Source organism: Anabrus simplex, chromosome 5 (genome assembly GCF_040414725.1).
Source record: "Anabrus simplex isolate iqAnaSimp1 chromosome 5, ASM4041472v1, whole genome shotgun sequence".
In the NCBI taxonomy this organism is placed as follows: Eukaryota; Metazoa; Arthropoda; class Insecta; order Orthoptera; family Tettigoniidae; genus Anabrus; species Anabrus simplex.
In genome coordinates, this window is record NC_090269.1 from 255,553,507 (window position 1) to 255,625,595 (window position 72,089).

Here is a 72,089-nt window from a genome sequence, read left to right on the forward strand (position 1 = left end):
GTACACTGCACTGCACTGTTATCTTCAAAATCAGGGAAGTTCATGCACATATTCTCATCCTTTCGATTTAACCAATTATCGCGAAAACATTTGAGCAGGTGAACACTATCAAACACAAAGAAAAGTGGTCTGCTCTCATCAGCAGGATGCGGATGAACATATTTCAATTCATTTTCAGGTGAAAATAATTGCATGCATTTTCTGTTTACAGAACTATTATCACTAACAACACAAACAAATTTAAGCCCTGCTTCCTCTAATCCTACAATAACTTTTCTTAGTACACCATGTAAATATTCTCCAGTAATTTATTTTAAAGGTAATATGTGAGGTACTCCCTTAAAATCAGATAACATACTTGAAACCATAAAACAATAAGCACCTGTTGCTAACTGCTCATCAGTGAATGCTTTGCCAACAACATTACCACCTTTATAGTCCATTAGTGGTCTAACATGAATTTATCTATCATAAGCACAATGAACTTATCACTATCATTGCCAGAAAAATTGTCCCTTATATATTCAGGAAATTGTTATCATGCTGTTCTATTCTAGGATCTACTTTTAAAGAAGAAGAAAGCCTACTGATGGTACATGGATGAGGCAGATACAATAAATTGAGATGTCTGAGGTATGCATAGCAATGGGGTGAAATGGACTGTAATATTGAAGATAAAATCAGAAAGGAAGGACTATAACTCCTCCTCTCGTGTGACAAGGGTGCAATCTGTTCAATCATGAATTCAAGTGGTCCTTTAAGTCCCGGTTCTAACATGCTGACTTGTTTCAAAAAGTATGCTGCTAAACCTAAAATGTCATTAGTGCTGTTTGCACCGTGGACCTCAGAACTTAAGGTGTCAACATTTCAAGTAGCACTGAAATTTCTTCCAGGTCCTTTACAGACTGTGGGAAATGAAAGTTACCAATACTGTCTAATTTGATGTTCTTATAGTATACACTTAACTCCAAAGTTTCATTGATAACTATACAACTAATTATTTCAGGTTCAGGGTTCAACACAATTTTAACTGTTACTATATTTACTCCTTTGTGAAGCACGTCCCATGATTCACCTACATTCAGATTATTTAACTTGTCTTTCAGGTCAGTGAAATTAGAAAATTTTATTCTATTCTGTGTAAATTATTTTCTACTTCACTCTCCTCCATTGCTGCCTGGATATTTTCATTTTCTCTTCTTCTTCTCTTCTCTTCAGGACTTTCTCGATACGTTTTTGAACTTCTCAAATACGCTGGGCAATTTTGTAAAAGTGAAGGAACAGCACTGGGGATAAGTCGTGGAACCTTCAGTGGTAGAGTTATAAGCTGTCCATCCTCATAGTGAAACTCTGTATGTTTCCTTATTTCGGACGGATTAAAATGTAATTCACAAACCTGCAATTATAGACAATCAGTTAGCCTAACCTGAACGAATTTCACCATTTATGTTAGAGGTAAGGTCCCATCTAACCTAATAGCCATTTTATCAGATATCTTATACTACCATCTCTTGATTATATTAATATATGAACACAATATGAAATAAAAACCTTTGCGAATAAAAAAGCCTAACCTGAACGAATTTCACCATTTATGTTAGAGGTAAGATCCCATCTAACCTAATAGCCATTTTATCAGATATCTTATTCTACCATCTCTTGATTATATGAATATATGAACACAATATGAAATAAAAACCTTTGCGAATAAAAAATTCATAAACTAATATCTAGTTACTTACCACTGAATACTTCGTTGGAACGAAATTCTCGCGCTTTATTGCATATATCCATTTCTTCTTTAGATATTCATCTTTCGGAAAACTAAAAATCTGTACTTTGCTATTAGCACTGTACTTTCCTCTACAATTAGGCACACAACATTTGTAGACCAGTATTGTATTTTATTGTATTTTGTATGACAAAGTTCAGGATCACTTTCACAAGGCATTGCCTCAACAGTCCGCCATGTTCCTTTTAATCTCAAAATCAAATCAAAATCTCTTTATTTGCAAATGAGGTGTTGTATACCTCGGTGGCAAATGGTACACTACAATACATTATTGTCAAGTACTAAATTTTAAATTAACAAGAGGAACAGGAAATTTTTCTAGAATACAAATATACAATTTACGCTATGAATTTTTCTATTAAACAAACAGATCATCCTTATTATATTTATATTGTTCACAAAATTCTACTTATAATATCTCCAATACTTACAAACATAATCAACTCATATACAGTATACGGAATTACTCCAAATAATACTATGCAACTGGTATAAGGTTAAAATTTACATTGCATTTATCTACTTATTTATTTTTTTACGCATTTTGGTATCTAAGTAGCATAACGACGTGCTGCGTCTTAACTAGAGCCCCTTTTGCCACCATTTTTCAGAGTTCCTGAAGGGCCTTCACAGCTACCGTAGCGGTCCCAGGGCCCCCGAAGTCCCCACTGTACTTCACCCCTACAGGCAGACCCCTACTTTGGCTGCCCAAACTCCGTGAACAAGGGGATGGAATTCATTTTTTCAGACATATTTTTATTTACAATAGCCTGCACTGGTCGAATGCCCTCTAACATTTCATTTGTTTTCCCTGTTGCTGTTTACTCTCTTCTTGAATATCTGTACAGATTTTGGAAAAGGATCAAACATTACCCCTGGTAAACTATTCCACTCCTTCGCCCCCTTCCCAATGAATGAAAATTTACCCAAATCGCTTTTGCTAAAATTCCTTCCAATTTTATACTTGTGGTCAGTTCTGCCGATATAATTATTTTCCTACTGGATTCTCTCACGCATTTCTCCCCATGCTTCTTCTCCTGTATAGGTTTTATATCTATATATATAAAATAAGAGTTTTGTCTGTACATGGCTCAGAATTGGAATAGAATGGTATTTCTGTATCGGTCATGTCCATAGTATCAAACAAATGCACTTTTTACTTTTCCGTAATTTGTCTGTCTGTCTGTCTGCCTGTCTGTCTCTCTGTCTGTCTGTCTGTCTGTCTGTCTGTCTGTCTGTCTCTCTGTCTGTCTGTATGTATGTACACGCATCACTAAAAACGGCTAAGGCGAACTTAATGGAAATTGGTATGCAAAGTAGGGGAATACGTCGCTACAATCTAGGCCATAAATAATTTTATTCACACTGATGGAAATGGTAGTTTAGAGGAAGGCCGAAAAGTTATTTTTCAATTATTTATGGTATTAGTTGTCCTATCTTAATAGAAATTGGCATGCAAGGTCAGAGAATAAGTCGCTACAATCTAGGCTATAAATGATTTTATTCACGCTGAGCGAAATGGTAGTTTAGGGGATGGCCTAAAACTTAATTCTTAAATATTTGCATTATTAGTGGTCTTATCTCATTGGAAATTGGTATGCAAAGTCGGAGAACGAGCCACTGCAATCTAGACTATAAAGCATTTCATTCACCCTGAGTGAAATGGTAGTTTAGTGGAAGGCCTAAAATTTAATTCTCAAATATTTATATTTGTTACGGAGATCTCCGTCGTAGTTAGAGGTGAAAGAAAGTGCGGGCTGGAATAGGTCTCAACTAAAAAATTAAAGTTAATTTAAAACTTAGCAAAGGTTATATTTTCTTTTCAAAATCAACCAATAATAGAGTATAACAGGCACCAAGTAGCAGATCAACAAATTAGGAAATTACAATTTACAGTTCGTTACAAGATTTGGGCTTCGAGCCCCACAATCACAATCCCTGAGCTATTAGCCCAACTTTACCAAAGTACAAAATTGAACAAAGGGGCAGAAAACCCCATCATGCCAAATAGCACTTGCTCCAAATTACAATGTTAATCCTCCTAGAGGCACACAGAAAACGAATTTAGGAAAGAACAGACCCGCTCTCAAAGTTCAAGCCTATCAAAGGCCACAACGAATTTCACTTCTATTTGCCCTCAAGGCACACAAGGAAACAGAGGTATTTAATACCCAACCTACAGGGCCTTCGCAATGAAAATAAAACATCAGGATAAGTTACTGGCCCAAAGTACAGAGAGGACTGGAGACGAGAACTTGCACTCCAAATACACCTTTTTAAAACATAAGTGGCTCTAGGCAGATGCACAGGGGCTAATCCCAAGCTAGGGAGGTGACCCATATGAGAAAACTTTAATACATTAAAGAAGAGAAGAACGGTTATGAAAACGTAGTCACCTCCATTTCAAAATGAAAGGGAGCTCGAGAGGGTAAAGCACTCTCTATCCCCGACTTAAAGTTCAAGAAGACAGAAGTTTAGCAAGAAAAAGGTTTTACATGTTTAGTTGTTTACATATTAACGGTTTCGAACCCTCCCCGAAAGTTACACTGCTGAGCTAGCAAGAAATAAAGATGTTAAAAGGCCATTACCTTGTAGAAGAGCTGCTGCTTGAAGAAAAAGGCGCTTCCCGCCCCCTGCTACATATCCACACACAGAGTGAGATGTTATACGAGTGGCACCGAGACAAGAAAATCAGCAGTTTTTATACCCTCGTGGAAAATTCGAGAACTTTCAAGAATGATTGGACACACCCCCTCAATTTTATTGGGTCGCTAAAAGTTATACATCAACATCGAAGAACAAAGACACTATTGGTCAAAAAATAAATAAATAAATTCGGGATTGGCTAAGTTCAAAACTGGCGGAAGGAAGGATTAATATTACCAAGCCAAAAAATAAAAGAACAAAATTTAGTAAAGACAACGACTTTTGAATACAAAATTTCTTCAAGAAAGTTCATTCCTTCGCACCAGAGTGCGTAATCATAGTTTTTAGTAGAGACATCTGGTAGACAACGTCCACACTTCTTGATCAATTACAAACAAAAACACATCAAAATTCATACAGAGCCATCTTCGGAGAAATTGTGGAGTTAATACAGTTTTTTTTAAGTTCAGGCTTTCTCCTGTAGAGGAGTTTCAATTGGCGCAATATTTAAACTAGCGGTGTGTAGGTGTACCGCCCGGTACAATATTATTAGTGGTCGTATCGATAAATACTACATAACCAAAGTTATATAGAATTAAATTTCCGACCATTTATGTCTTATACATTTTTACCATACCGGCTATGGTAACACACATATTCATGAATATACATTTTTGTTGCGAAGTCCACATCAACGCCGAGTCAAGAGAAAATGGGTTAACAGAATTTAATGAAAATCGGTATATAGAGTCGGGGAATAAGAAACTACAGTCTAAGCTATAAAGAATTTTATTCACCCCGGTTTAACTGAAGTTTAGGGGGAGGCGCCTAAGATGTAATTGTTAAATACCTATGTTATTGGTTCTATCGAAAAGTACTACATAACAATAATATTTATAGAGTATACAATTTCCGATCATTCATGCGTTATTCAGTTTTAACGTACTAACTATGATAATAATGGTATTTTAGAGTCGAAAAAAAACTAAACGTGAAGGGTTACAATATCGAAAGGGCATAACATTGATCAACAATAACATTACATTGCCCATTGTTTGTTGTGATGTTCTTTCTCTCTTATGCTGCCTCTCAACTCCGATAGATGGGATTACTGCTGCGTAGCGAGGATAATAGCCTGACTGAATATTGGCGGGAAATAGCTGGGGAGTTAGAAAACTTTCTTCTTTAGTATGCTATTCCTTTGGTTCATACATTTTCTGATACAGCTGGTACGTAGCACACTGGTTCATCATAGTATGTTGTGTGTTTGACAGACTGAAAAGTTAGTCAATCAGTACTGATCTGCATTTAGGGCAGTCGCCCAGGTGGGAGATTCCCTATCTGTTGCTTTCCTAGCCTTTTCCTAAATGATTTCAAAGGAATTGGAAATTTATTGAACGTCTCCCTTGGTAAGTTATTCCATTCCCTAACTCCCCTTCCTATAAACGAATATTTGCCCCAGTTTGTACTCTTGCAATTCCAACTTTATCTTCATATTGTGATCTTTCCTACTTTTATAAACGCCATTCAAATTTATTCGTCTACTAATGTCATTCCACGCCATCTCTCCGCTGACAGTTCGGAACATACCACTTAGTCGAGCAGCTCTTCTTCTTTCTCTCAATTCTTGCCAAGCCAAACTTTGCAACATTTTTGAAACGCATCTCTTTTGTCGGAAATCACCCAGAACAAATCGAGCTGCTTTTCTTTGGATTTTTCCCAGTTCTTGAATCAGGTAATCCTGGTGAGGGTCCCATAGACTGGAACCATACTCTAGTTGGGGTCTTACCAGAGACTTATATGCCCACTCCTTTACATCCTTAATACAACCGCTAAACACCCTCATAACCATGTGCAGAGATCTGTACCCATTATTTACAATCATATTTATGTGATTACCCCAATGAAGATCTTTCCTTATATTGTGCCATTTCACTGTTATGAGAAGTTACGACCGTAAGTAGAACAAAGATGGAACCCAAGTATCTTGGAATAATTAACGCCGAAAGGTCTGATCATACCGCATGTGAAGGCGAAAGTACTCACATCAAGTGGGAGAGAAGAAGAATTAAGATCCAGAAGGCAGTGAAAAGGATCGAACGGGAATATTGTTACTAACAATTATGAAAAAAAATAGAAAAACGAGATTGGATTGCTACCTAAAAAATATACGAGTTGAAGACGGAAGTAACTGCACCAGAATTTTAAGGACGGTAAAACAAGAAATCAGCTCAGCGGGATAAAGAATGAATTTTTAGAAGCTACATTGCGAATTGAGTGTGAGACTAATAATTTCATTCAGCGAACTCCAAGAGACGTGAAGAGAGGAAAATAACAGCAACAAACTTACGTCACTGCAGTCCCTGCGGACGTACTTCACGATATTACCGAAGTGAAGAGTTACAGAAAGGGAATCCTACAATAACTCGAAATTGAGTGAAGAATGAGAATTAATCATTTCAAATTATAAAATTACATCACCCTAAGGAGAATATTCGACAAGTAAATCAACTCTTTCAAAGGGAACAATCTTCACATTAGACAGTTTCTCACAGTTATTCACAATGGACATGCTAATTAATCTTATATGCTATTTTATTCCGACTAGACCACAGATGAACATGATACTCTAAGGAGATGATAAGCCAGACTGCCCAAATGGGTGCCGCAGGATGACGTTGCCGACCGAGATGACTGAGCCCAGAGGAGGAATATGCGAATATTTCCCTCCACCCAGGGAAATAAGAAGCGACGTTTCAATATGTCCTGTCAGCTGGACATATGACTGCGACTGGAGCTGCTGAATTCAGATAAGTCTTACTTTTAAATCAGTGTAATAATGTTTATATTCAACTGTAAGTGTAGTATGATTTATTAGTTTGTTCGGTGCGAAGTGATTAAGCGACAAGAGTGGTGTGATAAGTTAGAATAAAGGTGGATAGGTAATCTTCAGATATGCATGACAAATCCTTAGACAGGTAGTCACTCAGTGATGAAAGCCTACGTTCGAAATGTGATCCATGTAGTGTGAAATTCTGAGTTAGTCAAGGTGACAGTAAATTGTATGATATGTAAAAGAGCGATATAGATACGTGTTTACATTGGTTATAGTCAATGAATGTCAAGCTAGGAACCAGCAGTAGGATATGCTTGCTAAATAGACAAATCTGTTTATGATAAATGGTGGTTATGACTGAATGAAGGTCATAGTATCTGGAAATGTGTCCATGAACCGTAAGTGAAATAATAAGGGCCACGATTGTAGAAGTGAACCCGTGTTAGTAAGGAGACAGATTATGGTTTTGAAAGTATAATAATAATATTTTTAGAGAAGTTGATACGTGATTGATGATTTAGAATAATGATAGTTATTGATTCTTCGCGAGGATGAGCACGGTGACGTGGCTATGCACTTAATGGTTTTCATGTAGAGTTTTGCTAATTACGAAATTAACGTGTAGCAATTTCATGTACTGTTTATCTTACGAGCAAGCATAAAGAAATAAAATAAGATCGGAGTGACATCTGTTGGTTAGAACGCACACTTGGTAGTGTCAACAAAATCTCAGTTAGGAGGACGAACTAAACACATGTGCTGTCACGAATGTTTTCTAATACCAAATCTATTCTCAGACGAGAGGAACGTAGTAACTTCTTAGGCGACATCCTATCACTGATGACTGAATGGAAATGTAGGAATGATATTCAACGGTCAAGTCTTCACACCATGCACCACTCTAGATAGCATATTTCAGACGAGACTAGTAGAGTAGTCGTTAACAAGTATAATATCCCACCTATGTTTAGCTTAAAATGACGAGAGGATTTGGATCTTTAAATGGTATATGTTTCTCATTGGTTCTGATTGAACTTTTTATGAGAACTACATTGATTTGAAAGGGGGACTTATCGGACTTCACGCAGAATAAAAGGACGTAAATAAAGAAGCATGAATATTCAACATTCAATATTCAATATTCAATGTTCATTATTCCATATCCAACATTGTGACTTAAGTATGTATGGAAACATTAGGGAACTGTCCTCCCAGGTTAGTACCCATAGGTATTTATTAGTATGTTGAGGATAGGATGATTCTATGGCAGTAAATGAATATGAGCTCCGAGGGAGAGCTAACAGTTAATTCAAACCTGATATGTAGTAGGGAAATTCCAATTCATGAGATATGGTTATGTCTCAAAATGCGTCCTGGATACCATGAAGAAGACACCCTCAGTCTATATTTTTGCTTATTGGAACTCATGTTGTAAATATTTTTCTTTTCCTTTGCTAGGGTGCGCCCAAACAAATAAATTTTTTTGTTACCCAGATAAGTTACTAAATATACAGATAAGTTTTTCTTTAGTTGTCCAAGTAAGTTTTCAATTAGTTATACGAATTTTTAATTACCTATGTTAGGGAATATTTCACTAATTTAAGTATTCAAACATATTTGACTTCGTTTCAATCCATTAATTGAACGTTTTATTCCAATTTGATTATTGCTTTAAGGGCCTAAGAGGGAGAATTTGACATTTTCTTTTGGACTTATGATTTTTAATTTGATAATGATGAGCTGGAGCATAAGGGTATTCAACTTAATAATGGCTTATGCGGAACTTAATACCTTGTCATACACTGTATTCTGTCCCTGATTTTGTGGGCAAGCATGACCTGAGCACTTAATGTGGTGGATTCCAGTAGATCTATTACAGATGATGACGAAATCAAACAACTTTTACTTTAGAATGTATAGTGGGCGCCGGATGTGCCAAATACCTGTAGATTCTCCATAAACATTGCTTATATATATTTTTGCACGATATCGCCTTTCTTCGATTCTTCTTTCTACCCAGAAATGTGGAAGTGCTGAATGAAGGAATGATATAGAGCAATTAGAAGAGAAAAAGTAAATGATTAATTAAATATTGAATGGAGAAATAGGTAGACTTATGAGGTTAAGTCCATGTTCCCTAGAAATAGGTCAAGTGAACAGTCGATCATACAGTTTCCTTTACCAGATTTTTCTTGTGGAGGATAGCTCAATATTCGAATTCTGGATTGAAACATTTGTATAATAAACAAATATATAAAATGTTAAACAGTTCTTTCAATGTGTTTGTAGTATAGAGACCTAGATTTAAGTAAATGAGAGCGGTAACATCTTGATAGCATAAAAATTAGAATAAGCAATATATGTAAGTCGTTTCTATAGGTGATTTAAGTCTTATTTGGCTCCGTATGGTATATCTTTCTCTGAGTCGGAACTCACCACCCAAATTATAGAACTATTTAGTTGGAAAGGTCATAATTAAGCTAGCCTGGATATTATGCGTCCTCTCAGGAAGCCAGGGAACGGCGCAATATTAACACCTAGATACGTACAATGATCCCCAAAAGGAACTTTCACACCATCAACGCAGTAATTAAAACTGAGAGGACTTTTCCTATTTGTGAAACTCACAACCTGACTTTTAACCCCGTTTATTAACATACCATTGCCTGCTGTCAATCTCACAACATTTTCGAGGTCACGTTGCAGTTGTTCACAATCTTGTAACTTATTTATCACTCTACAGAGAATAACATCATCCGCAAAAAGCCTTACCGGTACCTCCGATTCCACTCCTTTACTCATATTCATGCTCAGTATTCCAGCTGTTCGATGCCTACTCTGACGCGCTGTTTTGAATGAGCAGTGGGCATAGCTACTTAAGTCAGAGGCTCACTTAGTAGAGTAGTAGTAGTAGTAGTAGTAGTAGTATGCACTCTTCTTGAATAACAATTAGGGCTATTCCAAATTATAGCACCACAATTCACAATTTAAAAAGGCAGGTGGAGAGTGAGTTCCTACCATTATAATGAGAACTTCTCAACCTGATTATGACTGATGGTATGTAAGCTGGTCTACCATTACAATGAGAATTCCCTAACTCGGTCTTCATATGAGAAAAGATGTTTGGTGACTTCCCCTTCGCGTTCCTAGGGTAACGTTAAGAGCTATGCAATTTCATACAATCTTACTCACAACATGCACACTACCTAACCTAGAATTCTGTATACAATGTAGAATTCCGTAGCGAAGCACGGGTACATCAGCTAGTAATCCTATAAGTCTACTTTTCTCCTTTCTCTTACGTAAAGTTTCCCACCCAAGTTTCTCTAACATTTCTGACACACTACTGTTTCTCCTGAAATCCCCTGTTATAAATCTTGCTGCTTTCCTCTGCACACTATCTATTTCTTTTATTGTGTATTCTTTGTGAGATCCCAAACACTGTTTACATATTCCAATAATGGATGAACCATACTTAAGTAATTTTTTCTTTTAATTCTTTGTTGCATCCTGTAAGTGGCCTCATTATGACATGTAACGATCTGAATGCTTTCCCAACAATGTCATCAACATGACCCTTCCAATGCAAATTACTTTCAAATCTCAAACCTAAATATTCGCACTTGCCATCTTTTGGGATAATTGAAAATGAAAGCCTACAGCCTGTTTTCCAGTCTTTGACCGGGTCAGCGATGTGATGAATGAACCATATATAGGCTGTTAGTACGATGGAGTCGCCACTCCCAAAGTGATATATTAATGAGTGATAGATGCTATGAAATGAGAATGGAGAGTGTTGCTGGAATGAAAGATGACAGGTAAAACAGGAGTACCCGGAGAAAATCCTGTCCCGCCTCCGCTTTGTCCAGCACAAATCTCACATGGAATAACCGGGATTTGAACCACGGTATCCAGCAGTGAGAGGCCGACGCGCTGCCGTCTTAGCCACGGAGGCTCTTTTGGGATAACTACCACATCCAAAGTATATTCAAATTCAGTTTTAAAGCTCCTGTTTGTAAATGTTGTAACAGTTGATTTGCCTGCATTAACCTTCATATTATTTTCTTCAACCCATTGTTGGATACTCTCAAGGTCCCTTTGTAATTCTGAACTATCCTCAATCTTATTTATTTGCCTATAAACAATTATATCATCTGCATACAATCTTATTTTTGATGTTATATTATTCCCTAAATCATTTGTGTATATTAAGAAAATTAACGGATCAATTATACTACCCTGTGCAATTCCCTTCCAAACTTTCTCTTCCTGTGATATATTATTTCCTACTTTGACTTTCTGAACACTTGAATTTAAAAATGTTCTTATCCAACGTATAACCCTTACGTCCAATCCTATTCTCTCCAATTCTTTAATAATATTCTATGTTCCACTCTATCAAAGGCTTTGGAAAGGTCAATGGCTATGCACTCTAACTGGCCTCCTGAATCCAACTGATCTGATATGTCCTGCTGAAATCCCGCCAGTTGTGCCTCACAAGAAAAATTCTTTCTAAATCCATACTGGCTCCTCATGAACCAATTTTTGTCATCACATATCGCTCTGATGTACTTTGCTATTAAACTCTCCAGTATTTTACAAACTATACTGGTCAGGCTGATTGGTCTGTAGTTCTCAGGTTGCCTTTTATCACCCTTTCCTTTATAAATTGGCATTATTATAGATTCCTTCCATTCTTTTCGTATTACACCATTACACTACTATTATAGTCAAAGATAAATTTTAAATAAGGCACTATGTACCACCGCATTGTCTTTAATACCTCCCCAGTAATTTGATCAATTCCTGCTGCTTTTGCTTACTGAAGCAGTTGTATTTCTCTGAAAATATCTTCATTTGTGAATGAGAAGCTTCTTGTTTCCCTATGTGTCTCTCCCTCTCTATCTTCTGTTACTGTTTCCCACTCCTGACAATCTTCTACTGTATATCTGAATTCCCTACTAAATAGATTTTCTTTCTCAGTATCTGTTAAATAGTGCTCACCCCCTTCTCCGACCATTGTAGGAATTTGGATTCCTTTTCCTTTTTGATTCCTAATATGTGAATACAGCTTTTTCCATTTCCCTTTGTGGTCTTTACGCTCTTGAAGTATGCCATTCATATAATTCTCTTTTGCTTCCTTTTTCACTCTATTTAGTTCCCTCATTAGCAGTTTTTTAGTTTCTCTCTTCTCCCTACCCTCTTTAATTTTCTTGTTTACTATTCTATATTTTCATTTTAATTTACTTATTTCCCTCGTATAATAAACGGGGTCTGAGGTCATTTTACCCTTCTTAACAGGTACAAATCTCTACTATCCTTCCCAGATGATTCCTTTACATTTAGCCCAAAGTGTATCCACATTACTCCCTTCACTTATCCAACAACTGAATTGTGATTTAAGGTAAGTCCCAAATTCATCAACTTTGGGTTTTCTGTATAATTTCTTGTCTTGTGTGACCCTCTTATTAAGCATTTTTGGTACAAGTCCTACATCCCTTATTACAGCCTTATTGTCACCTATTCCTTCAATTATTTCAGTTTTATCAACAATTTCCTATGATTTAACCAAGAATACATCTAGTAAGTTATTGAGACGAGTCGGTTCTTGTACTACTTGTGTAAATCCTCCCTCCCAAATTAACTTATTTGCCAGTTTCTTTTCATGGGCTTCACTTGCAGCTGCATTCCATTCAACTTCAGGCAAGTTTAGATCTCCCCCGATTATTACCATATCATTATTATTGTTTTTATGAGTTTAATCTATTATTTTCTCAAATATTTCCATGTCTCTTTCCTCTCTTCTAGGCATATATGTTCCTACAATTCCCTCCTCCTTCATATTATCAGAACATAATTTTACCCCTAATATTTCATCCCTTTCATCGGTAAACCATTCATGTGAACAATAAGTTTCCTTCACCAGAATAAACACCCCCCTCCCTTTTAATCTCCTCGGTCTCTACGATGGACTGTATACCTTCTGGAAATACTTCTATATTACCCACCCCTTCTCTCAACCACGATTCAACTCTTATCACCAAATCAATCTCATAAGTTTCCATCAATGTACCGAATTTTAATTGTATGTTTACTACACTCTGACTGTTTACCAAGAGCAATCTCAGACCTTCTTCCTCCCTAAAACTTGACTGTTGGAATTGGGTAACATTTGACTCATGAGTTTAGAACGTCCCTGGAACCCAGATCTTTGTACATAGATCTTGATTTAAGGATCTGGGTTTTCTGGCAAGTTTCCCTGTATATGCCAATTTAGTGGTATGGGTTTTCTTAAGTGCATATTAGTTTGCAAATCTCTGTTGATAATTGTAGCAATGTGTCTACAGAGGATTGCTTTTCTATTACCATTCAGATGTAACCCATGCCCAGTGAACATTTGCCTGCCAAGTTCTAAAGTATCTACTACATAGACATTTCTAAAACTCTTACATAACCTCTTGATTTTTGTATTTCAATTTTGTTCACACACGAGTCCTCTATATGGTCATAGCTGGGTGGCACATTCACTACAATTACTCGTCACCATGCACAGGCCTTATATCTAGGTGGTGTTGGTCACATCGTACTGATCACCCCCCTGTCCTCTTTAAAGTTTTTTCGATCCCGTCGACTAAATACTTAGGTATTTACCTCGACAGGAAATTATTTTGGCACTCTCACATCCAATACCCTGCAGGGAGATCTCTGTCGATAAATACTTTATTTTCTGCCTTAATGAAGCGATCTTGGGGATCAGAGCCGTGTACAGTGCTACTGTTGTATCAAAACATCATTCGTTCGACTTTTGATTATGGCTCGGGATTCCTTAACACGGCGGATATTAAATAGTTGTCTGATTTGGACTCGATTCAGGTACAGTTTATTAAATTCTGCATCGGGGCTCTGAAATCCTCCCCCAGTAACGCGACTTTGATGGAGGCTGCGGAATCACTTGCCTCCAAATTTATTATCAGGACTCTCTCAATTACCTCCCACTCCCTCCTACCCAAATTATCCCCATTTGTTCGCTACTATCAGGAACGATGTACTCCTTTACGCCGCTACTCAGCTATTTCCTTGGCATATAATTCCCCTTTTTCTCTTCGAATTTCTATCAAACGTACCCCGTCTACTTCTAAGTATCTTCTTCCCTTTAAAGCAAATTACTATGTCCCTCAAATTAGGTTTCCCTCATTCGTTGGTTCTAAATCCTCCGTTCAAATATATGGAACCCGTTCTAATAAATACGTACGAGTAGCTCTGTCACAGGACGTTCATTACCTTTCCCCAATCTTATATAATATATCAATGGCTCAAAATATAATAACCCGCCAGGTGTAGGGGCTGCGGTTTTTTCGCAAAATCTCCACATTTCAAAACAATATACACCCCCGTCGGGGTCATCTATTTTTACGGCGGAGGCTTTTGCAATTCGTCAAGCCTTGTTATGCATGAAATATTCTCAACTCACCAGTGCTTACATTGCGTCTCATTCCCTGAGTGTACCCAAAGCTTTAAACAGTCCCAGGCCCTGGAAATGTAGTTACATTCAAAATCTTCGAAAAATTTGTTTTGATATACATCAATAGGGAATAATGGTTACCTTATTTTGGATTCCTGGTCTATCTAATATCAATGAGAATGAACAGGCTGATGCCTTGGCCAATTTGGCGGTTAAAGGACAGGGTGTAACATACCATTTGGCATTACCCTTCAACGATTTTTGAGCAGTTGTAGAGACACGGCCAGACAATTATGGCAAGATGATTGGAGTCACCCCTCGCGTCAGTTGCGGCGATTGGGAATTAGAAGTAGGAGGCAAGAAATCTACAGAAAAAAAACAGTACTTGTGTTTGAGGGATGTAGTGGGGGTGGGGTTATATACATACAAACGGAGAGGGGTTGGGGTGGCTTCACAATGGTAAGATTCTTTTATGCTTTCTGAGCGAATGGAGTGTGCTATTGTATGGCTGTGAATCTTGGACTATCACAGATCAGGATTATAAACGACTGGAAGCGTTTGAGATGCGCGTCTGGAGACGTATGCTCAGGATTAAATGGATTGAAAAGAGAACAATCGAAAGCATTCTAGAAGAAATTCAAGGGAAGAGAGAACTGATTTTAACGATACAAAGAAGTAGAGCTAAATTCACTGGCCACATCTTGCGACACAATGCCTTTCCTACCAATCTGCTGGAAGGAAACATCACAGGGAAGAAAGGCCGAGGACGAGCGAGGAAAAAAATCCTTCAAAACTTAGCACAGATTCTCCTTTATGGTTCTCGTTATGAAATTAAACGAGGAGCTGAGCAGAGGAGAGAATGTGTGCATGGACAAGGCATTGCCTTTTGATGATAGTTCCCAGTTTCATCCGGCTAAAATTGAATAACAGTAATGTTTTCTCCACAAAGCCTGAGGCAGCTGCCCCCTCCCTCACCCCACCTAATCGCCGCTACTGTCTAGAGTGGAACGGGTCGCAGTTTGTTTACGCTCCTCCCGACTATACCTAAATATCCGTGGTTTATACAACATTATTATTCTAGACATCATATTACTAATATTATTCGCTTGCGTCTCAATCGCATATGCACTCCGAGCAGTTACGTCGTATGAAAATGGTAGAGTTTGACCTATGTAAATGTCATACTTCGGTCGGTACAATTAACTATATTTTTTTCAATGTCCGCTGCGCGAAGTTAGCAGAATAAAATGGTTGCAGCCGCTTTTTCGGCAACAACTAGTTTTACCAACTCAACTATCATGTTGTATAATAAATCCCACGCACGGTACGGTGGTGGCTCTATCAAACTTCCTTTCCGGAACCAACACTTTCATGTAATCATTTTCCGCTGTATTTCCCTTCGGTGTTGATCCCGAAGCTTTGTACCTCGTGTCCTTGTGCAATTCCTGTGTGTCGTATATTCGTGGTAGAATTATTATCCTCTATGCCTAACTTTAGCCCTTGTGTTTTCGTCTCCTTCATAATTTGTTGATCACTCAAGCCCATTAAATTATAATGCCTTCGATTCCAAAATGTGCAGCAATGATTTTTATTTGAAAACGTGTTTTCTATAAAAGTCCAATACGTTTTGACGGATATAGCATTCCATTGACTAATCAGCATACCTACTTAGGTATCTGTCTTGATTGCAATCTTAATTGGAATTATATCCAGGCTTTACATAGAAAAGCGGAAGTTTACCTTATAATTCTTCACACCGTCACTGGGCGTAACTGGGGAGCTGACCCATCATCCGCATTACTGCTGTATCGAGCTACCATACGTTCTTATTTGGATTATAGTGCATATATAATTGATCTAGCACCTAAAAATACTCTATCAAAATTGGATATAATACAACACACAGCATTAAGATCTAGTATTGGTGCCCTTAAAACCACTCCCACAAATGCACTGTTAGTTGATACAAGTGAACCCCCTCTCAACATTCGTCGTTTAATGTTAGCAAAAAAATATATTCTGAAACACTTTGCCAGATCGAAATCCCTTATTATACCCAAAATGCAACTTTTGTATGTATGGGCGCCCATATGACAGTTTGTAGAGGGGGCCCTAGACCTGGGGGTGTGTAGGATTTTTAAAATTTTGGAAGATGAATGGCGGTAGAATAACGCTGCCTCTGTGGATCCCTGGTAGAGTGTCGGCCTCCGGATCCCAAGATAGCGAGTTCAAACTCGGCAGTGGTCGGATTTTTGAAGGGCGGAAAAAGTCCATTCGACACTCCATGTCGTACGATGTCGGCATGTAAAAGATCTCTGGTGATACATTTGGTATTTACCCGACAAAATTTATTAACTCTCAGCCATAGACGGCCAAGAGAGATCCCGTTTACTCTGTCTGCCATCTAGTGGGCCTAGAGTAAAACAGAACGTCGAAATTGACGAGCAGGCAACCAGATAGCGTCAAATTGAAATGTCTGCACACGGTAGCTGTGGCCATACGATTATTATTATTATTATTATTATTATTATTATTATTATTAACATCCACGGTATCTCCTGCCTGTTGGTGGGGGTTGGCGGTACTACCACTTCTATGTAATACAGACTTTTAAATCATTTTCCTGAAGGAAAAGCACCTGACTACATTTTATTTTTGCCTTTCAATGAGAGCTAGAGGGGGGCCACGGACCCACTTGCCCCCGGGCATGGGCGCCCTTGTTTGTATGAATATTATCAACAACGTTACCCCCAAAATGGCAGATATCCAGCGATATATATGGCGTACTCTGAATTGCAGCATATTCAAGACTCTGTACTCAGAACACCGCATTTAACCATGCACTCATATTCCTACGAAACCCTTAATTTTAAACCTCAGATTTTTATTCAATCTTCTTCCCTATCACCCCACTCTTCACAGAGTACAGAAGTTATCATGCCAACAGTAAAGAAACTTAAAGTATCACTGAATCCACATGACGTAAATATTTTTACAGATGGAGCAAAATCCCATCATGGCGTAGGGGCAGCATTCTTTGACTCCAATACGCGCGAAAGTTTTCAGTATCATTTACCGAACTATATAACTATATTCACGGCTGAACTTTATGGAATTCACCAAGCTCTATCATATGTACAACGCTACGAGTTTCCGAAAGTTAATATTTTTACAGACTCTCAAAGTGTTCTTCACGCTTTACATACATCCCCGCAGTCCTACAATGGTTATTTATATGATGTCAAACAATTTGTATCACCTCGAGCAGTCAGGAGCATATATCACCTTAATCTGGATAAAAGGGCATACGGACAACCCAGGTAATGATTAAGCTGACCTAGCTGCTAAAGAAGCAAGTCGCTTTAATTCTGATCTCCTACAAATCAAAGTTCCTTTTACAGATTATTTTCCCCTTTTCAAACATGAAGCTCGTCAATCTTGGCAAACGATAAGGCAACACTCATCAAGTATAAAGGGAAAGTACTATTATCAGGTGCAACCCTATATTCCTACAAAACCATGGTATTTAAATGGATCCTACACTCGACGTCACATAATTAATATCATACATTTGCGATTTAACCATGCATTAACTCCCGATTATAAGTATAGATTTCACATTTCTAACCTCCCATACTGTATATGTGGACATCCAAACGGAGATAGCAACCATCTACACTGACTGACAGAGCAAATGCAACACCAAGAAGGAGTGGTTCGAAAGGGATGAAAGTTGGGGAAAAAACAGAGACGGCACGGACGAATAATTGATGTTTATTTCAAACCGATATGCAGGTTACACAATGCGCACAGCATCGACTCAGTAGGATGTAGGACCACCGCGAGCGGCGATGCACGCAGAAACACGTCGAGGTACAGAGTCAATAAGAGTGCGGATGGTGTCCTGAGGGATGGTTCTCCATTCTCTGTCAACCATTTGCCACAGTTGGTCGTCCTTACGAGGCTGGGGCAGAGTTTGCAAACGGCGTCCAATGAGATCCCACACGTGTTCGATTGGTGAGAGATCCGGAGAGTACGCTGGCCACGGAAGCATCTGTACACCTCGTAGAGCCTGTTGGGAGATGCGAGCAGTGTGTGGGTGGGCATTATCCTGCTGAAACAGAGCATTGGGCAGCCCCTGAAGGTACGGGAGTGCCACCGGCCGCAGCACATGCTGCACGTAGCGGTGGGCATTTAACGTGCCTTGAATACGCACTAGAGGTGACGTGGAATCATACGCAATAGCGCCCCAAACCATGATGCCGCGTTGTCTAGCGGTAGGGCGCTCCACAGTTACTGCCGGATTTGACCTTTCTCCACGCCGACGCCACACTCGTCTGCGGTGACTATCACTGACAGAACAGAAGCGTGACTCATCGGAGAACACGACGTTCCGCCATTCCCTCATCCAAGTCGCTCTAGCCCGGCACCATGCCAGGCGTGCACGTCTATGCTGTGGAGTCAATGGTAGTCTTCTGAGCGGACGCCGGGAGTGCAGGCCTCCTTCAACCAATCGACGGGAAATTGTTCTGGTCGATATTGGAACAGCCAGGGTGTCCTGCACATGCTGAAGAATGGCGGTTGACGTGGCGTGCGGGGCTGCCACCGCTTGGCGGCGGATGCGCCGATCTTCGCGTGCTGACGTCACTCAGGCTGCGCCTGGACCCCTCGCACGTGCCACATGTCCCTGCGCCAACCATCTTCGCCACAGGCGCTGCACCGTGGACACATCCCTATGGGTATCGGCTGCGATTTGACGAATCGACCAACCTGCCCTTCTCAGCCCGTCTGTCTGCTGGAAATGCCTCCGTTGACGGCGGCCTGGCATTCTTAGCTATACACGTGTCCTGTGGCACACGACAACACGTTCTACAATGACTGTCGGCTGAGAAATCACGGTACGAAGTGGGCCATTCGCCAACGCCGTGTCCCATTTATCGTTCGCTACGTGCACAGCACAGCGGCGCATTTCACATCATGAGCATACCTCAGTGACGTCAGTCTACCCTGCAATTGGCATAAAGTTCTGACCACTCCTTCTTGGTGTTGCATTTGCTCTGTCAGTCAGTGTATTTTTTCAAGCCCTCAATATACTTTCCATCAACGTCTTCTATTTAAACAATTAATAAAAAGTAACATACTTCTGCCAGCAAGCATTCAATGCTTATTATTTGAACCTTCACCACGTATCATTTTACTAGTAAACCAATTTCTTGATCATACTAAATTAAGGTTGTAAACAAACGATGTTCCATTGTTTTTTCGCAGCTTGCATAGGAATTGCACTTCTACATTTTTTATAACGCGACTTTTTATACCTACCCCCTGGTGTTGATTACAATGGCGAGATACCTTGACTTTACCAATAATTTTACGAATTTACGTGTAAATAAAAACCCTTGAGTGAGTGATGCGTGTGTATAACAAGTCTCATTTTCTATTTAAGAGAAGATAAAAAGTGCGTATAGTGACTGGGTAACAGTACGACTCAAACCCAAACAAACCTTTCAAGTAGATGAAATTATAAAGCCAAGAGCAGAAGATGTAGGAGGAGAATAACCGGAACTGCAAAGAACCCCCTGGTTCACTATGGGCACTTACTCTAGAAGACATATAACTACACTAATCCGTTTACGATTCAATCATGCGCTTACACCCGAATATAAGTATAAATTTCATATCAGTGACACAGATATTTGCACGTGTCAGCAAGCAAGTGGTACGATTCATCACATAATATTCCAATGTTGTAACTATTCTATCCAACGAAAAACGTTTTTTCAAGCACTAATAAATCATAACGTTCCTCTACCAACTAGTGTCGCTTGTCTTATTCATGCTCCTACGGAACCATTAGTAAATATGCTCACTAATTTCGTTGATGAATGTAACATCGCCTTATAAGTCACCTTTAGTAGCCTACACATGTCACTAACGTTCTCACACTTACATTACATAACCTGACTATTCCTTTAAACTACACATGTTAACAACAGTACAAATCAGCTCACCGATAATAGAAGAAATGCCATATCTATCATGGATATCACTTATCGGCGAATATTATCTTTTCATTACAATCTAACATAGGGTCCAATTAATAATTTAATCATTCTTTACCCGCCCAAGCCTACTCCTCTGATTCTTCCTCAACCACGCAAAACAACTTCCAAACCTTGCATTACCCAGGATTACCAACCTAGAACTTACGTATATTCTTTCAACACAAATAAGTGCATTAACAAACGATGTGGTTATTGGGTACAGAGTTAAAACTAAGCCCAACAACATACAAGAAGAAGAAATGTAGGAGGAGAAGAAGAAGAAATGTTGTGTATACTGTGTTTGATGTGTATGTATTCTTTGCCTGTGATGATATTCATGAGGTGAGAAGCTGGCGTTTGGTGACCCTTTGGTTGGGATTTTATTTGGATTGACTGCGAGTTTATAATTATTTTTTTACTTGATTTATTTGAACATTAATGTGACTTGGTCTGGATACTGGAGGTATATCCAATTGTTCGTTCGTGTGAATGTGAATACAGCACGATATTGGCGACATTTTATAATAGTGTGTTCGTAAAGTAGGTTACAGTTTGTAATTTCTTAACTGTGAAAAAGCGTGTTAAAAAAAGGAATCATGGATGACATACGCGTGAGACGTGTTGTGCAGACTGAAGATCTCTCCAATGTTGAATTCGAGACCAGTGAAGATGTGGAAGTTATTAGCTCTTTTGATAATATGTCTTTGCGAGAAGAGTTGTTACGCGGAATTTACGCGTATGGATTCGAGAAACCATCTGCAATTCAGCAGAGAGCTATTAAACCCATAGTTAAAGGGAGGGATGTTATTGCCCAAGCTCAGTCTGGTACAGGAAAAACTGCTACATTTTCTATTGCTATATTGCAGAATTTAGAAACAAGTGTACGAGAAACTCAAGTTCTCTGTCTTTCTCCAACAAGAGAACTTGCTGTTCAGATACAGAAAGTTATACTAGCATTGGGTGACTTCATGAATGTTCAGTGTCATGCTTGTATTGGTGGCACGAATCTTGGAGAAGACATCAGGAAGTTAGATTATGGGCAGCATGTTGTGTCAGGAACTCCAGGCAGAGTTTTTGACATGATTAGACGAAGGGTTCTTAGAACACGGTCTATTAAAATGTTAGTCCTCGATGAGGCAGATGAAATGTTAAACAAGGGTTTCAAAGAGCAGATATATGATGTGTATCGATATCTTCCTCCAGCAACCCAAGTTGTACTTATCTCAGCTACATTACCACACGAGATCCTTGAGATGACCAGTAAGTTCATGACAGATCCTATCCGAATATTAGTCAAGCGTGATGAATTGACTTTGGAAGGAATCAAACAGTTCTTTGTGGCTGTTGAACGTGAAGAATGGAAATTTGATACATTGTGTGATCTTTATGATACTCTAACAATAACTCAAGCAGTTATATTCTGCAACACTAAAAGGAAAGTTGACTGGCTGACAGAAAAAATGCGTGAGGCAAATTTCACTGTCAGTTCAATGCATGGTGACATGCCACAGAAGGAGCGAGATGCAATCATGAAGGAATTTCGATCTGGTCAGAGTAGGGTATTAATAACAACTGATGTTTGGGCCAGAGGTATTGATGTCCAACAGGTTTCTTTGGTCATTAATTATGATCTCCCAAATAATCGAGAGTTGTACATTCACAGAATTGGCCGTTCAGGTCGATTTGGTAGGAAAGGTGTTGCCATCAATTTTGTAAAAAGTGACGATATTCGGATTCTCCGTGACATTGAACAGTATTATTCCACTCAGATTGATGAAATGCCTATGAATGTTGCTGATTTGATCTGATTGACTGTGATTCAAAGAACACTCCAAAGAACAGCGTGTAATTTTATAAGATTTATATATGTTAAGGTAGGCCTAGTTGTTATTATGGCTGAGGGTGAATATTACCCTTCACAGTGTGCATATTCTTTTTGTTTATTACCATCAGGAAGACAGACTCTATGCACATTATTTTTTTTTCATGGGAGGGACTTGAATTTAACTCTCTTAAATCTAAAATATCTTGACACAATGTGCTTACAAAATAAGATATGACTTTACTTTTCTTACTGTGAAGAAGAATTCAAGAAGGTGGTGAATTGGAGGAGAATCTTCTGATTTGGATGACATCATTAGCCATTGAACTGAATGGTAAGTTTTGTATATTTTATATATCAGTCATCCTCTTGACTGCCTCATGGTAGAAATAAAAGTTGCTTTTCTTTAAGATTTACAATATAATTTTGATCAGCTGTGCAGAGGTAGTTGTCAGGTAGTTACGCAAACTAATCGTATCCTTGAAATTTCATTGTAATTTTTGTACTAAATGGAGGATAATAATTGCTTTCATACAAATCAGCAGTAAATTAATATATACCATTATTACTAGAGAAATATAGGTACGTAATTACGGCGACTATCTCGCTAAAGACACGACTCTCTTCTGTGGATTTCCACTTCATTGTGCCGTCTTTTGTTTCCTTCCTGAGGTCCAGTGCTAGCACCGACGAATGGAAGTGCTATGTCTGTGAATTCTTGGGCACTTCAAATGGGGAAAATGGAGGTGAAAAGTGTATCATAAGTAAAACAAAAAAGATTTTTGTTGAAAGAAAAGTTGCTTTTCTTGTATTGAGATGGTAGGATTTACAGTATAATTTTGATCAGCTGTGCACGGGTAGTTTCAGATGGTTACGTGAATGAATCATATCCATGGACCAGTAATGATATTAAATTATGAGTTATGGGCACAAGAAAACAACTCGCCACACCAAGGAAAGCAAAGAAGTTCAAAGAAGTTGAGTGACCAAAGACTTCACACACAAAAGTGTTAAATGAACAAAAGACATACTGAAGCGCTGTGGCATAGTAGAATTCATAGTCGTAATGTAGCAAAGTATGTATCTATATATTTCTCTAGTAATAATTGTGTGGTAGGCCTATAATTTTTCCTTTCGCAACCCAGAGTTTTTAACATTTTAAGGAAGCGAATGTAATGCAAATCTTACTTGGAATTCCTTTTAGAGGAGAGATGTGTTCATTGCGATGCCTAGGAACTCACCAACCCGCCCCCGGAAGTACATTTCCTTTTATAACCTAATAAGAGCAGCACTCACATTCTCATTGGTCAACGTAAACAGAATGTCACGTCATTGCCATCAATGCTGATACATACATTGCGTTACCAACCCCCGCTGAATAAAGGCACAAAGAAAAAACACCATGTAAAGGAAACAATGTGAAATACACAACAGCAGTAATTTAATTTAACACTTGCATTAAATGGTCTTGTCCAGGTTGTATCCTAACCGTCCGCACGTCCAGACCAGTCGTGTTTCCACATAAAACTAGAGGCCTAGGGCCGCTTCGCGGCTTCTAACCATCCAAACCAATGGTCTTGTCCATGGCAAGAATGCTAACCGTCCAGACCAATCGTTGTTCACGGCAAGAATCCTAACTGTCCAGACCAATTGTCTTGTCCACGGCAAGAATCCTAACCGTCCAGACCAATCGTGTTTCCTCACGAAACTAGGAGCCTAGGGCCGCTTCGCGGCTTCTAATCGTCCAGACCAATGGTCTTGTCCACGGCAGGAATCCTAACCATCCAGTCCAATCGTCTTGTCCACGGCAAGAATCCTAACCGTCCAGACCAGTCATGTTTCCTCACGAAACTAGGGCCGCTTCGCGGCTTCTAACCGTCCAGACCAATAGTCTTGTCCAGATCCTATCCTAACAGTCCATACGGCAAGAACCAATCCAGACCAAAGGTCTAACCAATGTAACAATAATCACCACCACCAGCTATCGAAGTACCACTCATTAGTTCCTAAGTACAGAGGTTGGCAGCGCTGAGCGCCTCTTGACAACATCCTTCGTGAGCGTGTAAACAAACGACAGTCGTTCCGCGCGCAGCTGAATGTAGCGAGTGCTGGGCTGCGGAAGGTAAAATTATAAGGGTACGTTTATGCTGCAGCCTGGCTGCTGGCACATCGCTAAGCCTCGCTGTTCGATGTTAGGCGATGATGAAACAAATCAATGAATCTCAATCAGTGCATTTACCCTGGAGCCCGGCTCATAGCTGCGCTGCTGGCTGCTATCCTTGCCACATCCATGGTCTCAAACACGTTTGATTTTCGAGCCTGGCTCATCGCTGGCAATGCTGTAACTTGGACTGTGATTGGTTCTTTCAAGGTCACCCGCACTCCCACTCTTCCTCTTTTCGCACTCTATACACACGTTCAGTGATCACTTGCTCACTTGCTATCTGAACCTGTCTTCGAACTCAATGCGATTTGGAGCCAGCGGCATGCGGATCATCACACGAGTTTCATATGAGATAAAAGGAGTGACGAGATGACGAGCGGCCAGTAGACCTTTTCCTACGTTTTATGAGAGAGAGTGGCTTGTTTTATCCTGTTTAAAAGTAAAGTAACTATGTGTGTTTTAATTGGTTTATTGTTAACTACTATTTTACCCTACCGGGCGAGTTGGCCGTGCGATTAGGGGCGTGCAGCTGTGAGCTTGCATCCTGGAGACAGTGGGTTCGAACCCCACTGTCGGTGGCCCTGAAGATGGTTTTCCGTGGTTTCCCATTTTCACACCAGGAAAATGCTGGGGTTGTACCTTAATTAAGATCACGACTGCTTCCTTCCTATTCAGAGGCCTCTTCTATCCCATCGTCGCCATAAGACCTATCTGTGTCGGTGCGACGTAAAGCAAATAGCATTTTCCTAATCCTAGTCAATGGGTTAATTATAACTTTTAATCCATTTCGTCTCATCTTGTACCATCAGGGGCCGATGACCTACATGTTAGCCCACTTTAAACCACAAGCATCATCATCAAACTATCGAATGACGTGGCAAAAGAATGCGGAACGATTACATCAACTTTGTTCTTTTAATCTTGCCATTTTGGGGACCTCTATTTTTACAAGCAGGTGATTTATATGAAGTACCTCGTTTTTCATGGAAAGTTCGACAGTTATTTTTTCAAACTGTAAAAAAATGTTGTTAAGGAGACCTACAGTAACTAAAGTCAAAATGACATACTCCATAACCCCCTATTTTACATTACTTAAAGTACACTATTAAATTACGAAATGAAGCATTTGTAGCTTCATTCTTCAATCAACTCCCGCAGTAGAAATGCACTGCAAAATCCAGGCTAAGCATTTTACACTTTTTATTTCACATTCAGTACACCAAATTATAGTAAGATACACTCGCCAACAGAACTACGACTCACTCGTTAAAAAAATCTCTGAATTTATTCCGCACTTCAGAAGCTTCAGCTGGAGCTGTGTTCTTTCTCCTCGATGGGGTAGCTCTTGGAAGTACGTCTTCGTAGTCTAAGAGGTGTTTTTTTTTGCTTTACGTCGCACCGACACAGATATGGCTTACGGCGACGGTGGGATAGGAAAGGCCTAGGAATTGGAAGGAAGCGGCCGTGGCCTTAATTAAGGTACAGCCCCGGCATTTGCCTGGTGTGAAAAGGGGAAACCACGAAAAACCATCTTCAGGGTTGCCGACAGTGGAGCTCGAAGCCACTATCTCCCGATTACTGGATACTGGCCGCACTTAAGCGACTGCAGCTATCGAGCTCGGTAGTTCATGCCCTCTATATCTATAATCAAATTATGCAAAATAAAAACCGCCTTAACTATCAGTTCCTCTGTTTTGAATTTTCGACTACAGCTGAGAGCTGCCAGCAGCGTGCGCGCGGGGCTGCTGCAGGGTAAAAGCTCCATGGCGAGCAGCCAGGCTATAGCCAGCAGCGAAGTGCTAGGGCGAGCATCCATGAGTTGGCAGCGAAGCTGCAGCATAAATGTACCCTAATAATTTTATTTATTAATTTACCGCTAATTTTACTCTTAATTTGCGTGAAAGCAATTACTTACTATCTTCCGTTTAGGACAAAAATTATAATGAAATTTCATGGATACGATTCGTTCACATACCCTCTCAGGTTTTTTGATAGTTGCTCTGATTCATGAAACACATGCGATACCTCCACTTAAGTCATGTCTTTCTCACTGCCCACCCATCTGCACTGCAGAACTATGTAACGAACCAAATCACTGCACTGAGCACTCAAGAGTTAATATTTTAATTGTTGCCGTGAATTTATCTATATGACCACAAATATCAGAGAGAGATCAGGCTTATTTTTACCTTTGCTGGTACTTCTGTTGACCCTTTGTGGGTGAAAAAGCATAGGGCCTACCTGAAGTAGCATAAGAGAGCTCCTTCCTTTATGCTTGCCAGGGATTCGCCAACCTGCCCATTGAAGTATTGTTACTTATATAAATAAATAAAAATGAATGCAAATTATGCCAAAGGCAAGATACACTCCAGCTTGTGCAGTAATCTACGGTGGGTTTACTACGATTTGTTCATTTAATAACATGGTAGATCAGTTGCACAGCTTACAAACCCTTCAAGTTTGGTTCATGGTAGAGTTTTGTCTTAACACCTTATGTGTTGGTAGCCATTGTAGTATTGTAGGTCCTCGTTTGCATCCGTCCATGTTCTGTTCTTCATGGCCTTGGTCAAGTAGAAGTCCATCCAGATTTCCCTTCTTTTAAATGTCCTTTCTTCTGGTACCCTCTTCAAGTTGGTTGTGAAAAGCAAAAAAACTTGATTCTTTAAAAGTCCTTCATTAGGAAGGGCTTCCCAGTGAGCTCATATAGCAGTCTTGAGCGTATGTATTTATGTACCTTAAGGACATCCTTCAGGTAATGATAAAGATGTTGATTCCCGTAGAGAACTGAAATATTTGTTCCGAATGAGTAAATTTATAAAACCAATATAGTTGGTCCGTTATTAGACATTACAAATTTTCCATCTTAACTTATTCCTGGTTGCCAACGCTTTTATCCTTCAGGTACCTTGCTTTTACTTTTTCTGATGTTCAGTGGTCTCCAATACTTAATTTATCCCAGATTGTATCTATCGCTTATGCGAGTATTGGAATGATTTTGGCATCAAAGAGTACCATGGCAGACTTCAGGGATAATCTGGTTATGGCTCTGATATCAAATATAGCTTTTGTAGTTGCTGCTGCTCATATTCTTACGTTGATTCTGAACAAGCTCATTGTTGCTTTTAAGGTCAACCCTAGATATTTAAAACTTTACAGTTTGTTGGGGTTTTTGTTTGAAAAACATTCTGTGTTCCGGGGATACACATCTCCCTTCCTGAAAATCATGTGCTCGGTCTTCTGTGTGTTTACCTGTAATTCGTTATTATCTGCTCCTTTTCCCCAGAGGGTGGATCAACTTTTGTAGGTCTTTGATGTCATTAGACCCTAGAACCATGGCGTCTGTGTAGATGTATGGGCTAAGTGGGTTTCTGTGGAGTATGCCATTTGTCTGTACAGTCTCTTGTGAAACAGTTACATTGTTGGAAATTTGGACGTTGTTACTCCTCATCATGTTGTGGATTAGTTCTTTGAGTGCTTTGTTCTCCTTCACTATCATATTTTTACGAATGAAATGCTGTCTGTTTTATTACTCTAATTTATTTCAGGATGGTCCAATAAATGCACATCCACATACATGCACACACACACATATATACATACAGTTCTATTCAGTCATGACTGACAACACTCACTAATTGCTGGCTGTTTAGAAGTCTCTCGCAGCAGGACTTCAGCTGGACAGTCTTTACCTGAAGGAAGCTATAATCCTGACTGACATGCCTTTCACTTGTGCTCGCAAGTCCAGTCACCCCACTCTGCAGATAGCTAGGTTTGAACACAGGCTACTGGCCACACAACATAAGATGACTGTTCCTTGGTTCGACTCCAGTGATTCACACAGTCGCATACAATGCACAACTAAACAGCAGGACAGTACTCCTCACAAAACGACCATTAACACTGTTCCAATTACACTCAGGATAACTGCTCGAATTGCTGACTCTACGATGGTCTACAGTCCACAGAAGTAAACACACACTGTACTCTAAGGCAGCAAACGCAGTATTCCATTCTGTATGTGATGATACTCTGACTCCTATGGTACACTGACTCCAGCCAACAGCTGTCTCAGTCCAACTACTCACTGGACACTCCGACACAACAACCCTTCCTCGTTCAGACTCCGATAGGACACTAGCAACAGCCAACACCTCTGTCGGCTTCAGCCCAGCCACCGTAACCTAACACTCTGAGTCCAACTCAGTCTCCAGCACTGACTCCAACCCTGAGTTGCACACTGACTGACTGTTCGCGGCCAGCCTCTTTTTTATAGCTCGGGTGAAGCCTACTAGAATATTTGTGATGTGGCTACAGACAGAACATTCTCGATGCACCTCACAGTGTCTCACAGGGAAACCAGATGAAGAGAACAGTGCATGGAAAGGCCAGCCATGCCCTCCAGATTGGCTGGGAGCTCCCCAGTCAGCTCCGGGAAGTACCGAAAGGGGCTACCACAAGGGTGGCATGTAACATCATCTAGTTTTGTGAAGATGATGGTCCTATTCAGATTGTTGAAGGTTTTCAATAAATTTATGAATACCTGATGCATGCAGTTTGTCTCGAGGTATTCTAAGGATGTTCTCTAAGTCATCTTGGAAATTTCTGATTGCCTGGAGCGTTCTTCTCCCTCTTCTAAAACATATACGCCTAGAAGAATAAAAAGGGAGATTATAACTATATCCCGTGCCACGCAACATTAGTACCATCGGTCACCACTTGTATCACAAACATCTATGTGCGAAGTGACTAGCATTTGTTTCTTTCTTGCGGACTTCTCGTGGAGGACATGATCGGGCGGGGCATAAGGTTACCAACCTGTCTAGTTAGGAACTAAGATAAGTTCTAAATGACTTTTTTTCTTACCATGCAAACAGTCTATAGTAAAATGCCTCTCAAAGGGATTATGGCCCTAAAGGGGCCACTGTTCTCATAACAGATATTGGCCTCGATGTACGAAGATAGGTTACAGCTACTAAATGATCTTTTTTCTTGCCAGGCGGACAGTATGCTCCTTTACAGGTTCTTTTTTACTTGTGCTTTTGTTCTGCGGGGTTTGGTAACAGAATTTAATTCTCATAATTTCTGGGAATGGCAACACAATATATTTTTGTTAGCCAGTAGCATTGCTGGTAGCTACTTCAGCAATGGAGAATGCCGTGTGCTAGTCTTCATTAGGTTATAAAAGTAAATGTACTTCTCTGGATGTGTTGGTGGGTTCCTGGACATCACAATGAACACCTCTCTCCTCTGAAATGAATCACATGTGAGATTTACATCATTTCTACTTCCTTACAATGTTCTTGCATGGCATGGCATACATTTTTAACAAAAGGGAGATTGCGTAAATGTTAGATTTGTGATCATTATCTGTGATGCTATTGGCCAGCTTGGATCAGCTGCCCTGAAGACAAGTTTTCTGTTATCTCCGACTGTGACCATAAGGCTGCCACCTTATTTGAAAATAAGAAAACCATGTTGTTTCAAATTGTTATGGAGTGCACAAATAACCTTACTTTTTGTCACATTTTAGTAGGACTCCTGGAGATGCTAGAGGCCTGTTGGTTGCTTTCTGGCTTTAACCTTGTGGCTTATTTCCCCCAACCCTCTTTGCTTGCCTCAAGCCTAATGGTCTTGTTGCTAGCCAGACCTAATCAATCCAGACCTATGGTCTTGTCATTAGCCTGGTCTTGTGAGGATAGTGGTCTTGTCTTTAGCTGGACGTAAGTTCCTAAGTTGGCAGCCTTGAGTAGCTTGCTGTAACGTCATCTCAGCTATGCCATGTTGGATCCCTAACCTATCTTTCACGAAGGGTTAGCGGAAGTTTTACCTGTGTCTATTATAATTATTAACTCTTTTGCTCCCAGACATTTTGGCAGGGTATGTGCAAGAAATCCCAGGCCCTTTTCTTGCTTTATTGTAGTATTGTACTAAAATGTGCATATTTCACTTATTTAGGCCTACTGTCCAAATTGAATATTTTTTAAATGTTTTATTTGTAAATACATACTCTAAAAGATACTAAAAGCAAAAAATATATATAATTTTCCAAAATCTACTGACCAAATCAGAATTTTTTATTTTTTTCACATTTCTCAAACTTTCAGATACAGAAAGGAAAAAAAGCTGGCTTCCAACAATCCATATCAGTTAAAAGAAGATTTAAAAATGAACAAAACCACTAAATTTCCAAGCTACAGTATTGCAGAACTACAAACAACACTATCGACTTCTCTCCAACAACGTAGTCAGGTGGCGCACAAGGTCAATATCTTTCAGATTTTGCTCGCTTCTTTCAGCACTGTATACTATACTAAAGTTTGTTTAACCCTAGAATCATAAAGTCCCTCCAGGGTAACACGAATCATAAACTTTTGTCTGTCAGACTACCAAAAAGAAAAGCACTTTAACCAGCATAAACCCAACATTTTACACAAAATACAGAATATTAAAGTTAAAACCACCACACGTAGTGATGACGATACACTCTGGTCAGTTTTTCTTCAATAGGAACATTCAATGCATTGTTTTGCCTGGAGATCAAGACAAACGTGCTTCGGCATGTCTTACAAAGGAATCGGGTTATTCTTCTTTTCTTTGATGGACAAAACGCTCAAACTTTTCTTCCTTCAGCAGTACCTGATTGAGGCTCTTCAGGAATGCCGCCTTTTCCAAGAATTTCAGCAATGGTCCTCTTCAGGCTGCGCCTCAAAGTTGGTGTCTGAAGTCTCTCTTGCAGCTTTGGAGCCATTAGCATTTTGGATATATCCTTTGAAAACTCTTGCCTTGAAAGTGGCTTTTGGCCTTTTTGAACCATCTTAAGCACATAAATAATGTATCCATTGGCAAGTGATGTATTAATCATACTATAAAAGATACACATTGGCCATCTCGTTTTCTTGAAGAGGACATCAATGTTGACATTTAATCAAAAGTGTCCACGGCACCTTTAGTCCCATTGTAGTCTTCTCCCATATCTTTTTCCGACTGCCTGCTGTTGTTCGTACTTCATGGCATGTAGAAAGGAGGATTACATTCTTGTTTGGTTTTCCTTTATACGATACCATTGTTTTTATACCATCATAACAAAACATGGAGGACGCAAGCTTTCTTCCCTTGATTGTTTTCATCTCTCCATGTTTTGTGGCTTGTCTTTTCTCATTGTTCCAATGATTGTCAGGTTATGGTCGCAATGCAGAGAATCAGCCAGACGAATTGAGGTGAACCAATTTTCGTCATAATATTTCTCTTTGATGCATGTATTGGCTGGGTAATTTCATTCACGAAATACATTACCACGAATGTCTCCTGAAGAAAGTGGTTTTCTGTCTAATTCAGAAAGAACTGACGCTATCAACTCATCATCATGCGCTAGATTTTCCATTTCAGTATCCTATTAAGTTTACGTATTACGTACAAAAACATTACTGTAATAAACCAGATATTCACACTATTTACAGCTATGTACAAATCACGAATACTTTCACAAATCATAAACTTTCGTCTCTCAGACGACGGTCATATCGCAGTGAACAAACAACTGGACCTTTATGCTTGAAACCAAGGTCAGCATTAATTGTTGATAGCCGGGGAAGAACAGATGGAGGGGGAAGGCACAGTTCATTAGGATCCGGAAATTACCGCGGAAAATACAGGGGTGCGTAGTATGGGAGACGAAAATGTATGATTCTAGGGTTAAGCAGTTGGTATGAGTAGAACATTTCTTCCTGATTAATTTGGTGTATGTTACGCATATATTTGAGAGTGTATTATATTTTTAAAAATTATTTAGGAAATGGACGTTGGGATTTCTTGCACATACCGCCGACATCCTTATATAGGGACACGGAGCGAAAGGGTTAACATACAGTCCTTGGCCATTTTATTAGACACACCTGACTTAAAAAAAAAAAATCACTTGTGTTTGGGGGTCTGGTTTTGTAAACTGGCTCACATTTCATTGTTTAATGGGTTGAATATTGTAAAACAGCTATTATTAAATGAAATGAGCTCATTTGTTGAGGAGTATCATTCTTGTAAGAGCTGATTATTGATGAACAAGTACCAGTTGCAGCCTTGAGAACAGCAAGAACTGACGTGTTTGAAGCATGAGTGCATTTTTAAATCTGGTATTGTTGGTTTCCTGGTTTATATACAGGGTCTTTTTTTTTTTTTTTTTTCTAGCTCATTCCTTAGCACCACTCAGAGCACAGCATGGCTGGCACAATGACACTCTGTCGCTAGCCGGTATAATGCGCGCTTTTCCTCCCCACTACTCACGGCAATTCACACTTATAGAAATCCATTTCTAGTGAAACTATTAGTCTATAACCTACCTGGCATTACATTTGATTTTCAAAATGTTGGCCCTCAGCTGTCAAACACGCCTGACACCTCGTAAATAGGTTTGCAGACACTCGGCGAATCTCAGCCCTTGTGATGTTCAAAATAACTTGTGTAATGTTCTCTTGTATTTCTTCTCTTTTGTGAGGGTTGTTCACATACACTTTTCCCTTCAGCATCCCCCACAGGTAATAATCACAGGGATTTAAATCAGGAGGTCTAGGGGGATAATTAACTACATGATCTTCAAAAACTTCCAGTATTACCTCCATAGATGATATACTGTAGATGTTGATTCCTATAGGGAACCTGAATGGTCTGAGAATGAGGTCTATGTATCAATCAGCATTTATTGTTTCTTGGAAAAATGTAGGTTGTATAATTCTGTGAGCACTTATTGTGCACCAAACTCCTATCTTTATGTCATGAAGTGGATGGACATGCAGCTGATGTGGATTTTCTGCACACCAGTAGCGATTGTTGACTATTTACATAGCCACTTAAGTGTAGCCATGTACACTATAAATTAAAAGTTCTGGGTCAACATGCCCATCGTGAACTAACTGAAGCAACCAGTTACAATACCACCCTAGCGAAACTGTCAGGTCAGGTTTGTACGGTTTTGCTTTTAACAGTTTTGTTGCTTTGTAGGCAGAAGACGATGACACATTAGCTTGTACGGCGAGACACGACAGGGATTTTGTTGGAGTTCTTTCCAAGAGAGTTCCTATTTCATCAAGCTTTTCCTCTGTTAAAACGGTTTGCCTCCTGCATGATTTCTTGTTAAGAATGGACCCGGTGGTGCAGAACTTATTTATTAATTTACGTACTGTACTCCTATGGGGAGGGAGGCTGCCAGGAAATTTGAGGATGAATCGAAAGCAGCACTCTGTATAAGAAGTATGCTTCGCACAGCACAACACAATGAATACACGCTGTTCTACTGTATATATCACTTGTTAAACACAGAAACGACGCTATTTTAAAGCGAACAAATTGAACACGCTACCAATACCACAGATGTTAAACTAAACTATTGCTATGAAGCAATGGTTATCGCCACTGTACTGCATTAGATCATCTTAGCTGTTCATGAAGCAATATATCTCTCGGGAAATGAGGCCCCCGGCCGCGCTATCACCTTCCGTGCATGTTCCCCCCGACACACTGAACAAGCCAAAAAAAAAGACCCTGTACAATCTGTAGCCCCTAGTGACGAAGTTTTTTGATTACTGAGAGATTTTAAATACAATTCAATATGGAAAACAATGGGCAAAGTAAATGATTAGACACCTCAAAAGATTACGGAAGTGAAAGCATCAATTGGCACCAATATGTATTCAAATTGGGAGGTTTCTTGAAGATTTGGTATATCTGAATCATCCGTGAGGTGTGTAAAGAAGAAAATTAATTTTGGTGAGGAATTAGTCCCTCAAAGAAAGAAAAGGTCTGGCAGAAGGCCAGTATTCTCACCAGCGTCCCAATATGCCTTCAGAACCAGTTTGCTTCTACAAAAGAAATTAAAATGAAACTGGAACACAGTGGCACCATTTCGTTTGAAAGAACTGTATGGTGCAGACTTTCACAGATGAACTTCAAGGCCTGCAGGTCTGCCTGAAAGCCAAAATTAACTGCTACTGTGATGTCAAAACGTCTTGCATGGGCAAAGGAGCACAAGCATCGAAATTTGGACTTTGTGGAAATCAGTATCGTTAAAGGGAATAATATTTGCCCACATACAGCAATAAATGTATTTCCTGAGTTCTAAGGCCATTCCTAAATCATATATTAATGCCTTTTTCATTTTATTTCAGATTTGCTTTAGTGACGAGTCTACATTCAAAATTTTGGCAAATCTCAGTTTAAGGCGCCCTTGTGAAAAGTACCACCCTGATTGTATTGTGGAGAGTGTGAAACATCCCACCTACGTCATGGTTTGGTCCGTCATCAGTGGGATAGGCACTGGACATCTGTACATGGTTGAGGGAACAGTGCAGCAAGACCCAGTACAAGGATGTTTTAAGGAGGAGGCTTCTAACCTTAAATAAAAGAATGGTTCCCTAATGGAGAACCATTTGTGTTTATACAAGACGGAGCTCCATTCCACAGAGCACAATCAGTTAAATCCTTTTTGCAGCAAGAAAACGTCCCTTTATTACCCTGGCCAGGAAGTTTGCCAGACTTGAACCCGATAAAAAAAGTGTTTGATAACAGCTAGGTAAAGGCGGCTTGACAAACTGTTGATATGTATGGCTTAGTTCTGCATATTGAACATTTTTTTAAACGATAATAATTATTAAAACTGTGTTGTTTATCAGTTTTAATCTATATATATGAAATAACTTGTCCTGACTGACTGACTGATTCATCATCGCAGAGCCAAAACTACTGGACGTAAAGAAATGAAATTTTGGGGATATATTCATATTATGATGTAGGTGCTCGCTAAGAGAGGATTTTTGGATATTTCTTCGCTAAGGGGGTGAAAAGGGGGGTGAAATTTTAAAATGAGTGTATCTATATCTCAAAACTTTAAAAGTTTACAGATGTAAAAATTGGTATTTAGAATCTTCTTTAAAAATAAGGAAACACATATTTTTTTGTTTTCAGAAAATACCAATAGCAGGGGTGAAAAATGGGGGGAAATGGGTTGAATGCCTTTAATCAGGATACCAGTACTTATATCTCAGAAACTGAAGATATTACAGACCTGAAAATTGGTGCTTTTGATCTCTTTTAAAAATAAAGAAACACGAATTTTTTTGTTTTTGGAAAATCCAATTAATACGAGGGTGAAAAGGGGGTGAATTTTTAAAATGAGTGAATCTATATCACCAAAATTTTTAAGTTTGCAGATGTAAAAAATGGTATTTAGAATCGTCATTAAAAATAAAGAAACACGTATTTTTTTGTTTTCGGAAAATCGCAATAGGAGGGGTGAAAAGGGGTGAAGAAAAGGTTGAATGCCTTTAATGAGGCTACTTATGTTTCAGAAACTGAAGATATTACAGACCTGAAAATTGGCGTTTGGGATCTCCTTTAAAAATAAAGAAACACGTATTTTTTTGTTTCTGGAAAATCCAATTAATGGGGGGGTGAAAAGGGGGTAATATTTTAAAATTAGTGTATCTATATCTCAAAACTTTTAAAGGTTATAGATGTGAAAATTGGTATTTAGAATCTCCTTTAAAAACAAAGAAACACGTATATTTTGTTTTCGGAAAATCCCAATAGGAAGGAAGGGTGGAAAAGGTTGAAGAATGGGTCGAATGCCTTTAATGAGTCTACTTATATTTCAGAACCTGAAGATATTACAGACCTGAAAATTGGTATTTGGGATCTCCTTTAAAAATAAATAAAGACGTATTTTTTTGTTTTTGGAAACTCCAATTAATGGGGGGGGGGGTGAAAAGGGGGTGATTTTTTAAAATGAGTGTATCTATATCTCAAAACTGTTTAAAGTTTATGGATGTAAAAATTGGTATTTAGAATCTCCTTTAAAAATAAAGGAACACGTATTCTTTTGTTTTCGAAAAATCCCAATAGGAAGGGTGTAAAAGGGTGAATAATTGGTTGAATGCCTTTAATGAGGCTACTTATATTTCAGAACCTGAAGATATTACAGACCTGAAAATTGGTATTTGGGGTCTACTTTAAAAGTACAGAAACACGTATTTTTTCGTTTTGGGAAAATCCACTATTGGTGGGTGAAAAGGGGGCGTGAATTTTTTAAAATTAGTGTGTCTACATCTTAAAACTTTAAATTTACAGATGTAAAAATTGGTAGTTAGAATCTCCTTTAAAAATAAAGGAACACGTATTCTTTTGTTTTTGGAAAATCCCAATAGGAGGGGTGTAAAAGGGTGAAAAATGGGCTGAATGCCTTTAATGAGGATACGTATATCTCAGAAACGGAAGATATTACAGAACTGAAAATTTGTATATGGGATCTTCTTTAAAAACAAAGAAACACGTATATTTTAGTTTTTGGAAAATCCAATTAGTGGCGGTTAAACAGAAGTGACAAATTGGGGTGAATTTTTTGAAAGACTATATCTCCAGAATATCTTGGAAACGTAAAATGTTACAGTCGTAAAAAGTATGTGTTTGGAATCTCATGTAAATGTAAAGAAACATAGGTGATTTGTTTTTGGAAACTCCTTTTAAGGGGAACTCAAAAGGGGTGAAATTTTAAAATGAGAATTTTTACAGTATGTCTAAAAAACCGTAACATGTTACAGAAGTGAAAAATGGATATTTTATCTCTATTAAACATAAAGAAACATGTATTTTTAGTTTTCGGAAATACCACTTGGCTGGAGGGGGGGGTGTAAAGGTTTCTAAAAATGGTGTTGAATTCTTTTAATTAGGCTACTGATATCTCAAAAATGAAGATGTTACGGACGTGAAATTTGATATTTGCAATTTGCTTTAAAAGTAAAAAAACACGTATTCTTGGAAAATCCATTATGGGGGCGGGGGTGAAAGAATTGAAAAAATAATTGACTTAATTGTATGAGAATACATACATCTAATAAAAACTAAAGTTGTTACAGATCTGAAAATTCGTATTTTGATCTCCTTTAAAAACAATGAAAAACGCGTTTGGTGGGGGGGAACCATCTTGGGGGGCGGGAGTGTAAAGGAGTTTAAATCCTTTCATGAGGACACATAAATCAAAAATTGAAGAAGTTAGAGACGTGATAATTGGTATTTGGAAGATCCTTTACGATTAAAGAAACAAGTATTGTTTTTGTGGAAAAATTCACTTGGGAGGGGGGAGTAGTGTGAAATGAAGTGAAAAAAGTAAATTATTTTTATAGGGATACTTATATCTCAAAACTGAAGGTAATAGACGTGAACATTGGTGTTTGGAATCTCCTTTAAACATAAAGAAACACGCCTTCTTTTAATTATTTTTTGGATGGGGTTGGCGGTAAATAAACTTAACGGCGGTGGGGTGTAGAAGGAGGTGAGACCAATTGAGTTTACTGTACTTAATGTACTTATAAGGATCCTCCGTTGCTCAGGCAGCAGCACGACGGTCTCTCACAGCTGGGTTCCGTGGTTCAAATCCCGGTCACTCCATGTGACATTCGTGATGGACAAAACGGAGGCGGGACAGGTTTTTCTCCGGATACTCCGGTTTTCCCTGTCATCATTCATCCCAGCAACATATAATAGTAATAATAATAATGTTCCGGACCGTCGTCAAGTGTGCGGACCGCGCTGGAAACGGCTCCTGGACGGGTAATGACTAAGAATGCAGTCCGGCCGCGGGTTCAGTGCTGCCAAGGCACCCAATATGACACCACGCCGGATCTCCTGAAGGATTTTATCGATATTAAAAATGATTATAGGAAAAGATGGCAAAGATTTACGGACCCAGCTGGCCGGGAGGAATACCTGAGCGTAGTCCGGGTAGTACGAAATCGATTGCCGGGTAGAAAGATTGAAAAATGTGAGAAAACGTGCCGTATTCTAATAGAAAACGAGTCAGATCGGGAATTTTGGTGGATTCTCGCTGAAAACGAGTCAGATCGCGAATTTCGGCGGATTATATATCTAAAACAATAAGCATTCAATTATAAATTTCAGTAAAATACCGTAGCGAAGCACGGGTATCTTGCTAGTAATCTATAATTTGTGAAGAAATTAAATCCCTTCATTTGGACATCAAATTCTTAGTAGGTTTTTATACCTCTTAAACTCGCAATATGTTAAAAATTCAAGGTGCATCTAATAATATGGCCAGGGACTGTATCTAGGAATAAAATTAGTGCAACATAAACATACAAATTGTTCCCATATTTTCCGAATTGCTACCAGATTGTCGTCTTCTCTTTAGCTGATTTTCTTTTATCATTGAAGTACAGGCAGGTTCATAAATAATCAAATCTGTCTCTTCCTGGCAAAAACAGAGGCCTACAACATATCACTAAAACACTCCCTTGCTGGACTCCTTTCATTGTTTCAAGCCAGTTTGATCTTCCATTTCCTTTCTGGTTTCAATATCATCTTGATTTAAGGATATTAGCCTCCAGTCGTGCTATGCGCCTAAGCTGATGACATGATATTAGGCTCCAAAAACAGGGAGGTCTTCCAGGAAGCAATGGACAAGTTACAGATCTGGGCTGACAAAAATGACCTACAGTTAAATAAAGACAAAACTGTTTACATGACATTTCGAAAAGGAGGAAGAGTTGCGGCACAGGACACAATCACGTTTTCAGGACAGACCTTGAAAAGAGTAGGTAATTTCCGATACTTTGGCATCACTCTTCAATCTAATAGTACCTCTTACAGAATACACATAAGAGAAAGAACGGCAGCAGCCATACGAGGGATCTGCGACACAGAAAACCCCACCATGATCTCGCTAGAAACAGCAATGCTTTTCTTCTGCGGCAAAATTCTCCCTGCTCACCTATGGTATTCATCTCATCTAGGACCACCTTACTATGACCGACTTAGAAACCCTAGAAAGAGTAAAAGCCAGATTCCTGAAAAGAATACTGGGGATAGCAAAAACAGCGCCGTCAAGACTAGCGTATATGCTTGCAAAAGAACGCTTTTTCATAGAAGATATGAGGTACATCCTACAGCTACCATCTACACCACAAGCAGAAGAAGTCCTTAGGAAAAGAAAAGAAAAACAAGAAGAAATATGGCTGGAATTTTTCACAACAGAAGCCATGCTAGACCGAAGATGGAGAAGACGAAACCAGGTTTTGCGAAGTGCCATCACTAGACTATCTGTACATGGATTTCATCATAAATTGTGCATGAAAACGTTCTTCCATGACCCAGATGAAGACTGCTTATGCAAACTATGCAACAAAGTGTGTGCGTTATCATTTTACAATTTGTACACAGAGACACAAGACTCTAAAGGAATACAGCAAAGAATAATGTATTTTGTATCTATTTGATCAGTGTATACTAATTTTATGCACGTTTGTGCGCTCTTTTCTTAATAATAATAATAACAATAATATTTTGTGGTCACGCAAGTCTCTCTAGCTCCATTTCAGTATCCACTTTTATTTTAAAAAATCATACAAATAATGGTCTTATAGAAGGGTGGTTGCTTAAAATGGGCAGGTTATTTTTTTTCAATAACATTTTAAAAAACTTTTTAGCAAAATATATGCAACTTAAAGCCTAGTTTACTGCAGTTTATTTGCCCTTTTACTCTTCAGTACTTTCCATACTTCATTATACAGTACAGTACAAATTTTGTGGTTAACGTTTTAGTTTCCTTTTAAGATACCAAAAATTTAGCTTTGTTCCATTTTGCCTAACATTTTTTAACAAAATTATTTTTCAAACTGTCATTTAGTATGTTCTGCATTCTTACAGTTTTGCAGTGTATAGCAGACTTTTGGAATGCCTCGGTAGTAATGAACATTTGCTCTAATGGCATTGTATCTTGAACCACCTCTTCTTCGACACAATTATAAGTCATCCTTCCCATCATAATAATTGAAAACATTACCAACTTCTGCATTGATAAGAAAAAGACAACACTTTTAAAAGCTTAGAGCTAGTTGTAATGAGATGCCATTGGTGGTAAACACTGTAGTTTCTTGTTCTTCACTTGCAGTTGAGTGATGTGATCAGTGACGGGTAAAGTATAAGAAAAAAGTAATTGGGATGGATTATGTATTACAGTTATTTGAGAAAGATTTTTACTCAATTACAGTTAGAAGTTACTTTTGCTACAAGTAATCAATAAAATTACAATTATTTTACATAACACCAGTCATGAGGAAATCACAGACACTTTTTTGTTTGCATGGTTCAGAAATGCTACAAAAGTACCGTTTTTTTTTTTAAGTATAAAGACATTTGACTTGCATCACTACGCGAGACTAAACATGATACTTTGCAACTTTTGAAATGATCTTTTCCCATCATTTTTATTTTATTAAGTGTAATTTAGCAGTCTAAATAATTTGTCATTTAGTTGGTTCTTAAAATTCTCATCTGTGTGCCTTGACTGCTTTGAGGGAAGTACATCTTTGCATTTACTGAAAAGATGCTATACAGCAGCCCTGTCCAACGCTGTGCCCACAGTGCCCTTCTATTGTGCCCTTCGCAGTTGATTTCCAATTTGAATTTTAATTAACATTTGAAAGCAATATTTTTTGCATTTGAATAAATATTCTTAATTTTCTCTTAAAAGCACTGTCCTCAAGCTCAGGAAACTTGTTATATCCTTGCGTCCATATATAAAGAGCTTTGAGAAAGCCATAAATGTGATCTAGGCCTAACTAACTTGTGCCCCCATTTAGCGAAAAGATGGAACAAAAGTTCAGAAAGAGAACCACTCAATATGTTTGTAGTTGTGACAAGTGTAAATCTCTCACAAACCTCTCACTGTGGGGGAGCTAGCGACAGGTATAAAGCGCTCTACTCACGGAGCCAAATTTAGTGGCATTTTTATTCTATACAACAGGACGGCTTCTTTATGATTCACTTTATTGTAGTGTCATAAACTACCTACCATGACATAGTTTCACCAGGACGAAAATGGGACACCCACTCTACCTACAAAGTACAGTAACTATCCCAACAAAGCCGTGCCACAATCAATGAACAAACGATTTATAGCAATCTTGAAATCGGAATGTTCCAAGTTCCTAACTTTAAGGTGAACATTCAGTACTATATTACTTGTGAGCTTGTGGAGTACATTTTGAGTGCCTTGTGTTGTGATAAATCATTGTCGGCGATGGATAAGTTGTACATTCAACATGTTTTATGTGCTTTGTTTCATTACTGTTTAAACTTTAAATTATTCAGTTATTGAAAATTCGACCGGGTCAGGAATGGAATGAATGAAGCCCCATTTAGCGGCGAGGATAGGAATTGTGCCGGGTACCGAAGCCTGTCGCACTCCTCTGGGGCAATGATTAATGAATGACAGATGAAATATGAAATGATATTGGAGAGTGTTGCTGAAATGAAAGACGACAGGGAAAACCGGAGTAGCCAGAGAAAAACTTGTCCCACCTCCGCTTTTTTCAGCACAAATCTCACATGGCGTGACCGGGATTTGAACCATGGAACCCAGCGGTGAGAGGCCGATTCGCTGCTGTCTGAGCCATGAGGCATTATTCAGTTATTATTCGGCTAGGCGTATATCTATATATATAAAATAAGAGTTTTGTCTGTACATTGCTCAGAATTGGAAAAGAATGGTATTTCTGTATTGGTCATGTCCATAGTAACAAGGAAATGCACTTTTTACTTTTCCGTAATTTCTGTCTGTCTGTCTGTATGTATGTATGTACACGCATCACAAGAAAACGGCTGAAGAGAATTTAATGAAAATTGGTGTGTGAAGTCGGGGGATGAGCCTCTACAATCTAGGCTATAAATTATTTTATTCACACTGAGTGAAATGGTAGTTTAGGGGAAGGCCTAAAATTGAATTCTCAAATATTTATATTATTAGTATTCTTCTCGATAAATACTACATAACTAAAGGTATATAGAATTAAATTTCCGATCATTTATGTCCTACATTGTTACCATACCGGCTTTGATAACACAGATATTCATGAGTTTGTATTTTTGTTCCCAAGTCCATATTAACGCCGAGCCACGAGAAAATGGGTTAACAGAATGTAATAAAAGTCGGTATATAGAGTCGGCGAATAAGAAACTACAGTCTAAGTTAAAAACAATTTTATTTGCCCTGTATGAAATTGCAGTTTAGGGGAAGGCGACTAAAATTTAATTTTTAAATAGCCCGACTATAACTAAGCTATAAAGAATTTTATTCGCCCCGGATTAAACTGTAGTTTAGGGAGAGGCGCCTAAAATGTAATTGTTAAATACCTATGTTATTGGTTCTATCGAAAAGTACTACATAACAAAAGTTATAGAGAATACAATTTCCGACCATTTATGTTTTATTCAATTTTACCGTACCGACTATGATAAGTGGTATTTCAGAGTCGGAAGAAAACTAAATGTGAAGGCCTGCAATATTGAAAGCGCATAACATTGATCAACAATAACATTACATTGACCATTGTTTGTGGTGATGTTCTTTATATCTTATGCTGCCGCTCAACTCTGATAGATGGGATTACTGCTGCGTACCGAGTATGACAGCCTGACTGAATATTGGTGGGAAATAGCTGGGGAGTTAGAAAACTTTCTTCTTTAGCGTGTCATTCCTCTGGTTCATACATTTTCTGATAACGTACTGCTGCTACGCAACTCACTGGTTCATCATAGTATTCCAGCTATTCGATCCCTACTCTGACGCACTGTTTTGAATGAGCATTGTGCATCTTAAGACAGAGGTGCACTTAAAAGTAGTAGTAGTAGTAGTAGTATGGCCTGGTCCAGAATTACAATTTAGGCATATTCCAAATTATAGCACCACAAGTCACTAAATAACTCAAAATTCAACCCTGAAAAGAGCCATTTCTTAAAAAGAGCTTCCTCTTCACTTTTATTAAATTCTTCATTCATTTTATTCAAAATTAACATTGAAGAGGGGGTTTCTCCTCTGGCTTGGAGGAAAAAAAATTGCCTCCACGTCAGATTTTGCCACCGCCAGTGTAGTGAATTGAGATTTTCCGACTCATCGGCTACTCCTAGGAAACAGATTAGTAAAAGGGCATAGTTTTTGCCCTGGGACTCTCCACTGTTAGATCGCCCCTCCAAAAAAAGACAGTGTGTTCACGGATTACAGCTGTCTGCGGCCTGATCATTGCAGATCTGGACCTTTGGGCTGTTAAATCGGTAGCGTAGTACTGTTCGTTGAAAATGAGAAAATGTGTGGTTTTTCATTTGATCGAGTATTTCATATGAAATCATTGCTTTTACTCGTGCCATTCCTATTGACATCATTGTAATGACCTGTGTTCATTTCAGTTGAGAAAACCACTAAGTCTTTCTGAGGATGTAAAAAAGGCAAGTGGAGGGTGAGTGTCTGCCATTATAATGCGATTCCCCAACCTGATTGCGACTGATGGTAGGCAAGCATGCCTCCCCTTACAATGAAAATTCCATAACGCAGTCTTCATATGAGAAAAGACGTTTGGTGATTTCTCCGTCGCGTTCCAGGGTAACGTTAAGAGCTATGCAATTTAATAGTCTTGCTCACAACGCGTACTCTACCTAACCTACAATTCTGTATACAATATAGAATTCCATTGCGAAGCACGGGTACATCAGCTAGTTTTATTAATATGTCTAAAAGGCAAAGAAATTATAACTTTAACAGTGAATGGGAGGATCAGTATTGCTTTATTGTAAAGAAAGGAAAACCTATGTGGTTATTATTATTATTTTTTGTCACGTGTGTCTGTTCCTAACGTAGAGCAACATTTTTGACTAATCACAAAAAGTTTTAACATTGACTTTCCTATGAATTCTGAACTAAGAAAACACATAATGAAAGACCTAAAATCTAAATTAGCATTGCAACATTGTGCATTTAAGAGACCCGTTCAACTAACACGTAACATGACAATAGCTTCTTACAAAGTTTGTTACGTTGTAGCTAAAACGAAAAAAGCTTCCAGTGATGGGGAAGTTGTAAAAGAAGCAATGTTAAATGCTGCTGAATCTCTCTTTGATTCTCACAAAGATAAATCTGCACTTATATCTTCAATCAAAGGACTCCAGTTATTTCACCAAACTGCTGCTAGGCCGGTTGAACAGATTTCTGATAATATGGAATCTCAGTTGCAACAGGAGTTGCAATCATCTGAATATTTTTCACTCCAGTTTGATGAAAGTGCTGATGGGTTTGACATTGCTGAGTTGTGTGTTTTTGCTGTGATTTTACAGTAAAGGAAGAATTTGTTAAACTATTGCCACTTCATGGGCATACTAGGGGAGAAGACATATTTAATGTGTTCCTAAAATTTGCCAAAGATAGTAACTTGTCATTTTCAAAGTTAGTTGCTATAACAACAGATGGGGCAAAATAATGGATTTCTTTCTCTTTGTTCTAAGGGTGAATCATTTCCAAAATTTCTTTCTTATCATTGCATTATCCACCCAGAATCATATACGCAAAGGTTTTAAAGTTCGATCATGTCATGAAAATCGTAACTCAAGTCGCGAATTATATAAGATGTCTTCTACTCGTCATCTATTGTTCAAAAATATTTTAATTAAGTATATCAGATTCTGAGTATGGTGACGTTCTTCATGCACACGTAAGGTGTCTTTGTAGGGGAAAAATACTCTTAAAGTTTCTGCTGTCTGTTGGATGAAGTACAAGACTTTATGATATCATCTCGTCGGCAATATTGATGATATATCATGGCTAATAGATTTAGCTTTCATGGCAGACATCACCACAAAATCAAATGAGTTAAATCTCAAATTGCAAGAAAAAGATCATAATATTTCTGGTATGATAAGTATTGTTAATGCATTTGAAAAGAAACTAAAGTTATAGATTGTCCATTTAAATAGTTATTCCCTTTCACATTTTCCAAATTTGAAATGTGTGGTAGTAACAGTAAATGGCAGCAAGTGCAATTTTTCATCACTTGTCATACATCTTGAAACTCTTAGGTCTGAATTTGGTAGTAGATTTTTTTAGCCAGTTTTCAGTACTTGAACCAGTGATCATGTTTGCTTCTGTTGATGTTTGTGAGCTTGGAGTTAAGGTGTGTGAAATCTTTGAAAATTATGATCCCGAAGAATTAGAAATGGAAATTTGAAGTCTTCAGTCAGCCCTTTCTTTGAAATCCTCCTATGCAACATGTGACAATTTCTGGACTCTAGTGGATGGTAAAAAATATCCTATTGTCTGCAGTATTGCTGTGAAAATGTACTCTTGTTTTGGTTCAACATATCTGTGTGAAGTTGCATTTTTTACTATGATCATAATAAAAATAAAAAAAAATACCAATCCTGCCTGACAGACTCACACCTTGATGACGCGTTAAGAGCAGCCTTATCCAGTTACGTGGGCGAATGAAGTATAAACAGGATTTTAAAATATTAATTTATTGAAAAACAAAAGGCAATTACAGTTTATTTTTCCACATAGTTTTCCACTTCAGAAATACATTTTCCCAGCAAGAAGGAAGTTTTTTTTTTTTTATTGCAGCATTGTAGAATGAAGCTAGTTGCATCAGGAGCCACTTGCGCACAAATTCCTCTGTGCCTTCGTCATCTTCAAATCATTGCCTTCCTAGAGCATCTTTAAGCGGTCCAAACAAATAGAAATTGCAGGGCGATAGGTCTGGGCTGTAAGGAGGATGATCAAGTTAAATCCAGTGCATTTCTTGTAGTTTGGAGACTGTTATAGCTGCAGTATGGGGCCTAGCATTGTAGTGGTGGAGGATCACCTGTCAAATCGGTTGGTTTCATCTTTTGCAGTGATATGTGACTTTGTTCAACAGCTCGCAGTAGTAAGCAGCATTGACTGTGCGTCGCTTATGCAAAAAATTAATGAGCAAAATGCCTCGCCTTTAAAGATAACGGTTGAAAAAACCTTGCCAGCTGACAGCCAAATTCCTTCACAAGCAAGAAATTTTATAATTATGCGTTGCGCAGTGGAGGGTTGCACCTGTTGCTCTGACATCATGAGTGTCACTGACGAAGCGGTTGGAAGTACGTAATGGCCAGCTCTCTCCACTCCTATCGGCCCCACCCTTGCATACTAGAAGCGCAGGTCCAGTCCTACCAACTGTTGATGTTCAGGAGCAAAAATCCCATTTATATTTGGTTGGCCTACAGTACATACACACCCGATTTTCCTCAACTTACCATGAGAATGCAGTGCCAAATTTCATATTAATTATGTAGGCCTAAGTAAATACTCTATAATTTCATATATTTGTTAATTCTAGATGTATTATCATTATTATTATTATTATTATTATTATTATTATTATTATTACTACTACGAAGGTCGATCAAATATAAACAGGATTTTTGTTCCTGAACGTCAACAGTTGGTAGGACTGGCCCCGCGCTTCTAGTATGCAAGGGTGGGGCCGATAGGAGTGGAGAGAGCTGGCCATTAGTACTTCCAACCGCTTCGTCAGTGACACTCACGATGTCAGAGCAACAGGTGCACCCCTCCACTGCGCAATGCATGATTATAAAATTTCTTGCCCATGAAGAAGTTACAGCGGCGGAAATTTGCCAGAGATTGACTGCACAGTTCGATGATCAAACATTGTCAAGCACGCGTGCGTGAAAGGAGTGGCGTAGGAAAGGGGAGGCAGCACCAGTAAAAGCCAAGACTCAACTGTCAGCTGGTGAGGTTCTTGCAACCATTTTTTTTTTTTTTTTCCATCGGCAAGGTATTTTGCTGGTTGTTTGCATGAGCGACACACAATCAATGCTGCTTACTACTGCGTGCTGTTGAACAAAGCGAGGGTTGCATATCGCCGCAAAAGACGAGATCAACCGATTCAACAATGCGCGGCCCCATACTGCAGCTCTTAACTGTCTCCAAGCTACAGGAAATGCACTGGACTACACCGGATCATCCTCCTTACAGCCTGGACTTATCACCCTGCAGTTTCCATTCGTTCGGACCGCTTAAAGTTGCTCTAGGAGGGCAACAATTTGAAGATGACGAGAGTGTGGAGGACTTCGTGAGCAATTGGCTGGTAACACGACCCTGTTCTTTTTACAATGAGGGCATCAAAATTTGGCTGATACGCTGGGGCAAATGCATTTCCAAAGCAGGAAACTATGTGGGGAAAAAAAATGTAAATGCCTTGTGTTTTTCAATAAATGAATTTAAATAAAAAATAATTTATATTTGATCCCCCCTTTTATTATTATTATTATTATGATTATTATTATTATTATTCGTTGTAGTACCTAGAGCAGTAGTGTTGAACAGATGGATTCGTAACCTGGCCCCCGCATACCCTTAATTATCGTGTGAATGTGCCTGAAAACAAATTAACGTTGGACAGCCCTGTTCCACAGGGTCACTTGAAGGAATACCTGTGTTTAATTTTAAGAGCATCCCCAGCAGTGATGGGTATTGTAGGATAAAAATGTTGTCTTTGCAAAATATGTCATCCAACACTGCTGCTGGTTCTGCTGTAGTATGACTGAACAAGTTACCTTCATCATCACTATTTTTTGCCCAGTGTCTTGTGTTTCCGTGCAATTTATATTGATATTACTAGAACGTAACAATTTCAATTTGATTTCAAGAAGTAAATTGCTAGTAGAGGTTATGTTTTGTAAAAAGTAAAGTAAAAATTACTAAGGAAGTATTTGTTACAAGTAATTCAATTTATTTTACTCAGTTACTTTCCAACTCTGGACATGATAAGGGGCATTATTGAGCAAATAAATAACTTTTCTGTTTTTTATTGCTCATTGTTTTTTCAACATATGAAGGCCATTCTTCAGCAATAGGCCTCATCGTCCAAGCTTCCTTGTTTGCTCACCAAGTTAGTCCACTCATAATTTTGAAATCTATGTTTTGAAACATCTCGGATGAAGAGACTTGCCAATGATTAATGACAGTTCTCTTTGACCAACTCCAGTAATAGGGCCTACAGCAAGAGACCGTTAAAAGTTTTCACGTGCCTTATGCTCCGAGAACGTTGGTGATCAGTAGCACGATCTGTTTCTTATCCATAGAATGAAACTCCAAGCTATTTAGCTCAAACCATTGATATAAATTATTTAGCCATAATATTCTTCTCTTACCGAGCTCGATAGCTGCAGTCGCTTAAGTGCGGCCAGTATCCAGTAATCGGGAGATCATGGATTCGAACCCCACTGTCGGCAGCCCTGAAGATGTTTTTCCGTGGTTTCCCATTTTCACTCCAGGCAAATGCTGGGGCTGTACCTTAATTAAGGCCATGGCCACTTCCTTCCCATTCCTAGGCCTTTCCTATCCCATCGTCGCCATAAGACCTCTCTGTGTAAAGCAAATAGCAGTTAGTTAGATATTCTTCTCTTCATATTTGTTATTGGAATATTACCTGTGTAGAAGGTACTTATTATTTCTCATCATATGACTGAAGTATTCAAGTTTCCTTCTCTTGGGGGTATTGAGAATTTTAGATGGTTTGTTCATACAACGCAAAACTTCCATATTGGTAATTTTGGCTGTCCAAGGTATTTTGAGTATGAATATTGAATTTTCACGACCGCATTGTAATCGAAACAGACTTTCAACGTATTAGGTCGTGTTATGTACATGTAGTACGTGTTGAAGAGATGTTGTGGAGGTTGTGGGTTCGGATCCCACTGGTGTCCGGCTGGCCATTTTTGTTCTGTACTTAACATCTCTTCAACACGTACTACATGTACGTAACACAACCTAATACGTTGAAAGTCTGTTTCGATTACAATGCGGTCGTGAAAATTCAATATTCATTGACATGCCCCACAACGGGCGACTTAAAACGCCCTCTACAGTGTGCTAGCAGCAGTGCCAGACCTGTAGCTCAGATCCTTTCAAAACAGAACAAAGATGGCCTAGGCCACCATAGCTCAATTGGTATAGCAACCGACGCGAAATCGGGAGGTTGTGGGTTCGGATCCCACTGGTGTCCGGCTGGCCATTTTTGTTCTGTACTTAACATCTCTTCAACACGTACTACATGTACGTAACACGACCTAATACGTTGAAAGTCTGTTTCGATTGTATTTTGAGTATCTTCGGTATGTCACATTTCAAATGCATCCAGTCTCTTGCACAGGGTGTTGGCTAGTATCCAAGCTTCAACACCCTACAGCAGAATGCTAAATATTGTAATACTGTAGTAATCTGATGCGAAGTGTTAAGTAGTAAATGCTCTTTTGAAAGTTTTCCACATGCACATTGCTCTGTTTTAATTGTCAATAATTTATATGACAATGATAAAAGAACAGCCCATTCTCATCAGTGTTGTTAACATCTTTCATATCATATCCTTCAGTAACTATTTTTCCATTCCATGTAAGTTAGAACACTTACATCAGTCAGCTACTATCCTCGTTCAAATGAAGATGCGCAGCGTTATGTGCCTGTGTGAGGAATGGCCTCTTATGTGGTGAAAGACTCCCAATTTTCATTGCATGCAGTTCCCGTTGCAATGTTCTCTCACTAACAGGTTGGGATGGACCCGCATTCACTGACTGCAGCAATTCCTGTTGGGTTTGGAAATGATTTTGATTCAGAAGCCATGAAACGCATCTCCGGTCCCTCTCAGCCAGGGTCTTTTTCTGACCACAATTCTGACATCATTTTTTGTGGCCATGAATAGTACACCACTACTTATAGACCCATTGAACAGTCTGCTGTGAAACCCCAACAAATCCAGCAACTTCACGCACCGTATATCCCTTTTTGCCACCCTGTTACCAATATAAATGGTCCGTTATTGGACATTATAAATTTACTCATTTGGGTCAAATATTTCAGGTTCACTATGGGAATCAACATCTATATCATCTGATGGCCAGGCAGGCATCAGTTTTTGGTAATGAGATAAAGTCTCTCATAGTGTACTGGCACTGCCTTTGGCTTCAAGTAGCCTATGCAGTGGCCTCCACGGTATGCACTAGCCATGCGTCTTGGTGGGTGTGCTATTTACCAACTGATGAGTCCAACTTAGCACACTGGGGCGAAACGCTGGCAACCAGGAATGAGTTAGCTGGAAAATTTATAATGTCCAATAACGGACCATTTATATTGACATTACATATAAATCACTCGCGAGAATCTAATATCATTTAAATAATTCTGATGACACTAAACGCATATCTATTACTGTGGGCTTTAACTACAAAATTACTAACCTTATTCTTTCATATTAATATATATATATATATATATATATATTATTAAAGAAACTTATCTTTTTCCGTCGCTTTCCAGAACGATATGTCATTTGGTCATCTTCCGCAGAGTCTCTGGAATCTGGTCATTCTGCTTGGCTGGTCATCGTGATTTCATCTCTGGCATGCCGGTCCAGCTCGGAATCATCCAGGTCAAATCTTCTTACAGAGCCATGATTTCCTTCAAAAGCTCTGTTGAAAAGACAAAATACATTGATGAAATTAGCTGTGACATATTATCGTTTTCAAAGCCTTTTAACATAATTGAACTATTTAATTCTGCTTAATATTGCTTCATATAATCTCAATTGCTATTAGATCTCCAACATGTCTGCTAATATTTCAAGTTTATCTCGTATAGAACAGCTTTTCTAGTTATTGTTCGTTTATGCTGCGATGTATTTAATATCTGCTTTTATATTCATGGCCTTGTCCTTGTAATTTTTCTATGCCGCTGCCAATCAATTTACAAGTTTCGTATTTCAATATTTCCCGCGTATTATTTAATCCTTTTATATATTCTTCTATTACTGTATAATCTTGTTTAGACATTATGAATGTCTTTCTTTCCTTAAATTCTTCTCTGGTTATTAATGTCTTATAAGATTTATGCAGCTTCTTGCTCCGAACACGTCCAGTCCCTTGAGTTAGCTTTTCGTTTGTGATTTTTAAACAGTGTTGGTCTTAACAGTTCGAATATCTATTTTGTCTTGGTCACTACCATCGCAAGCTTATTCATTCTAACTTTGTGTTACTCTCAACTTCCTTGACATTTTATATAATTTATTCATTGTGTCTAACTTCATTACTAGTAATCGCGTTCGTCTTAATTCGATTGAGCTTAATTTCTGGAATAGTGGAATGGCACAGTATGAATACTGATATCACTGCCAGGTGCCAGTCAAGTCTGTGATCACAGTTCTTAATGAAGCTTGCTAGTTTGACTTCACCACACATTGACGGCATTGATAGTCCCCATTTGTTAATGTTAATTGTTTTGGCTCCCCTGGTTGAGATGGAGCTTTTATAACTGCCTGCATTTCAATTTCACCACTACGTCACTCACGGTATCTGAATCAAACCAGAAATCTCACAGATGGAGTGACTGAATCACACGACCATTTCCGTCCTCCTGAGCTCTTGTACATCTGTTTCAACTTCTGTAGCTAGTAAACATTTATTCTGAGCATTCACACCTTATATAGGCATATGGGATCACTCTACTTTCCTTTTGACTGTCTTGTCATTAAAGGCAATGTGGCATCTGGATACTAAAGAGTTTCGCGTGTGCCATTTGCATTCCTAAATCCAAGTTGTGTAGATGATATTTACTCTTCACAGAGCTTATCATCTTCTTGGTGCATTATCTGTTGCATATATTAGTGGTCATTATAGCGACATCTTTTGATACGACAGCCCTGAAGAGCTCTTCGGGTGTCTTGTCACAGGATGTACCGTATTTGCTCGCATATAACGTGCACTTTTTTGACAAAAAGTAAGTGAACTTTTCGACGCATGATATACGCAGGGATTTGTGTGCGAAAGATCATACTCCCAAAAACCGCAACATTTGCATTAGGCTATTGAAATGAGACAACTGGCATACTTACCCTATTCATTGTCACTGCCTTCAATCTCCAAGTACGTGCATCATCCTCGTCACCATCCCATACTACATCATTCTGACTTCTGTCCAATGCATTTGCGATGCCCGTCTTCAAGAAACTCTTCACAATAACGTCTGTCGTCACCATAACCCATGTCCGTATAACCAATCACACACCAGTTCAACCAACGGCCTCTTTATTATGCCTGTTGTCGTCAACTCATGCTTCTTTCCTGCCATCAGTTCGGCATACAATTTACATATGTTGTCCTTGGAGGGCTTGTTGACAGATATATCTAAGGGCTGTAGACAATGTGCGAGTCCACCGGTAATTACAACGAGATCATTAATTTCCTGAAGATGTTTTTTCGTGTCTGCGAAAACTGTCTCACAATCGCATTGCTGGTCGTCAAAGCATTGCCTCTGGCCGTTCTCTGCATACCGTACAGACCCAGTCGTAGACAAGAGCTGTATCCATCCATCCTTTGTCTTGAACCCGTACATGAATGTCTTTGGGATTCTCCCTTCTTGTTGATGGTGGTGTTGCATTGCATGTCGAAGTTTATCGACGTTTGATCTGCACTGCCATTTTGAGATAAGAGGTAATTGTTTTTCTTCCACGTTGCTATCACATAGCAGTGAAATATGATTTTGTCACTGAAATCATTTGGCATTCTCTGACGGAGAGTTGTTCACCTTTGTAGACACAAGCCATTTCGTGTCATGAATCTACAGACCCAACCCCAGCTGACTTTCAGATCTGAACAGCTAATTCCTCCTTTAATCGCTAGTTTGCACGCTTTGAAATGTAGTGTCTCGTGTGAGATACTAAAGCCATAATTTTGCAACTCTGTAACGTAATGAAGCAACTAGTCTTCCAGCTCAGAAAACTTACCAATTTTCGGCCCTCTGAATGCCTAACAGTATGTGTTTGGTGGTTTCTAGGGCAGTTTACTGTTTACGCCAGTAGCGAACATTAAACTCAGTCACACTGAATTCTCGACTGGCAGCTCTTATTCCATGTTCTTCAGCATATTTTATCATTTTGAGTTTAAACCCAGTGGTGTAACTCCTACGTTTCTCCAAAACTTAAAGATCAACCTAGACAAGAAAACTTAACTGAGAAACAACACTGAAACGTGGACAGAATACTGGAACTTGTCGATGGTACAAACAGATGGACAATACCTAATACTGTGATCACTTGACTGCCTGGACAGGGAAACACTCCCAGTTCACATGATCAGCTCTGCTGGACAGGTAGCAATAAGCACATTGACAAAGAAGGAAGAATGAGAGAGATGGCTGAGTGTGACTGACTGGCTAGGAATGTGGTCTTGGGGTGGAGATTTGCGAGTTAAGTATTTTTGTTACAACAGGTAGCGTCAACCGTTCTGCAGGTAGAAGGAAATGTAGCTTCTTCTTGTACTGTTACGTACAAAGTACCATAACAGCAATTGGTACAGTCCCAATATTCAATGTAGGCACGTCCACAGAATACCCAAACTTTCTTTCGTGTATATACCGTATGTCCTTATGACATCAGAAATTAATGCGAGTTATGTGTGTGGATTTTTCCTGCAATTTCAAATGTTAAAAAAATGGGGTTTGAGATATACATGGTAGTGAGTTATATGTGAGCAGATACGGTAATTGATGTAACAGGTGATAGAAGAGACTATAAACCTATGTGAAGAAATTGTCAGTTATATTTAAATTTAAAATTAAATATTTAAAAAGTTGATGTTTTTAAGTTTTCAGTAACTCTTCAGGTAGCAGTGGCAAAGTAAGTCTGCTGGTAACTAGGAAGAGTTTGGGTGAGGCAAGATAGTGAGTGGAAGCTGTTGCTTAATCCAAGCATGACTTTGCCTGATGGCAGGAGTGAGGCAGTGAGGGAGTCAGCTGAATGAGAATACCACTGTTCATCTTGTAAAATCCCTAAGTAAACAAATTGCTATTGTTGCAACCTCACATAAATGATTGGGAAATTTGAACTGGTAGTACTGTGTAGCCTGCCTAGTAAATGTAGAAGCCATTGATTGATTGGTCAATTGATTGATGTTCTAAAGACAAAATAATATCTATATTCAGCATGGTGTGGAAGTATGTTTTAAAATGTATGTTTATGCAATGTCTCTGTCAAGCACTCTCCTACATACATGTTACATGTTTCTACCAAAATTTGACTGAAGGGTTCAGTGGAGAATGAGAAGGAAGAAAAAAAAAAATTCTTCAATATGCATAAAGTTAAGAGATGAAATAAAAGAAAATAAAGCTCCTCGCTGTTCTGAGAGTTAAGATATGAAATTTTTAAAAGTTAAGCTCCCCACTGTGTTGAGAAATAAACGACGAAAGAAAATTATTGATGTGGACCAATGACACACTCTTAAGCAGGCTGCAGCGCACTGATCTCAAGACACATTGACATAGAACATTGCACAGCCTTGGAGTGATGGCGACCTGAAAGCCACTGCTGTGGCCGAGTTCTGATTAGTGGAGGGGAGTATTCAGTGCCTGTTGGCTTCTCAAACACATTGACTGAAATTCTGTGATGTATTTTCTCCTTCACTAATTAAGATAGGAGTAAAATTTTTAAAGATATTTGGTTAGAAAACAATCTTCCACCACTAGTTCAATTGGTGTAGCTTTTTACCACCATCACATGACTAAGCTCAAAGATTTTTAGGCAACATACAAATTCTGATATGCACCACTTGCTTTATCCTTATGGAAAAGATCTCATTGGCTCCTGGAGTCATTTTCTTGATCTCGGCTTGTACTTCTTACTGTTTTGCATTCTATCCATTTCCAATATATTTGGCCTACATGTTTATTCCTTGTATCTCTGATCATTCTGAATCTGATGCCTCTCTTATTCTTGATCACTCTATTCACTGTATTATTTCTGTTGCCTGTCTGGCTTTCCATTGACCTTGCTTCATTTCAGAGTCTCTATTTCTTACATATATGATACCGTTCTAATTGATAATGCTGATATATTGTGTTATTTCAGCTTGTGAGAAAAACTTTCCTCCTAAGCCACTCATGACTTTATATTTTTGTTTCCAGGTGCTTCTGATTGACAAGGGTCAAATACACAGACTGGTATGGATTATCTGAACTGACCTCATCAGGAGATGGAAATATGCTGCTGTTTATTGGTTAAATAGATGAAAACTGTCGTTTTATTAAATGGAAGTACACAAAAGAATTTTCTGTGCATACATTACCTACTAATTTTTTTTCACTGTAAGTTATTTCTCCTGAGACCCATGTGTATTATGCAAGTTTGCTGTTCAAATGGACATAATGGAAGAAAATTTGTGCTTAACTTAAGTTGTGTTTTTGTTAACACCCGTTCACCGACTTATCCAAATTAGGACTGTACAGGTATGTTTTTCTAGTTGATACATAAAAGGAAAGTAATTTTGAGGGCTTCCAGTTCACCTCATGATGATATCTTTCATGATCACTGATTGTTTAGAAGTTGAAGTGTGAAGACTGTTTCATTTTCTCATTACCTCCAAGGTATAATTTAACCCTTGAGCAGGCGCACGGCTTTCCAGAACACGAGTGGGCACGTGGTGTACTTACTTTGTACACACTTAAGGAATAACTGGTTCTCTGCTACCAAGATAAATATGTATGAGCTGAATTAATGTTAAATTAACCAATAATAAAATAAACTTCCATTATATCACTCTTTTGCCTTGGCTGCAGGCTGACCTTTAAAAGAATCATACAAATTTTAGTTTTTCAAGAACATCCTTATTTCTTTGATTGGCCTAATTGGTACGAGAGATGATTTGCGCATTGGTTCTTGCTGTATCTGTCAGACCATAGAATGGTTGCTGCACGTGCACCTAGCTCAAGTCTCAAGGCCTGACCAATAAACGTCTGTTCCGCCTCTGATAACTCTTGCAAACTCAGGTGCTGTGAAGTTCCAAAGTGGTAGTGCAATAGTGCGTTAGATGCACATTTATTATACTGCAGAATGAACATTTTAATTATAAACATGCATCTGTTTCAGAGAGCTCTCACAGTCTTCACATGTAATGTTTGTAGCTTACAGTATAGTACCTGTTACTCGTATGTGGCTCTAGCGTGCGGGCCTTTGCTCACAGGGGTCCCAGGTTTGGTTCCCGGCAGGGTCGGGAATTTTACCATCATTGGTTAATTCCGCTGGCACAGTGGCCGGGTGTATGTGTCGTCTTCATCATAATTTCCCCCTCATCACGACGTGCAGCTCGCCTGCGGGCGTCAAATCAAAAGACCTGCATCTGGCGAGCCGAAGGTGTCCTTGAGTACTCCCGGCACTAAAAGCTATACACCATTTCATTTCTGTTACTTGTGCCACACCTACAAGCTGCCACGACTTCTCATCAGACGCAGATATAAATTACTGGGTGGTTCACCCACCCCTTGTGGTACAGTTTTATGCAATCCGCAATGTTTATTACAATTCTGAAACTGGGGTAATATAACGAGATCTTTTTTTGCGTCGCACCGACACAGATAGGTCTTGTGGCGACGATGGCACAGGAAAGGGCTAGGAGTGGGAAGGAATCGGCCGTGGCCTTAATTAAGGTACAGCCCCAGCATTTGCCTGGTGTGAAAATGGGAAACCACGGAAAACCATTTTCAGGGCTGCCGACAGTGGGGTTCGAACCTACTATCTCCCGAATACTGGATACTGGCCGCACTTAGGCGACTGCAGCTGGGAAACCACGGAAAACCATTTTCAGGGCTGCCGACAGTGGGGTTCGAACCTACTATCTCCCGAATACTGGATACTGGCCGCACTTAGGCGACTGCAGCTATAGAGCTCGGTAACGAGATCTTTACCATGCCCTTGCCATATGGTTTACTTTGAGGCTTGACATGCAGCACGCGTTTCTCAGCCTATACAGTACCTGCTCCTGGTCTGTGTGTACACCTCCTGTTGTTGTAAGATACATGTTCTTCGTATCTGTGCTTATTTTACAGGTTTATTCGAGGTGCCCATGATTAATTAATAGTGGTTCTCACGATTCCTGCTGTCTTCTAGCCCATAACTGTACATTTAATTATATTATCCCAGTTTAGGAAAAGGGACTGATGTGTTTCAGAATTGTAGTAAAAGCAGCAGGGTGCATAAAACTAGTTTACAAGAGGCTGGTGGGCCACCCGGTATAATCCAAGGTTATCTCTGGTTTATTAGTATCTTCGTCAACAGTTCCAGAATCATGCATATTTAAAAATAGCAAAAAATACCTCAATGTCACTCTGTGGCCCAGAGGTGAAAGTAATGGAAAACCACCTTACTTCTCATCATGTCATGTATGCCTCAATTATGGTGCCACCATCGATTCTTGTGGTCTCTTTAGAACTGCATAACATTTGGTGGTGCTATGTGAGGATCCAGCCTCCAGGATGAAAAATTAACAGGTAAGCAGGATGACCAGAATGCACTAGATACATGTTACATTACACTGCGTGTAAAAAGTAACAAAATAAAAGTGAGGGAAACATTACTTATATGACGTTATATTTATTTTATTTTACCACAGTTCGCTTGGAGGTATGGCAACACAACTTTCCACTATGTTAGCTGAAACAACAATGAAGAAATAGTTGGAAGTGCACAATTTTAAAATGATAATGGAACGTTTCAAGGCAATGTTATTTGTCGTTGGCACACTTTGTACTTAGGATTAAGGATTGGTAGTATTTAGTTGATAATTGGGTAGTCCAGGACACTTGTTGCTGTTACATTGATTTTGTGCAACAGGTCATGGTAGAACTGCTGCATTTACCTTTGAAGCTATTTTCTTTGTATTTTTATAGTGATCATTTGGCTAGTGCCCTTTTCTTCTTGAATAGTCATTTTATATACTGGTATTATAAATATCTCTGAGCTGAATAACCTGGACATTCATCTTTTCAATTCAATTAATAGTTTAGAAAGGCTCATTCATGCAAAAGGTATTTCCAGTTTTCTCATATGTATATTGTAGTACTGGCTTAAGGCTAATAATACTCCAGTGGAGTAAGGGTACTATGTAACATAGTGCCAAACTCATTGCCACAGTTAGTTTCTTGTAGTTGGCCATAGGCTATATTTGCAAGATGATGGGTTAAATCTTGGCTGTTGTTGGAGGCAACAATGCAGTTTGAATGTAATTGTTCCGTGTTGTTGGCCCTGGCATGTTAATCAAAGACCCTTTGTAATACAAGTTTCCGACATGATAAGGGTGCAGAAATTTTCTCTGAATTGAGGATCCAACCCAAATGTTTAGGAGCAGCAAGTATTTTTTTTTTTTTTTTTGCTAGTTGCTTTACATTGCACCGACACAGATAGGTCTTACGGCGACGATGGGACAGGGAAGGGCTAGGAGTGGGAAGGAAGCGGCTGTGGCCTTAATTAAGGTACAGCCCCAGCATTTGCCTGGTGTGAAAATGGGAAACCACGGAAAACCATTTTCAGGGCTGCCGACAGTGGGATTCGAACTTACTATCTCCCGAATACTGGATACTGGCCGCAATTAAGCGACTGCAGCTATCGAGCTCAGTAGCAGCAAGTATACCACCAACCTGATGCCTATAAATAATAGACTTCCATTACTTTGTGTTTAACTTGGTATGACTTTTACTAATTTAAATATTTGAACCGTCCAGAAATATTAAATTAGAGATATATAGTAGGACTATTATCCATAAATGCTAGTGTCAGCTTTATTTTACAAAATTCAAAAGTTATTGAACATAGACTTATAATCTTACAGAACTTACAGAATAACAATCTAATTCTTGCATGGTCATTTGTGACCATAGATATGCATTGTGACCTTGCTACTAAAAACCTGCTTATCCACAGCCTTTTGAGATCAAATTCTTTTACACAGGTCCATTCATATTACACATCATCAAATCACACATATTATGTTTTAATGACAGTCTGAATCTGTCTTTTAAAAGTTAATTTTACTAAATCCTCGCTCGCGCGATGCTCTAGACCAGCAGCATCCCAAGATCAGTCTGCACTGTGCAGACAGTGTTTGTCTCGGAATAGCAGCTGTGCATTCTCTCTCTTACCATACGTACTTCCTCCCCTTCCACTCTTCGCGGTGGGGGAGTGCCCTCGTTCAAAAAATGATTATAGGTCAAATGTCAGGTGACAAATATATTTTGCAGTAAATGTTGCAAGAACACAGAACTTATTGTTCATGAAATATTATTTTCAATTAATCGAATTGCTTGTCGTATGAAGGGAAGGGCTAGGAAAGAACGGCAAAAATTTTCCTTTCAAAATTATGCTCACGTTAACTCTGGACTCTTTCCTGCACGAAATTTATATTTATTCATTTAAATTTCTCTCTTCTTACACAAAATATAACACGAAAACATATTTGTGCTGTGCCAAATATCACACAATAGCAGCTTTAAAAAATACCTAATGTTTCTACAATGACAAGCGTACAACTAATTTTACACACCAATTGATAACTATTACCATACATGTTTGCTGATACACAAAATGTTAATTGCTGTTCTCATTTACAACAATGCATGGTTTGGTGAGTTAACAATCTTGTTACAATTAGAGGCAAATGAACGTGTAATCAACTTCTCAAATTCTCATCTGATGTGTCTGCTCTTAACCTCGGTTTGTTGTTTTAATATTGAAAAAATATTTCACATACATAAGTAGAACCGAACATACTTATAAGTTTGGTAGCCTCGTGATTAAGGCGAAGAAATTCATTATGGGAAAAGTTTTCATAGCACTTGGTCAAGTTTCTTGCAGCAAAGAACTTGTCCCTCAACCACCAATTGCACTGTAAATCGATTTGTAAGTTAGTTGATGCTTTATTCACTGAGATAGAAAATGGCCATGAAATGAAATCGCTCACAGAAACCAAAACTGGCTCAGTCCTGTGGTATTTGAAGGTTCTCAAATACTTCAGTCTCATGTCTGTAGATTTACTGGCATGTTGAACACCTGCAGGACAAAATTCTGACATCTCGGTCTCTCTGAAAACCATAAAAATAGTTAGTGGAATGTAAAATCAATAACATTATTATTATTATTATTATTATTATTATTATTATTATTACTACTACCACCATGTTCACATTTTAAAAGTTGTTCCCTGAAATGTCCTGCCAATATCGAGACATCACCACACCATACATTTCCAGATCAGTTCCAGTTGGCCAAGCAAAGGTGTCAAATATGATTGTGCACTTCTCTACAGTTCCCATTACCAAAAATCTTCAAGTATCTGTCACTATGACTAATCAGTTTTCTTTCTGCAAATCAACAGCAGAACTATCAGCTGGAGCAACTCACCTCAGCTGTCTCTCGTGGAAAATGCCACTAATGGAGGTGTCCGTTAATAATTTATTTTCATTTGGGCCAGGGATATTTTTTAGTATAATTCAAATGATGCTGCTATACTTTTTGCATGTACACTCAACTCTCGATTAACTGGAATAATGTAGGGTTAAGACTTCCCAGATAAGTAAAATCGTGGTTAACCCGCAAAAAGTTAAAAATAGAACAGGTGAACTGAAAGTACAGTTAAAATGACAATAAATTATACTACTGGAGTCCCTTGAACTCGCTGCTGTGCAAACCACTCCAACATGCATTGGTCAAGCTCCTCAAACGTAGATTTCTTCATAGTTTTTTGGTTTGCCATACCACTGTTTGCATCAGACGAACAAGCAAATGATAGAAATTTGTCTTTGTTGCGTAAAATGTCCCGCACGGTAGAATCACCAACGTTATATTGGACACCCACCTGTTTAACGTTATAACCTCATTCTATATTTTGGACAATATCCAACTTCTGTTGAACCGTCAAAACATCATGCTTCCGTTGGTTGTCGTCGTTTGCGAACTGAACTGTACTGAACAAAAACAAGACAATGACTGAGAGTGGGGTGGTGTGGAGTAGAGCAGGTGCTCGTGGCCGGTGACACACCAGCTACAAATAACTTCAAGGTCTTGTCACCCCTGCTACTATTACGACTCAAGAATAATATCCCGACCCTTTGTAATTCTGTATTACTGTAACTCCTAACACTCGTGCATTTTTAGTGTTTTAGATATCGCAGTTGATTCGATTGCGGTAAATTGAGAGTTGTGTGTAGTTCAATCGTGCTGAGAATTTGCTGCTCCCTTTTTTTTTAAAAAAAAAAGAGACAATTTCTTCATGATTTCCAAAAAATCTGGAGAGGAGTGCAGCAGGTGAACAGATTTTAAAAAATTGACCTTTTTCAGTAGACCTTTTGCCACTGGGGCTGCTTTATCTTTACTTGGCTCGGTGATGCATTTCCAATCAGTCACTAGAGCTGATACACAGTCAACCTTGCTGGCCACCCATCTTACAGTGTATAAATAGAGAAATTTCCAAACTCTCGTCACGAGGCTTTCAGCAACTGTTTTCAGTTATCTTAGTCTCTTGTGAGACTGCTGGTAGAATTTGTAGAGCGACTTGAGCAATAAATCAAGTTCATCTACATAGTCTTTTTTTTTTTTTTTTTTTTACAGGATTTCATACACTTAATTGAAGCCTATGTGCTATGCAGTGCACAGCAACAGTATGATGTTTGGCCTTTTGTCTAATGTTGTGAATTAATCCATTTTTTTGCTCTAAGCAGAGAAGCAACGCCATATGTTCCAATGCCAAGCTTTTCAAGTGCTTCCATGTACCCACCTGTACTTTCACTTTCTAAAGATGTGAGTGAGGGGAATTTTTTTTTTTTAAGACTACAAATCTTACATGGAGAATTATTTCTTCCACTGTTCACTGATCCAACCAGCAGTAAACTAACAAATTTGCATTTTTCAACTCGGAAATTAAATCAGTTCGTAGCACTTCAGCTTTTTTACTGACATAACACCTAATTCTTTTGTCATACTCCATTCTCACTTCTACTCCCAATTTTTCATTCCACTTGTGCCAGGCTTCTCACTTTCATCTATCCTATCCAACCTTGTTCTTTTCGGACCCCTACGGTATTACGTTTCCAAGGTTAAAAGAGTCTTTCATTTTCATGCCCTTCGCGGCCCTTGTCTTTCTTTTGGCCGGTACTTTCATTTTTCGAAGTGTTGGACCCCTTCCATTTTTCCGTCTGATTAGTGTTAATAGAAGATGGTTGCCCAATTTGAATTCCTCTTGAAACAGTAATCACCACCACCATTCCCAATTTCTCACTTCTATCTGTAAGTCCAGGAAAATGTATGAATGACTTGTTATATTTTGCATTGTAATATGCAATCTTGGAAAGCTTTTTCAAATTGTAAAACATATTAGAATCCATTTTCTTTACACACACACTGAACGAGTTGGCCATGCGGTTAGTATCACGTAGCTGTGAGCTTGCATTTGTTAGATGGTGGGTTCGGATTCCACCCTTGGCTGCCCTGAAGATGGTTTTGTTGTTTCCCATTTTCACACCAGGCAAATGTTGGGGCTGAACCTTAATTAAGACCATGAGCGCTACCTTCCCAATCCTAGCCCTTTCCCATTCTTGCATTGCCGGAAACCTTCGATACCGAGCTCGATAGCTGCAGTCGCTTAAGTGCGGCCAGTATCCAGTAATCGGGAGATAGTGGGTTCGAGCCCCACTGTCGGCAGCCCTGAAGATGGTTTTCCGTGGTTTCCCATTTTCACACCAGGCAAATGCCGGGGCTGTACCTTAATTAAGGCCACGGCCGCTTCCTTCCAATTCCTAGGCCTTTCCTATCCCATCGTCGCCATAAGACCTATCTGTGTCGGCGCGACGTAAAGCAAATAGCAAAAAAAAAAAAAAAAAAACCTTCGATATCACAGTGGGACGTTAAACCACTAGACAATAATCTTTCCACACATGACCAAAGGCATTGTTTCTAGAAACTAAGCTGTATTACAAGCTGCCACACAGAAACTGTGTTGTAAATATTTGTCACATTTCCCAAATGCTTCCAGTTTAAATTGTCCTGTAATACCTGTTACCACTTTTGAAGACTGATCTGAAGAATTTGGAAACAAAGCACAAAATCTGCATTGAACCATCCATACTTATCGAACGCTAGCCAAGGCAGTTCCTTACATCACTCTTCTTTGAACTTTCTTTTCCCGGTTATAAACCTACTGCAGATGGTACTTTTCTCACTTAAGATTTCACTTCATTCACGGGCTCTCTTCTTGACATACTGAAAGCCTGAACTCCTAAGCTGATTATGGAGGTACGAGTCATATTTTGTGCGTTTTTGCTGCTTAATATAATATGGAAGTTGCGAACAATTGAGTCAAATTAGCCTGCTTTGATTGGTCATCGCACTTGGGGTTTCTGAATGAGTTTTATTTTCGGAGGCTAGCGCAGTATTCAATGTCTCCACATACGCAAGGTTTATAGGCCTAAACCCTGCATTTATTAAAACTTAAATAATAACAAAGGACACATTTAGATCGACCAAAATGTAACACAGTACCACAGATTCACTGTAGTTTCGACTACACGTGATCATGAAGTAATTAGTTCTCAATTTTTTCACCAAATGCTCTGCTCGCATTAAAAAAAAAACTAATTTTGGGGGGCCAGAACACAGGTATCAGTAACAAAATTGCAGGCGCCCAGGATTTCTGCATCCGTCTCTTAAGACCATCAGCAGTTAGAAGGAACTTTAGATACATTATTATGTTGTTTCCAATTCCCCAACATACTGTAGCTGTTTGTGTGGGTCAAAGGGATGAAATGTGTTGAGGCCACACATACTGCTAGTCCCAGTGCTTATTTTGGGGAGTATGCTTATGAGAAAACAGTAACATAAGTTTTTATCAGAATATTTATTAAATTGTTGCTCTTTCCTTAATAAATACATATATATTGCTACTTTTTTAACATTGCACTAACACATCAAAGGTTTTCGGCGATGGAAGGATGGGAAATTGTAGGAAGATTTGTGGGAAGATAGTGGTTGTGGCCTTAATTAAGGTACAGCCCCAGCATTTGCCTGGTGTGAAAATGCAAAACTATGAAAAACCATCTTCAGGGCTGCTGACAGTGGGATTTGAACCCGCTATCTTCCAAACGCAAGCTCATAGCTGTGTGAATCTAATACCATACTGTGCCCTACAGACTCCAATACGCGTCAAGCAAATGCTGAGAACGTATTAGAAGTACTGTAGTATCGTAGGAATACCGGTACCTACCTTTGTGGGTTACAAATATTGGCACATAGCTTACCATAAAGTCCTGTCCTCTTCTGCACCGGCTGCACAGTCGTAGATATGCGTGGAAAATGTTCTCGTGACTAATAAATGAAATTAAGAGGGACAGGAAAATGCCCTAGGGCTGTTGTCTACACCTGTGTGAGTGCAAAAAATGATTCCTAAGCAAAATAACAATTTATTACAACATAAGGATGGATTGCAAGTAGGGCAACATCCTGCTTCACGAATTTACCGAGCTCAGAACACTTTAAGCAAGCCTCGCACCTAAGGGAGTAATGGAATCCCACTCCCATTTGACAGGCGAGGGACTCCTTGGAAACAACTTGGCGAACTTGGAATTCGGTGGGGAGCTATCAATATTAATGGGGCTTATGGAAGAAAGAAGGTAGAACTGGCTGAGTCAGCAAAGAGGATGCATCTGGATGTGCTAGGAGTAAGTGATATTCGGGAGAAAGGGAAGGGCAGAGTCTGGGGTAGGGCTCTTTATAAGGAATACCATTGCACGCAACATAGTTTCTGTTAGGCACATAAATGAGCGAATGATGTGGGTAGATTTGTCAGTGGGAGGAATTAGGACAAGAATTGTGTCCGTGTATTCACCATGTGAGGGTGCAGATGAGGATGAAGTTGACAAGTTTTATGAAGCATTGAGTGACGTCGTGGTCAGCGTCAACAGCAAGGATAGAATAGTGTTAATGGGCGATATCAATGCGAGAGTTGGGAATAGAACTGAAGGATACGAAAGGGTGATTGGTAAATGTGGGGAAGATATGGAAGCTAATGAGACTGGGAAGCGTTTGCTGGACTTCTGTGCTAGTATGGGTTTGGCTGTTACGAATACATTCTTCAAGCATAACTTAATCTATGCAGATTTTAAACAATGCACGTACAGTTTCATCCGTTGTCGCTTCGTGATAGTACACTGATGTTCTTTTTTTTTTACAAAAATTCACTGGGAATGACTATTTGTTTTTACTTAGAAAGCCTAATGTAAACTAACCAGCAAAATTTAATGGGCATTTTACCGTTGAAGTTTTATGGTTTGACTCGCATACTGAGTTTACGTGCATCAACGACAAACGAGGGGGAAATATTTGTCACGGCGTATAACACACGTTATATTCATGAAGAATGCCACAGAACTCGCGAAACCTTCACCTATAATCCAAGAGGAACACTACAGAAATTCACTATATACCACCATCACAGACAACCATTCGCGCTTAACTCTGTGTACATGATGGGCATCCTAAATATTTTACTGCGACTATAGGAACACACACTATACACGTGCCATCAATGAATTGCTCGAAAAAACTATACATGTCGAAACCCAAGACTAAAATATATTCTTCTCTATTACAATTGATTTCATATACTGGCTCTATTTTTTTTATTAGTAAGACGATGTGCAAGTGGCTATACTGTTAAGATGTTGATATTTTTCTTGCAGTCGTTAGTGTGTGGCACTGAAGACTTCGAGTGTCAAGTATTAAAACTAACACCCCTTACTTAAGCTATCTGTCCTGTCGCCGTAAATTGCTGACGGGGGAAGGGTCACAGCTGCGCCTCGAGGAAGTTTCAAGTGCATGCGTCACCCAAGCGACCTTAAATTTCGCTGGGGGTAGCTCTCTATCGCGCTGGCAAGGAAACCCAGCTCGCTGGAGAAGCTAAACTGTGGTAGTGCGACCGGATTTTCGAGACAGCTGTACTTGACTTGGCTTAGATGTTCGCAATTTTTAAAACATTATAAAAAGCGTTCTAAGGAATAATTAGAAACATGTTAATACAAAGTTCTTTACTCCAGCAGCGCTGGGGTAGATGGGGTTCAGTGCACGCCAATGCTAGGAAGACATTTTTGACTCATTATCGACTAGGAGTCAGTAGACTTTATGCTTGATAATAGACATCATGGTAAAGTAAAGAATGAGAAGACACTGCGCTGGGGGCTGAAACTCTTGTTTTAATTATGGAATAGTCTACAGACCTGGACAACATAACGAAGCTACAGATGCCTCTGCAGAGTTTGTTTGACTGCTCAATGTTGCGGATCTAAACTGAAGATAATCCATGAAGCTTTAAGTCACGTTGGTATAATACGGCTTAATCACTTTATTGAGTCGAAGAAATTGCCTTATTCACTGGAAGATATAAATAAGGTCATATCAGCTTGTAAAATTTGTGCTGAATTGAAACCAAGATTCATCAGGCATGAAGGTACTCTCGTCAAAGCTACCTGTCCCTTTGAGCGCATCAACATGGACTTTAATAAGGGACCTCTACCATCCAAATCTAGAAACCGTTATCTCCTCATATTCGTTGGTGTATATTGCAGATTTCTAAAATTAAGCAGCTTTTTTTTTCCATATTTGTAATACCTTCATATGTTCACTCCAACTGAGCCTCTGCGTTCATGTCCCAAGAATTAAAGACATTCTTCACGACTGTTGGTGTGGCGACGAGCAGGATAACTCCATACAATCCATGAGGCAATGGGCAAGCAGAAATATATGTTGGTGTTATGTGGAAAACAGTAGAACTCGCATTGAATTCAAGGGGAATACATATCTTACATTGGGAAAATATTGTATTGTATGATGTCCTTCAAGCAGTCAGATCACTGCTATGTACTGCTACCAATGAAACTCCCCACGAGCGGATGTTTAAGCACCAGAGAAAATTCAGTTTTGGACACCCATACCCCTCATGGCCTCTGACTCCAGGTCCAACACTCCTAAGGAAGCATGTCAGGCCATTGAAGTATGGGCCACTCGTGGAAGATGCTTCTTGAAGCAAATCCCGAGTATGCTCATATAGAACATCAAGATGGAAGGGAAACTACTATTTCAACTAGAGACCTGGCACCATTGCCTTCTCCAATAGGAATTTATGAAGAAAGGGGGGAAGAAGTTGCTGGAGGAGAAACAGGTGGGCAGCATTCCCATGGGAGTCCAGGATATCGCCACCCCCCTGCGTCATCACCCGGATCTTCAATTGCAGCTATATGTGAAATGGAATCTCCAGATCATCGAAGTCAGAAGAAAGGGGTCCAACTGCCTCTCCCACTCTTGACCAGCTACCGAGACGGGATGCAAGAACCCGTCGCTGTCCTGCCTACCTTAAGGACTAATATTTAGATGGGGGTGAATTACGTATTCTTATTCAACCTCATTTGTATGATCTCTTTGATACTTCTTAGTCTGGTTTTGGAGTTGCCTTATTTGTATATTTTCCGTGACACTTCTTAGTCAAATGTTACTACCGTTACCATTTGGTCATCTTAATTTTTGTAAAACCTTATAAAAAGGTGATATTACATGTTCATTTACTTCAAAGACATACTACATTGTGACTAAGACCGGGAATGTAAATGACCAAAAGCAAGAATGATTTTTTTGAAAAACTTCGTCATAATAACAAAATGAATGAGGGAAACAAGTGTCCACATTCATGCTTCCTTCTGACATTGCATCCGCTCAGATGGTACACCATAGCAAGGAAATCTTGAAACCTACATTTTATAAAATTAAGTTAAAATTAAGAAAACCCTATATTAAAACAAGGTAACCGCAGCTCAACCCTACATGTTAGAGGACCCCAGGGTCTCTTAACTTGGGAGTGTGGGTTGGCGACCATGGAGCCCTTAGCTGTGTCCTGACATTGCTTTCAATTGTATCAAGCTGCTTACTTTCATCTATCGTATCCGACCTCCCTTGGTTAACTCGTGTCCTTTTCTGACCCCGACAGCGTTACGCATGGAAGACTAAGGAGTCTATCATTTTCACCTCCTTTGTGGCTCTTGTCTCTTTTTGGCCAGTACCTTCAGTTTTCGAAGTCTTGGATCCTTTTCATTTCCCCTCTGATTAGTGTTAATAGAGCATGGTTGCTCAAATGTACATTCTCTTAAAACAATAACGACCACCACCACAACAAGCTAGAGGGGAATGATGGTACTTCCCCATCGCCACACACAAGTAAATTCACATGATAAGTTTTTAGCCTCCTACCTTAGGTGTTTCACCAGCCCGCCTGTAGCCTTTTCTAAGGAAACGATTCATTAAGCCCAAGATCGCTCGTATTTATAAGGGCGAGCTGGACGATGATTGATTGACTTAATTTAAAATTCCAGTTTCAGCAACTTAGAAAAAACGTATTTAAGCTAGCAATTACAATTCTCCACTAAAGAGAGTTCATTGCAAGTCCCTAGGTGGTACCCCAAGACAAAGTAGTGACATCTGCTCACAAACTTTGAAAGGAGGTGGTTTCATGAAATTCATAATGTGTCCGCGAGACTTCACCACACTCAGGCGTTTAAGGTGTTACATTCCACTAACGAAAGGTCTTATTGTTGGCACAGACCTCCCCTTCTTACAATTATTGTAGAAAGCAGGTGAAAACTGGACATTAAAATTTGTTCTATTAAATTCTAATAATTCTTGAGTTTGAGTCTATAATGCACAGCATACATGTTGATTGAAGTCCAAAAGTAGTTGCAAACAGCCACTGAATAGTCTGAGCAGTTGTGACCAATGTTGACGGCGAGATATCCCGATGTTGATGAGGACCGGATCCAAGGAGCCAGACCCTCAAAGTACTCTTACGATATATTCCTCCCAGTAAAGTGAAAGATACGAGTTGATTCACGGGTCTCAATCAAGGACCTTGGCTCCAAATAACATAAGGGGCAACATGCTGATATACAGTCCCCAGGCAGTAACTATTTCTGCACCAGCAGGATTGCATGACGGGTCCAGACGCACGGACGCTATCACCAACCGGGCCCAGGCTGGTGAGGAACAGCCAGTAGTTTGATGTAATACTCGATCCAAAGTAGTAGTTGCTGGGATTGAAACATAGCATCACTTGGCGATAGAAAATGTTGTATTATCTGCGCACCTTTTCTGGATACATTTACACCCTAGTGCTGAATTGGTCGACCTCGGCAATCTTCGAGATTCGTACTGGCAACATTTGAAACACAAACTATGAATCGCTTATGCATCGCTGTGCGACATCTGGCGTACACTTTACGTACTAGTACTGTTGTTATTTACACAGCAAAGCCAAACTATAGAATTCACTCTAGGAATAAGATTAGCATCGATAAATGTTATATAATGTGTGTGTTACACAGTTGTTGGCTTACGATAACAAAGGTTTAGCAAAATTCATATCGATCGATCATATTATCGATTCAATTCAGATTTCATTTCCATTCAGTTGGCAGTACTACTGGAACCGGAACTGCTCCCTCCTTACTCCTCACACCCGTACACAAAAATATCGATAAAAAGTGCGCAGATTATATATAAGGGCGACTAACATGCTGAGCCCGACTGATGTGGGTACCGTACCGAGTGAGATATAATTTGTAGTAGTGCATTTTACAGTGCTTAGCTATTCAAAGGCTGTTGCAACTCTGCAGAACTTAAGTGGCTTCGTGGAGATTTACAATATAGATAAAAAATGTAGAGACAACGGGAAATAATGAAAATCTTACATGTTAAGGAGGGTGAATCCCAACTGCCTTACTAGAGAAAATAAAGAGTTAATTGATCTAAACACCAATCAAGATAACCTTGAACAAGGGATAATTAGAAAGGAAAAAGAGGCTTATGATGCCGTAATGAGCGTATTGACGTAGGGTTACATACCGTACTTTAAGGTTTCAATACAGCCATACGTCATGCATATTAATGTGTTACTAAAACACTTAAGTCGGTCTGAGTGGCTCAGACGGTAGATTTACTGGCACGTGAAAGAACCCCAGCTGGACAAAATTCCGGCACGTCGGCGTCTCCGAAAATCTTCAAAATAAGTTAATGGGACGTAAAGCCAATAACATCATTAAAGTACGCAACGTTACGTTTACTTCTATAATTACAGAAACTAGTTATTGAACGAAAAAGGAAAGGGAAAATTATTTGCAGTTTTCCAAGTTAAAAAAGGAACATTTATGAAAGAAAAATTCATAAAACAGACTTAATTTGAAACAGGTGAACCCTGAAAATTGTCTGGGTTTTTAACGAACAGATTAACTGGAATGAGAAATTCAACAATACAAGGGCCACGGAATCTAGGAGCAAGTTTACCTGAAAACTGAGCAGCTCCACTGTTCTCCATATTTTTTTTTACAAATACCTTGTCTCCAACCACCAAGTTAGTGGGTAGACGTCCACGACCGTACCTTCTTTTTAATCTCCAGTGAGAGGCCCTGAGTTTATCCCTATCATTTATCCACAAGTCTCGGGTATTATCCGGATCTATTGTCTCTGGTAACAGATCGTTAATTGACCCCAACTGGAGAGTGGCGAGTTAGGGACAAAAGCAAACATCAAGGACATGGGAGAAAATTTGTGCAATTTGTGCACTGCAGAGTTAAATGCGAAAGACACCCAATGCAAAGACGTTTCCCAGCTGGTATGGTCATGTTGATGAAAAGCGATGAGAGCTCACCGGAGATTGCGAACTCGCTCAGCATATGAGCATAGATTTAACATGAGAGATGGAAAGGTCAAAGCAAAACTTACGGAATAATTTTGAAGTAAATGCTCTCGCATTATCTGAGACAGGACAATGACAGGGTCTGAAAGAAGCGAAAATGGAGTTCAATTTACTGATAGTTGACTGAGCAGTGGCCAGCCGTTTTGGGAATATCCAAGTAAAAACGAACGAATCCATCTATGCATACGAACGCAAATGTATTCCCTTTAACCGGAAGAGAGGCTCCACTTATTCGATATACAAGTGCTCCATAGGGCGAGTAGGTTGATGAGATGACAGTAAATCTAACTTGGTATTCGAGGGAGGCTTTCTAATCAAACCAACCTTACAGGCTCTGACTAATTCTCTTATCTTCCCGTCGAAAAATCTCCATACGAGCAGATCTCGAATTTTCTCCCGGGCCTTAAACTCCTAGATGTCCTCCTATCGGAGTCTCATTATAATACTTGAAGATCATGAGCACTAAGACTGCAGGAACGACAGTTTTGTACTTTCGGTCTGGGTGAGACAGACTACAAAGGACACCATTTCTCAAAATATATGGCAAACCTCTCTTCCCTGAAGGAATATCAACGATTATCGGACCAAGCTCCAGATCTTCTCTTTGATATTTAGAAATATTATGATACAACGGCGGGACAGTATTAACAGGATAGTATTAATGAAAGAGGAAACAGAAAATGAAGTATTAGGTAGTTCAAAAGTGATTAGACTACAGAAGAACCACCAGAAAACATCCTGCTTAGGATATCAGCGACCACATTCTTGGAGACCTAATGTGGCGGACATCATGGTAAAGGCCTGAAATTCCTACAGCTTAGCGAGCTAAATGACCAGTTCGTCGGGGTTTTCCAAGGACCCAACT

The 72,089-nt window shown here is 39.1% G+C and overlaps 1 protein-coding gene across 1 annotated transcript; it reads left to right on the forward strand.

The window, feature by feature from the left end:
• Positions 1-21,085: 21,085 nt before the first annotated feature.
• Positions 21,086-55,850, forward strand: LOC136873956 (eukaryotic initiation factor 4A-III). Its single transcript, XM_067147351.2, has 2 exons — positions 21,086-22,936; positions 55,584-55,850. Exon 1 carries the CDS (start codon positions 21,377-21,379, stop codon positions 22,586-22,588), a length of 1,212 nt encoding a protein of 403 aa, XP_067003452.1. The 5' UTR covers positions 21,086-21,376; the 3' UTR covers positions 22,589-22,936; positions 55,584-55,850.
• Positions 55,851-72,089: the final 16,239 nt, after the last annotated feature.

Coding starts and splice junctions, on each gene's coding strand:
- LOC136873956 (XM_067147351.2), top strand. CDS start 21,377: ATGGATGACATACGCGTGAGACGTGTTGTGCAGACTGAAGATCTCTCC.